General features: G+C 39.4%; 1 long non-coding RNA gene across 1 annotated transcript; it reads left to right on the plus strand.

Moving 5' to 3' along the window:
• The first annotated feature begins 16189 nt into the window (after positions 1-16189).
• LOC122154030 lies at positions 16190-29883 on the plus strand. The gene is made up of 3 exons (XR_006165935.1): positions 16190-16261; positions 29129-29133; positions 29873-29883. It is a non-coding gene; the product is annotated as an uncharacterized LOC122154030 (long non-coding RNA).
• The last annotated feature ends 42206 nt before the right edge of the window (positions 29884-72089 follow it).

A 72089-nucleotide genomic window follows, 5' to 3' on the forward strand; every position in this document is an offset into this window, starting at 1 on the left:
TTGCAAAATTCCACATTTTATTCAAAGTAAACAAAAACCATCCGCCCCTTTCTGGTAGAAAATGGTGGAAATACCAGTGTTAATTCTCAGATCCCTGTTTTCTCTGGAGGTGCTCACCATTTTACTGCAAACCCATAGCAGCAGTGTAGGGAAATGATGAACAGTTGGGTTAAGGCTGTTTAGGGAGAGGACTGAACTCGGCTATTACGCACAATGCCGCTCGACTTTAGCAATGTGGAACTCTTGAGCCGATGCCCACGGGGGCCGGTGGGAGCTCCGACGGACACCAGCGAGCCCTGCAGCCTCGCCACAGGCCACTGGCCAGATAATTTGCCACGAACTTCCACGCTCCCCTGCAAAGCGGGAGGCAGAGCCGCTGCAGCATCCGCGGGAGGTACCGGCATGTGTCGGGGGAGCCACACCAGGTACGCACAAATCATAGCAGGAAAATAATTACAAGGGTTTATTTTGAATGGGAATCAAAGTTACATTATTTTCAGACTAGTTTGGGGCATAAATTTGAAATCAAACACCCAACAAGTTTTTTATATCCCTGCTGAAAGTCTCCAGGCTTAATTTAGTCAACATTCTGAATTAATTTTCCTATTAAATGGATGCTTTCTTAAAACGTAGGGGGAAAATTTTTCACTGATAAGATTGTTCTGTGAACCATTGCTAATGAGCTGTTGTGTCATTCCCTCATGCTTTCTATTAGCCTTGTTTAGAACGCTTCACTTTTAAGTATTCCAGTCTTTTACTGCCTGTTAAGAGTTTGTTTTATTTTAACTGGGAGTATCAAATAAATTTGAAGAGTGGTTAGAAAGCAAAATATTTTATTTATCTATTTAAATTGGCTTTTATTTAGGCAAGTGGATATACAAACTATTTTAATTTCTTTTATCTATTTCCGTAAGGTTTATAATCCAAATTTCATTTTTGATACATGTCCTTTGTTGGTTCCCCAAAGCTTTTTCTTTCTTGCCCTTGAGAACGTACTTGAAGCCCATAGGGGTTTTGGAGTCCTGGCTGCTCTCAGATCGCTCATGGGTCTGGCTGTAAGGTAGGGCTTCAGTCTTTAAATCTGCAGAGCAGTATTCTTCCCCGGACAAAATAATCTGTTTCCACAGAGAATCCCCTTGATTTTGAGCATAGTTTTCTAGGGCTTCTGTCAGTGTAGTGGTGACTTAAAATAATAATTTTCCTGATCATTTTTATTATATTGATGATATGTAATTTAAAAAATCTATTTAAATCTGGCCAGGGTAAAAATAAAGTCCTGCTTATGTTAAAAACCTGTTTCTTTGATTATACTGACATAGCTAAAGCACTGTAACCTCCATACTCTGTATGCAACTGCTTGACATCAATGTGCCCTCCTGGATAACTGTTGCCACTCAGAAAAGGGAACAGCTATCTCACGGCCTTTGAAGGAACTGCTACGCCTGTAGTGTTATATTAGACCTCTGTCTGTTTGTTTGCGTAGCGTCATGTAGGTATATCGGTATAATTTTGCAAGTTCAGCTGAGGGCCTACAGAACTTCTCTTGCTGATTGCAGAAGCGGGTGGTTTGTCCGTAGCAGAGGCGGCTCTTTACACCCCGCTCCGCTCTGCCGAGGCCCTCGGCATGATGGAAACTCCGCGCAGCAGCCTAGCAGGGGGTTACGGCAGCTCCAGATTCCTTTCACCCCAGTAAAACACTCATGTGGATACAAAAAAATACTTATAACTCCTTGGAAACCAGTTTTTGAGGTGCCTTTAAAAAAGGCGGGATGAACACTGAGGAGGGAAAAAAAAAAAAAAACAAACAACCTCTCAAGATAAAATAGAGTCATTTAAAAACGCTTCAGGCCAAAACAAGACTTTTGTTTTCTGACTGGCTAATTCAAGGTGACTCCCAGTCCCTTGAACATCTTAAAACATGGCTGCGATTACGCGTTCTTTTGGGCGAGGATATTTTGCAAACACCTCGTGGGATTCACATGGCCAGTTTATGTCTTAGGCGGTATATTGTACTTCATCCCCTTTTTGTCCAGCCCAGTGCGTCTTTTTTCCCATTTGGTGAGAAAAGAGCTGATTCCTGCTCAGCGTCGTTGTTGGTTTTCACTGGATACCACCGCATCTCCCATCTCTCTCTCAAACCAAAGCTCTGGTGAAAAGCACCGTTCCGCAGTGCCCAGGTACGGCCGTGGGTGCGGGGGGGCTCAGCTCACCGCTCCCCCGTGCCGGTGGGCTGCCCTGGATGGGGATCCAACAGCGTATTTTATCTCATCTAGACTCTCCTTTGCCTCTATAACTTTCGGTTAGAGGCTTTCAGCGACTCAGAATATTCTAAGGAATCGAGTAAATTAGAAAAACTATTGAAGCAAGAGCTTTTCTCTCCCCTCAATCAGGTAATGCTATACTCCGTATTTAATTGAGGAAAGAACTTTCACAACCCAGTGGTTCCACTTTTTATTCTTTTTCCACTATGAAGTATCATAATATTGTTTAATAGTGTCATACTTATATTTCACGGTCTAATCCACTTTTCTTTTCCATTCCCATTGTATTTTATATAGTTTGAAGTCTTAGAGTCTAGAGTATGTGCTCACGAGGCAGAATTCTCCCTGCACCTTGTGAGTAAAGCAGCGTTCAGGCATTCATTAGGATTTTTCTTTCTTTTATTTTATTTTATTTTTTTTTTTTTTACTGAAACAGTCCAAACTTTGTGCTTTAAAGAATTCTAATGTCCTGTGCATAATGTACATTTTCTTTGCCTTTCCCATTATCTACTCCACAGCATAGCACATTTGTCACTGGTTTTCTTTCCTTGTGGCTTAATGAGAATCTCAGGTTTTCGAATGTGCTGTTTCTGTCCTTTGTGTCTAATCTGTGCCCTCTATTTCTCTCCCCCACTTGGAGATAAAACTGCATTTTGCTGCTGTTGCAGTTCCAGACAAATTTGATCAAGATAGAGGAACTGACTCATCACCTTTTCTTGAATCTTTAGGAACTGTACTGGCACACGTGTCCTGGAGGAGACGGGATCAGCATCGTGCCTTGTCTGGTTGGGTTGCTAAGAGAGAACAAGGGGTTTTGTTGTTGTTTTCACCCACACTCTGCTGAGGCTCTTTTGGATCCAGATTCTGTTGATTTTATTTTCTGTAAATGGAGGAGGAGGGGAAAATCTAGGCTGATGACTCTGGGAAATTGTAGAAAAAAGTTCCTGAGAGGGAGAATGTCATAAAGTGTAATGTTTCCCCCAGTGTGTACCATGCATAATATACCAGTACAGTAGTTGCTCGCAAGGGAATTGTCTCGAGGCCTGGGTTTAATCTTCTGTCCCATGTAATGCTAGACTCCTATACATCAGTTGCTATATGTACCAGCTTTGTTCTGGCATAATAATAAGGCTCATAACTCCGGTTTATTAATTTGTCTTATAATTGAGATCTTTGATAAATTTCTAAAGGCCATTCAGTCACTCTAGGGCAGTATGAAGTGGTGTTTAAATTGAGATGTTAACCTGTAGGAAGTTCTGCTTAACAAGCAGGGCCACTTATTTAATCCAAATGCCATGGTTGTATGCAAGATGTGGTGGCAAAGGTCAGCATGGATTGCAAGTGAATTGAAAGTTGAATTTCTGCAGTAATTGTTTTTGCAACCAGCCTTATCAAATAAGGTCCTTTTGATATGGTTGTAAACAACACATTCTCTTCTTTTCAGCATCAGCTTACTGGCTGTTATTTCCTCGGGGTCTCGTTGGCTCTTTTCCTTGTGGTCATGACAGAAGTTTGGGAAGGGAAGAGCTTGCGACAAAGGTGCACAGACTATTTTTTTTTGTGCCGTTTTGGTCCAGCACCTCTTATCAATAAGGAAAATTTGATCTCATCTAGGACTCGTGGTGATAGTTTACTGTCACAAAGAGGTGTGTTTGCTCTGGGGCGCATTCAGATATTCCTCCTTGTACCGCAAATGAGAGGACTTTTGAGGACCTTTTGCAGTGTTTTCCAGCCATGCATTAGCCATCCGTTTCCTTTCACCGAGCACTGTGTTTCCTGCCCATCCCAGCCCCGAGCTTGCTGGCGGCTGCTGGTGGCCCTGGAGGGACCGGCACCATGCTTGCTTCAGGTGCTAAGCCGTGCCGGTGCAGGCGTACGCAGCCGATACTTCGGCAAGCAAAAAAGCTGCAAAGTAGGTGTGTTTTACACACGGATTTCTTAACTGCTTCTGTTGGTGCTGGGAGGGTGGGTTGGGTGGCAGAGAAGGCAAGAATGAGCCAGGAGATTATCGTGACCTGACCCGCCTGTGTACGTTGCAGTCGCTCAGAAATATGGGAAAATCTTTTGCAGGCGTATTCAGAATTGCACACTGAATTCAGAGCTGGGACATGAATTTTAATTTTTTGCCCTTTCTTGTGCTGGAGAGCACCAGAAACTCTTTAGCTTGTTCGGATTCTGATCTTCCCAGGCTGGCTGCTATTTTAAATCCAAATAACTAGAAACACATCTTTAGTAGGTGGTCTGTAATTTGTTTTTTTTTTTTTTTTTTTTTTTTTTTTAATCCTGCATACAGTTTGCTTTACTGCTCCTCACAATAGTTATTGTGCCTACACTGCCATAACATTTGGTTTATGTCTTTTTCCTATATTCCCTTAAGCCTCGTCTCCGCTTTTCTATTTTTATAAATTACTGAAATGATAGTTTTTATATCCAGTGCTCCACTTGGGCAAGGTGGGCTGGAGGAGTTTTTGAGCACGATGATATTTTTCTGTGGAGATTCAGTCTCCTATGTTTTAATTAATGCTCAGGCCAGGTAAGGTTGTTTCATTTTTTTTTTTTTTTTTTCTGGAAAACAGCATTTGTTCTAGCAGTGCCGATCTGTGCACCTCTGTTGCTATGCAGCAACCTCAACTTCAGGTTTTTTTCAGATTTTGTTTTGAGGAAACTCCCCCAAATCCAAATATTTTTCTTTTGTTAGTTTTGCTTTACTGGGTCAATGTTTAAGGCTGCAATACATACTGCTACAAGAAAATTTTAAAAATGATGCTTCCCACCCACTCTAAAAGAATCCAGCAAAATAAATTGTCTGTGTGGAGGGGACCTTTGAAAGGAAAAGGAAAAGCTGTTGTGTTATGCAAAAGAATTTTCTTGTTTCTTTTAACTATGTCTCTTGAGGTTGTAATTCTTTGACTTTATTTTTATCATTGAAGCTAGTGGAAGTTATGACTCCTTCACTTTGGTTTGTCAAATAGGTAAATAGCATTTCTATTTTTTTTTAAGCAAAATGAGGATGCATAGTAAATGTGGCAGTCCCCTGAGAGTAAAATGGACAACTTTAAAGTGCATGCATAGTTTTCTTGCATTCATAATATTGTTATTAACATTATTTTTGAATTTCTGAATGCTATTTTTTTTTTTTATTTAATGGTACCTTTTTTTGTTTGAACAGATGGTGTTGTATATCAATTCTCATAGAAAAAATGATAAATGAAGAACAGGCAGAAACTTTAAGCATTTCATATCTATAAGGAGTTTAAACATATTCATTTATGTTACCTTGGAGTCTCTTCTGATGAATAATTGCTAGCTTATAGGAGGTTTTCTCAAAACAGAACCGTTTTCCTTCCTTTCTTCTCTGGTAGGTAGAGGACTTTTAGTTTTGATCTGTCCTTTTATAACCCACCCAATCCCAGTTTTGATTTGTGCTTTTAATGAAATAGAAACAGATTAAGTGACATGGTGGAGCTATAGATGTTGTGCGTCAAATCATACTATCACAAATTAGTATGAAAATTCACAAGCACGTGAGTTTACATTTACATGTAGTTGGAGAGCGCTCTTTCGATTTTCAGTGTTTAAATATGATTGTGAAAGGGGATGGAAAGAGGCAGAAAGAAAGAAGCAGAAGAGCTTTGGGATTGCAATTTTAGTTACTATTTATTTAAATCTGCAGGTTCTCCTGAAGGAGAGAGAGACCAGGCAGCTCTGGCTGAGCCCGTACAGAAACCTTCCTCTTCCCTGTGCCCTTTCTCTCCTCATGGGAACACGTTCCCCAGCAATTTCACGGCATTTATTGCCAGCATTGAGAGAATTATTACAGGTCATACAGGGACATATTTTCTTAAGGAGCTCCTTGAAGGAACAGGACAAGGTCCCTAGCCTGAAGAGCACACAATCTGATTTTAATCATGATATGATAAGATGGGAGGTGATAATCGTGTGTTGGGGACTGGGAGCCGCCAGATCAGCTCGGTCTGAGCAACGACATTTCTTTCTGAAATCGGAAAGCAAAACATTTGCTTCCCTCAAGTAATCAACAAGGCAATCATAATTAACTTTACCTGAATATTAATGTTAGTGAAGTTTTATTCTACTTGTAGGAGGGAACAGTGTTTGAAGAAAATTTCCTGTTGAGGTTAGAACAAACGTGCGCTCTGTGTGTGTGTGTGTGTGTGTGCAATGTTTAACTGCCTCCGGCATAATGAAAACCAAAATATACAACCTGGAGACTTTAATCTAAATGCCATCTATGCTAGTAGTGTAGTCTGAAGCTAGTAAATATAGTTACAATAAAGGTCTTCACCTAGTAAGCCCAGGCTGATCTGAAGTTTTCCTACAAAATTTTGACTCATCTTTGCAAAAGTATTACCTGCATATAGTTGACTTTGTTTTGCACTTGATATCTGAAATTCAAAGTTCATATCTGGCTTCAGTGCAGAACAATCTGAAAAGGTGATGGAGATTTCAGTGGCGTTATACAGACCGTCTTTTTCAAAAGGTGTGGAGCCTACAACTTATGGAATTCTATATCAAAAACAACATCCCAATGGCTTATTAATAAAACAATTTCAGCTCCCAAGTATTGCCACTGAGTTTGTTTTGTTGAGGCTGAGAAGTCAGAATTGGAAATTAGACCTAATTTTCCCTATTTTATTAAATAACTAAAGGATGCTCTCTTATATATGATTTTTAGCGTCACATTTTTGTCTCAGCTCGACCTTCTCAGGGTTCGGAGCCTTTGATGTCATTACATGTCACACATTACACAGAGCCTTTGTCTTGGAGGAGGATTTCTGCCTGACAGACAGACACACACACACATATATACACTGTCAAAATATTATGTGCCATCCTAAATTATTTGGTAGCGATGGGAATAACACCTGCTTCCTGAGAACATTTCTTCCTTTCAATTACCCGCAAGAATTTTTTTGAGATGTATTATTTAAAATGGTAATGACAACCTGATGTAAAAAATAGGTAATTTTTGATTCTTCTTGTTCTGCTACTTGACATCAGGGTACATTGTTCTGATTCTCATTTCGTCATGTACAAATGGATTTCACAAGGTGGAGTAAATATATCCTATTCTTTATCCATTACATCCGTGTAGTATATGATATGCAAAACCTTTTAGGACTTATTGTGAAGCAAATGCTGCTTTTTAATTATAAATACATATAAAATATGCAAAAAGATAAAGTCGACATGAGCAAAGAGGGAGCAGGAACACGAGATATGTGTCTTGAAACCACTGTGCTCTTAAGTGCAGTGGTAACTTTTGAAAATGAATTAATATGATAATGTTCGGAGGTGCATTTTAAATAGATTGAAAACTTTGGGACTTCAGGTTGTTAGTCAGCACTATTCTTAAAAGGTACATTTTTGTATGGCTGTCTAAACACTTAGTATGTAATATTGGTAGTTGTCCTATATGCTGTCTAATCAGATAGATAACTTCTTTAGATACCAAACTGTCATATGCAAAGCAAATCATGATATGATTCTCACTTGTAGATGTTAACAGTAATTGCTGTTTAACAGTATTTCTGAGATGAGAATACTGATCCTTTTTACAATATTATGGTCTATGTAAACTGAAATACATACCTAGGGGGACTCTATTCCTCTTCTTACACATCTTTGCAAATGTAATCCAAGGAGGTCAGGAGCATGAATTAGCTATGAGGCTTTTCTCTATTGTCTGTGTTGGGGTGTGTCAGATAGAAGGCTTCTGCCAAAATAGTGATAATTAGCGTGTATGAAGGGTGGGAGCAGGGTGGAGATGCTTAGGATGGAGCCCGGTTGTATCAGAGAGTGGAGGAGCCGTCGGTCACACCGCGAGTGACCAGGACAAAGAGGAGGTGTCTGGGATGGTGAGCGCAGCAACGGGGAAAAGCGGGCACTGAGCTCTGCCAGGAAAAGTAATGTCGGAGAGGGATCAGTCTTCTGGCTTCTGCTGTGTCAGTCTTCAGCTCAGCTGTGTCAGGCCACGCTTTTGTGGGGACAGCTGGACTGTGGAAAGCTTCCGATGTTTTTAGACATTTCCATTTACTTATTTCTTTACCGGACACCTCACCAGACTGAATGACATTCAATTAACTCCAGAGTTTCCTCGTCCAGAGAGAAAGAAGTTGCAAAGCAGAGCTTGCATGAAGATAGGGTCTGGAAGCATCTCCTGCTTCCTAGGGGGAATGTAGATGTTTTTATGACATCTGGTGGTCATAAAATCACAACTACTTCAAGTGAAAATGGCAGTTGAAAAACCTTATGGAGAAAATTCTTCCTTTTAAAACATATTTATATATATAGGTATAGACACCTTACATACGTATGTAAATGCACACACACACACACATATATAAAAATTTATTGTATTGGACTTTTATGTTCCTTCCCATCTGTTACTTTAGGTCTTCTGCATATTTATTATATGGACTTATATATGATCATATTATTCAGAAAAAAAGATATAAAATATTAAAGATGGGGAAAATAAGGAATCTTTATTTAGCCAGGAAATTTAATTGAAGTTAGTGTAAAATATGTTGGCATAATGATTACATAATTTGGCCCATGTTCAACAACACTTGAGATTGTAGCACATATTTTCCCTTACATCTTTCAGTCCAATAGCACCAGCCATGCTGCTCCTGTGGTTTTCTATTCATTATTCTAAGCCTTTTAAACCAAAAGGGAATTTCACTGTATGCTGCAGGCACTGGGAAGGGGAATAGGGCGGGATTTATTTGTTTTATTACTGGCCCTAGGAAATACATACTTGCTATTGCACAGTATGACGTTGTCTAACAGTGGCATTGGATATGGGGCAAATTACCGAGTTGGCTGTTGTAATTAAAAAGATAGCTTGTAAGGCTTCATCCTGGCTAAAATAAATGGAAATAATACTGTTGGCTTGGGTTGGGCCCATTGTATATCATGCTTTTTCCAAAATACCTACAACAAATCCAAAGATTTTACAATACTGATCACAGGTCTTTTTAGACAAATGGTATTGTTGGCTCTTGCTTGACCTAAATTATGATGATAGTAAGAAATACCAAAAAACAAGTTAAATTACTCTTTATCAGAAATTTCAGGCAATGGACACTTTTCCATGAATATTTCATACAAAGCTATAAATAATTCTGTTGGATTCTGAAGATCAGAAAGTGACTACTGGGATGATGTAGGGCATTTATGTAAGCCTTACTGCTTTCTGCATGCTGTAAGAGACATATTCATTCATGGAATTCAAGTCATGTGTGGGTAAATTTGACATTTTCCCTTAAATTTCTTTTAAATAGCTATTTGTTTCAATTCGTTAAGACTGGAATAGACAAATATAGCACCATCATTCACCTCTGTTGTTACCTGAGCTCTGTACACACTGAAATGGTTTTCACAAAGCTTTTGCATTTTAAGAATGTTTTATTCATTATTCTAATACTAATACTGAATGTACTATGCTCATAAAATACATGTTTGTTAGATTACTGAAGTGTAGGTCTCTCTGAACCTTCATTCAAATATAAAAATCAACTTCACTTGATTGAATTCACCGCCTCCTTATCTGATTTTGATGTTTTTTCCTGTAAATGGTGGTAATGTCTTCATATTAACTAGGGGAAAAACACTAAGAACTACAATTGTTTTTAATTTGTGTCACGGTTCCTGCAAATTAGGCAGAGGATTTTGTTATCCATCTAATAAAAAGCCAGATCTCTTTATTATGAAGAAGAAACTTGAAAAGGTGCTTAGTTTCACCGTAAAGCAATAACCAAGAAGACAACCCAAATATATGAGATTTGTTGATTCAAGAAGGAAAGGTCTCCTGATTCTTGAGATGCCACTTATCCTGAGTGTAACTGTTAGTTACAGCACTTTCTGCATGTTCCGTTCCTCCCTGAATTTTTCAAAAAATCACATTAACACCAGATTCTTCTGCATTCAGGTACCTGCTAGCTTTTGGGGCCGGCTGTCCTGCAGTTGATTCTAGGATAGGGCTTTCCCTCTGATTCTCTTTTCTCTTCCACCTCTCTCTAGTTTGAAGGATAGAGTTTCTGGGCAAACAAACGAGAGAAATCATAAAAAACATCTGAAGAGCTTGTCCCTTAAATCCCACAGAAAACAACTGCAAGCTGAACATCCAGGAGCACAAACAGAATATTGGTATATTAGAGACTCCTGTGCAATGGGAGTTTTTTCACTGTGTACGAGATGCTTATCCTGCGACTACTGAAAGGCCTCTCAGGAAACAAGCAGAATAACTCTCTACCTGTCAGCATCCCCTCCTACACAAACTCCTGGGAGGAAAGTTGACTGCACGGAATCCTCTGAGGTGCACGCCAAGGCCCAGGGCTCTGCCCTCCAGGCGGGTCCTACGCGAGCATCGCGTCGGCTTTCCCTGCGGGAGGGACCAGTGGCTGCCTGGGGGTCCGGGTCCCGGCTCTTTTGGAGCTGGCTGAGCCCCACTGAGCCTGCCGAAAGCAAGCCCGTGAGCAGGAACAGCAGTGTTCTTAATTTCCCCCACATTCTCAGCCTCAAAGAGACCGACCGCAAGCCCATCCAGCTGTTTGCAGCAGGCCTGGGTGCAGCATGTCCCGTGGCCGGGGTTTGTCGGTGGGGTGTGAGCCCCCACCCCACAGAGCTGCCGGGGCCTCTAACTCATAGAGCAGTGACCTCGTGTCCCTCCGGTCGACGGGGGTTTTCCTCAGCAGGTTCTGCCTTTAATCTTCATCGGCACTGTATGTTATTGAAGTCGTCTCATTGAAAATGAGAGCAGTTGAATACTTATAGACATAGCTTAAATCTTCTGTTCTCTTTCTGGCACGTATTATTTGTTCCAATCACATCCTGTTTTTCTATGCATACTTTTTCAGAAATTGCAGTGGTCATTCGGTTAACTTCCTTTTTTCTCTGCTTAGATTCTTGCTTCTATCATACCACAGCAGAACTAGGATTCTTTATAACATTTCCAAGCTGTATTTCATTACCATTTTTCATAATTTATATGATCCCTTTTGTAATACCAAATGTGTTACTAACGCATGATAAATCTGTACAGCAGCAAAGAACTTTCCTGTTTCTCCTCTGTTTACAACTAATTTTTTAGTACGACAGAAAATATTACTTGCATACTGGTTTGATAGATACCACAAAACAAGGACAAAGGAAAATGAGTTAGCAAGCCAAGCAAATTTACCAGGCCAGAGTCAAGAAGATAATTTATATGAAACAAAATTCAAATATGTGGGAAAGTACATAGGGTAGCAATAAAATCTGCCATCAGATGTTTGGAGGAAACACTGAGATCAGGTGGAAAAGATCCATCCACACAGATTAAAGTCCAGAGAAATTACTGCCAGATTCTCCCAAAGTAACAGGAAGAACACAGGAAAGCTGATATGCTGGAAACACTATCCCCTTTGATTAATTTTTTTTCAATTTATTGCTGTTGCCATGCATGCCTTTCCTCCAACCCTTCTGCAGATGGTATGCAATTGCACTGCTTTGGAATTGGCCCAAATTTCATTCTGTCAGAGTTTTTCTGCTTTACGTTTGGTCAACATTTAGAGCTTTGCAAAATGGTTCCTTATAGGTGTGGGCTTCTTCAAAGATAAGAATATTTCATTGAACATGAAGCAGCATGCAGGCTGACAAACTGCTGGCGTGTGGTCGATCTTTCTGCCACTGTTGGGTTGAAACATGAGGCTGAAAGGTCTGAATAAGGTTGGGACTAAACCACAGTGGACATCTTCTGGGCCTTATTTAGGAAGTACAGAGTGAAGTAAATAAAGCAGAGCTAAAAGGACCTTCCCAAATTCATAATACAAGGGATTGGCATTGTGTCTAGGGATGTCTGCATATAATACAATAAAATGGATTAGCAAGGTGTGACGTTGCTTTCACCATAAAAATAGCCTGTTTCAAATTATGTTAAGATACCTTCAAAATAGAATGGAATTAAAATATTTGTTTTAGACTATCCAGGGAGAATGTGTTGGGCTTCTTGCACAATCATCTTTATTGCTTTTTGTAGTCCTTCTCCACCCTCAGTCATTTCCAGAAATACCAGCAGTAACTCTCCAGTCGTTGCCTGTATGGATATTAGCTGTGTTATCTTTTCATTCCTCAGAATAACTAGAGTAAAACCCTTCATCATTTTCTCACTATTTTGGTACAAATGTAGTCTAACCTGTATTTTTTAGACAGAATATTAGCTGTTCTCCATAGCTGCAGACTCTTGTTCATCTACCAGCACCTACACCACTTGATGTGAGTTTTGCTCCCTGACAGGTTTTTAATTTACCATAGTATTTCATATTCCATACTTTCTGTTTTGTACCTTGACATTTAACTATTTTTGACCCCTGGCAGAATAAGGCTTCAAATGGCAGGAGAAACTTAATGAAGCACTTTACATGTCAGTCATAAAATGTGGGAGCATGTTTGACTGCTGCTGTTCTGAATCCGTACTTATTTTCATTTATATCTTTCATAGCCAAAGGTAACATCTCAATGGGTTCTTTTCTTGCTTTTATAAATTGAATATCCATTTTTCTTCTAGGTTCCCTCAGGAACCTCTGAGTGAAATTGTTTCCCTGTCCTGCAAAATACTTCAGAAAGTTTCCATTCCCAAATGGGGGTGAACGTTTTCTTTTTCTTTATTGTTGCTTTTTCTGAAAGTAATATGTTCCATTTTCAGGTCAATTCAAAGCACTTCGATTTGTATCAAGTTTGAATTTTAACCTTTTTCTTTCCATTTCAAAATGAAAAGTATTTTTCAGCTTCATGTTCTGTCAGTTTAGGAATTTTTTTATATCAGCCTTTTCACATAAACAATATCAGTTTGGGCATATCCTATTTCTAAATGAAAATATTTGGTTGAAAAAATTGCAGCCATTTCTTCTTCTTAACCTTTCCTTGATATGTGAGGGCCATCATGTCTTCAGCTGTGAGGATCTTTTCCTTTGAATCTCAAATCTTTCCAGCTAATTTTGACGTCTGAAATTAATTTCAAATTCTCTTTGCACTCTTCTTTTTCCCTTTTGCCTGTTCCAGCTTCTCCTGTCTTTCATTTCTGTGCGTTTTCTGGATTTCCCTCTTGTCCTGTGAAATCTGTTGGGGCAGACACAAGCTGGAAGTGCATCGGAGCACCTTTCCAGCTTCTGAGCATATGTTCTTCGACTTGCAACTGCAACCAGCTGGCGAAGCACGCATTGCTTCTTTCTTTTAATAACATCTTAACAACTTCAACCTGTTTATAAGGCCGTTGTGGTGTAGTCAATGCTATGAGTAAATCTGATACTTTCGATAACAACCATGAAATCTTTGAGGCAAGTAATGTAAGGCACAGTATTTAATAGTTCTGGTTTTGCAGCTTTATAATCGGAAATTATTTCTTTGGAGGTTTTATTTGTGTTTAAATAAAAGGTGTGCAACTCTTACCTGTATATACTCAAGAATATCTTTTGATGTACCCAATTAAGGGGATTAATCTTTAACGGCTGCATAATAAACTCCTTGAGAGAATGTGCCTATAAAAGAGTTAACTGTAATTATTTCAGCAGCCCAGACTTCTTGCCCCATCTCCTGCTGAGGCCATGCACTACCTCCTGCAAACTGCCTCTCAAGCAGCAGCACCCTGAGAGCCCCAGTCACAGGGGATTGCTGGGGAAACTGGTACTACCAGTGGTGGTGAGGTGTGACTGGACAGTCCCCCGTCACTATGAGGTTGGAGTGTTGCATGCGATGCTTCTGTGGTTTGTATTTTCTGGAAATGCTTTGTATTCACAACGTGAATTTGCCTCATTTTTCTGTAGCCTGTCTCAGTGCTTAGCTCAGTGCTCCTTGTTTTGCCTTTCATTTCCTCTTCCCAGTATGCTATTTGGCATTTTATCAATGTAATATGTCATTTTTTATCCCATTTTGTGCTCTTGATTTCAGACAATTGGGTTCTGCTCCTGCTTTTTTCAGCATGAGGCCACCCTGGATTTTACAGGTGTACTGAATAATGGATTTGGTTTAATTTGTTTTAATCTTGACCAAAACTCTGTTTTGGCATTTTTTGTCTTGCTTTTATTGTTTTGTTTTCTGAATCACATAATGAGATGTTTTAAGTCATCTCTTCTAGTATTTTTCTGTGTATCCAAGTATCAAAAACTTGTCTACAGCTTTCCCTGGTTTTCTTGCAACTTCTCCTCAGTCTTCTGGAGTCTCACCCATTCTACTAGATTTTAAAGACAATTACTAGTGACCCCTAAGTTCACCGGGATGAATTTTACCATGCCTTGAGGAGCTGAATGCTTTTTATTTCCCTTAGTGTTCTTTGACCTGTAAGATTTTCCCTAGACCTTTCTCTGCTGATGCTAAGGGAGCAGATACCTGGTCACAGGTACAAAGGCAAGTTGGGCACCGACAGCTTCTTTACTCTTTGTGTTTTCCTTGCATTCTTTGCTCTCTTTTCTTGTTGAGGATCTAAAAATTCGTCCATCTTACATGTCTAAAGGGCTGGCAGAGTCTTTGCTTGCCCTACCTCCCTTGGCACTTTAGACCTTTTCATTTTCCTCTCTCTATACCAGAAGAAAACTGTCAAGTTTCAGAAGCCTTTTTAATGATTTTTTGAAGCAACCCCCTTAAAAAGAAAAATTAATCACTCCCAAATGCCTATACCCTGTGCTTTAACAGCTGTCAGAGGAGTACTTTTCCTGACCTGGAGGAACCGTTTTTTCTCTCCGTGCCAGTATTTTTTTCCATAAAATTGGCCTGTTATGAAGAGAATCATACATGATACAGTTTGTCTGGGTCTTCAGTGGCACAATAATTCAGTGCTGATCTTTCTGGGAAATACACATTAAACTTTCAGAAAGTAAAGAACATTTCCCCTTCCTTAAAAAAAAAAAAAAAAGAAAAAAGAAGAAATTATTCAAAACTTGCAGCACAGCTTCTGCCAAGTAATTGTTGTAATTTAAAAACAAAAAGAAGATGTATTTTTCAGGCTTTGAGTTCTACACAAAAGAAGAAATATCTGGGGTTAGAGGTAATCTTAAACCATTAGATTTTCAGAAATGATCATAATTTCTTCTTCCAGTGAGGGTGCGCCTTGAAACCTAATGCCTGGTTGCATTTGTTCTTGCTTAGAAGTGTCCTGAGGGCTGTCAGCTTCTGCTGAGGAAGATGGAAACCCATGGGCTCATCATCTACCACTACCGAGCCGCATGTTTCATTTGCCCTATCATGTTTCAGGTACGTAGTACGTACTACATGAAACTACTGAACTCTGCACTATTAAAACTATACAGTTTTAAAGCTACAAATTGCCAGACATTACCACAGAGGCAACCCGAGGGCAACCTGGATGTATAGAGATGGTAAAGCAGCGAGGCTAGCAAAACTGCCCGTGGATTTTGTCGGTTTATTATATTTAATTATATTTTAACCCAAGAACTCAAAGCCACAAAGCACAAACGTTTCCCATACCCAAAACTTTGTAAATATTCAGAAATATGCTAATCTAGATATTTACAGGCTGCTGCTTTGATTGTTTTCCATTTCTTTCTAACACAGGGAGCTCCATTAAGAGTTTGGCAAACTATTTAAGCAGTGCAAAGAAATTACCAGTTTTCCCTGCTCTCAATCATCTGTTAATTCTTTTCCTTTTGAAAAGTGCAAAATTTTCTCCTCTACCTGTCAGGCTCTGTGTAATTAATGCTGTCTTCCTGTTCTCCCAGCTCCCACGTCTATTCCTTCCCATCTCTCCATGACACCATTTCCTTTGCAAGTTTGAAGAAACTGATTATTCTGCTAAAAAGACAAAAAAGTTCAAACTCATTTTCATGTGACAGCAGAAACATCAGCTGCAGTTTTGCTTGAAAACTGGTGCATAATTATCGGAGAGTGGATTTAAACTTGCTAAACTGGGTTAGTGGAAGGCGTCCCTGCCCGTGGCAGGGGTGTTGGAACTGGATGGTCTCTCAGGTCCCTCCCAACCCAAACCAGTCTGTGATTCCAGATCCCTCTCGGAGTTAGACCCTGCTCCAGCCCCTTTGGGGTCTGCGAAGGGGACGGTGCCACCAGCCCCATCCCTGGAAGTGGGGACAGTGCCCACCTCCCCGCCGCTCTCCCGGAGGACTCAACACAGGTTCTGCTCTTCCCGTGAAACGGCGCATCCTGGAAAAGGGGAGTGGAGGAGGAAAGCATCCCTGATCTTGCTGACGTGGGATGGGAGGGTGCAGGGGACTGGAAGGGACACTTGACAGCTGGTTTTTGAGTTTGATTGTTGTGGACCTCCCTGATGCCATGCAGTCAGCAAAGGAACTGTCACCTTTTTCCAGAAAATTTAAGGAATGCCATAACTGGTATCTTCATGCACACAGACACATATCCGACATGGTTAAAAACCTGCCTTAAGTCAGTAATGAAGGAAGCTTGGCATTCAAGATCTAAAATGAAAGGGCACATCTACATTACAAGAGAAACCTTTGCCATCACTCAAAGAAAAATTCTTGCAGGATTTGGTGAAAACATTTCCATTACAGAACCAGATTTCAGCCAGCATCTAACTGAGTTTCTCTACAAATTATCACAAGGATTTTTTTTTTTTTTTTTTTTTTTCCTTTTCCCTCAGAGACAAACCAAAATGTTAAAAAAGCTAATCTGTAGGTAGGTAATACAACATTCCTTACACTTAAGTACTATGTGTGTACATAATAATTAACTGTGATTCTTCTTTTAATAATAGGATGAGTGAACTTTGAGAAAAGGTAATGCCAGTAGCGGTCAAAGCATACCAATCTGTTAGCAAAAAGCTACTTAAAAGTTAAAAGCTAATATGTCTCTGATGAGAGGTTACTGGATCAATTCGTTTAGATATTTCAGAAATTAATTCTCTTCCCCTGGGGTTTAAATATGGTTCAGATGTACCTTAACTTTTAAGAACAGGTGAATGTAACATAGTAATGAAAATATAACAGCCTATTGAGAAGGGGGTTAATTTGCTGTACTTTTCAGTTTTTTACACTCCTTGCAGGTTTATAAATGTAAAACAAACATCCACTGTTTTGCAGCCAGTTGCCATGGTTGTGCCTCTTTTACATTTTTACTGTAGGACTGTGCCAGGGAGAGCCATCACTGCAGAAGCGAGAGATTAGTCACAACTTTTGGGGCTGCACTGTCTCATGGCCCCAGCAACATCTCTCTTCTACGAGCTTGCTCATTTTGACCTTCCTGGCCCAGCTTTCTGTTATTATGTAGCAAGAGGATTTCTAAATTAGCTTTTGCATTTTTTTGATAATCATAACCTGTTTCTGTTGTGTAGGATTTCACTTGGCTATAAAATAATGTGAGTTGATGTCAAAATCTCTCATAGACTTGAGCTGCATAACAGAGTAAAAAAAGGGTGCGGGGATTAGTTCAAATGCTCATCTTAGAATTAGCAAATATCAGTGCCTCGAGCCTCAGTACAGAAACTGGGGAAAAAATAAATCCCTGCCTCAGATGTCTTTATGAAACGTATTGCTTCTCTCCCACCAAGCCAGTGCATCAGCTAAGGAAACGCTTTATCAGGGAGCAGGAGGCATCAGTGCACCACAGCATTAATGTGGGAAGAACATTGCCAATGTGTATTGCGATTTGGAATAAAACTTGCAGAAGCTGAGCGATGAGGGGTAATTCTTCTTTTACAATATTTATGTTGAATTGCTGTAGTCCAAGGGGGCAGGGAGCTGAAGTTTGGAGTTGGTTTCTGATTTATGCAGCTGAAAGAGATTTTTTTACAAAATATTTTTAAGAAATCCATAAAAAATGAATAATTGTTTTTTATTTTTAATATGGATGTTAAAGATTCAGAGCAGAGAGCGTGCTTCTTTATGAAAATCACAGTAAAGAGCTACTTTGGCACTCTGTCTTATACAAAACCCAAAGGCCATCCGTTCATCTATCGCGTCGATGCCGAAGGCAGAGGGTGTCTGCAGCCAGTTATAATCATTGCTCTCCAGTGGGATGGAAAAGGAAAATCTCTTGGTAAGAGCAGACTTTTCCTTATGTTTGCTGGTTTTCCAATATGTTCTCTGTACTTCCAAGTAGAACACTTCCAGACATATCTGCCAGCAAGCAAGAGAAATGTAGTATTTCTTTTATACACTGCAATCTTACATGGTGGGGGAGACAGAAACCCTCAAACCCAAAGTTAGAATCAGTAACCCAGACACTGTATTTTCATTGACAGTAAAGAAGTATTGCTATTAAAGGCCAGTTGCACAACTTGCCTCACTCCCATGTATAATTTGACTGACTCGGTTGGAGATACCTGGCTGGATGCCCGTGTTTGGGGATGCCAAACCCTACGTGCAGTGCCTGGAGTAAGTACCCACTGGGCTGGGGCTGTTTCTCCTTTTCTGGCTGGAAGAAGGGTGTGATTACGGTGTAACAGGGTAGAGCCATTTGGCCAACGTGTGTGGCTTTTCATAGCCTTAGTGGAGGTCAAAGATTTGATGGATGTTTTACAGTGCACAAGGAACAAGGAAACAATTTGTTCCGTATTTGCAGATAATTAGAACTAATTTTCAAGTCCCTCTCTATTCTAAGATGTGTTAATTACTCCTCAGCTAATCCTATGCAAACTGTGGACCCTTAAAAAAACCCAACCAAGCTTTAAACAGGTAGAACCTGATTTCCCAACAAATATTCCTCACATCAGTTTCTCCTGCCTACTAGCTAAAAACAATTAGAAAGTTCTTACAACCAGAAAGCTGCCAGCTTGCCACGTGGGTTTGTTAGGTGAATGGCGAGTGATTTGGTTGTCCTAAACATATTAAGAACACTTTCCTGCATTCGTTCCTTGATTTGCACTATTAATAAGCATAATTCTTGCTGATGTGAACAAAAATAATAATAAAAGCAAAGTGATGCCTTGTTTCTGCTGTGTTGGCTAGACTCCACGCTGGATTTGCTCCTAGGGTGTGTGCAGAACAATCCTCCTCTGTGTCAGCACTGGGGTGCTCTTAGGGAAGGGGTGGGAATTCTGGTGTCTGCACATTTACATGGTATTGTACGAGATTCAGCGTTCCTGGACTATGGAGATGCCCTTGATGCAACACCACGAACAGCTGGCAACACACCATGAGGGGTTCGAGGGTACATCGAGGGCTGGAAATGCCTCTGTGGTCCTCATGGTCATGCTCACTGCCTTCACTGCCCAGGAGCCCCTTGGAAACTGGTGCCTGCCTGGATTTCACTGGAAGTGCAAATACTGCAGCAGAGATGGTGCCGAGGAGGTCTGCGAGTCACTCGTGGGCCAGCATCTCTGGTTAGCAAGTCCTGCTCCTACCCCTGAAGCAATTATTATGCAACCGTATTTTGTAAAAAAGGGTTACTGACTCCCTTGCTGGAGAGATGGGGAGAGGAGAGGAGGGGAATCTGCCAGATACTTTTTTTTTTAAATTGTTTCCTATTGGTTCTGCTTTCCCGGAGAGCATTATTAATAATCCTTCCTCAGGATGCCAGGGATCTGTCATTCTAAATGTAGCTAAATTAAGTGGGCAGTATCCGCAGAAGTGTACAGACATTAAAACTGCTTAAATGAAAGAAAGCTATAGGGAAAAATTCCGTAAGGGCACTGGGGAATTTTATTTTCTGGGTGGATAAGAGGACAAAGGCCTTGGACAGTAATACTGGCTACAAGATCTCATAGGACAGGACATACTCCTTATATACTTTTACTTTCTATGGCATCCACTGAATAATATTGGTAGTCCATCACCTTGAGGTTTTGTTCAGTCCCAATTTAATGCCAACTAGAAATAATAAAAGGGGAAACAAACAGATTGGATTTCAAGGAGGAGGAAACGTAATTATATGGACAGCTTTGATTGATAAATGCAACATCAAGGTGGCAGAAGTTCTGCTTCTCATTAATACAATGGTTAATATCATCTGTTAGCTATAAACTAATTATTGAGCTGTCTTTGCTAATGCAGACCATTATTTTCTTTTGTTTTGCACTAGCTGTATTTGAAATTAACATACAAATATAGGTACAGATTACCTGCTTTTTTTTTCATATTCTTATCCTCTTGAAAAGTGAAAGAGAATGAAGACACATGCAAGCGAAAAGAGTAAGACTTTTGTAAGCATACAGCAAGCCATTCTGATCTCAAAAAGCCTGGTAGCTGATTAGTATTGATTAGGTCAAGGTGACCTATTCTAATACAATACAGTTCTTACGATCTCAAATTCAAAATAGCCATAGTAAATAAGATTAATAGAACCAATTTGCTACTCCCAAGTAACATTGTAATATAGCTTCATGTGACTGGGTTCACATTGGAAAATAAATTAACAGCCAGTAAAACACAATGGAAGTACAGATATGAATTTCCAGAGCAGTATACAGCCCTTAAATCCTTTATTAATGTGAAGAGTATGAACCAGATTATCAGCTGATATGAAGTGACATGGCCCTACAATATTTAAAGACCTGTCAGACTTTTTTCCCCAAAGTTCAGTGTGTTCCAAGTGCTCTTTTACTTCTGCTTTCTGCATTTGTGGTTCAGTTTACCTTTGGTCAACTACTGCCCAGTGGTTAACTTGAATAGGTCACCTAAACATACTTTAAAACACCAGATATAAAATTAAAATATTTCCTTGGAGAGAAGAAAGACAAAATAGGAGGCTAATGCCATGTTGCAATGTATTTCCAGCATCTGATAGATAAACATAATGGGATAGATTTTCATTCTGGTTAATCTGAATAAAATACATACTTCATGGTGCTCTGGTGCTTTAGTTGTTAATATAGCCCCATTTGGCAAAAAAAACAAAACAAAACAAAACAAAACAGGGCACTCTCTGTCTTCTCAGAATCAGCATATCTTTTAATCTCATGGAATTGTTCTCATTTTCCCTCTCTTTTACACCTATTTCCTTCATTCTATCAGATTTCAACATCTCTTTGGATGTTTATTGCATCTAGAATGATGTGCGCAGCTCACCAAGCAACAAATTAAGTTCTCTAGGAAAAAAAAAAAAAAAAAAAAAAATCTACTTATGTCTAATTAACTTCACTACAGCATGTTCGACATTATGGGAAGGTAACCTGCTGAGTCCAGGGCAGAACTGTGCCAGATTGAAACTCTCCCAAATGACTACTATTGATGAATAAACAAAGAGGGTCGGCCGAGGTGATGGTAAACAGTATATCCTAATTCATGCACTGCTTGTATAAACAACGTATTTGCTGTTGAATGTTCATTCGGCTTATCTGCAGACCATTAAAATCACCCTGGTATTTAAAACTACATACGCTTAGGAAAATGCATATTCATTTTTTCCCCCTGAGAACCGGAGATAATATTGAATCAATATTTAATTTTAGGGGACAGCCTCAAGACGCTGAGAAATTGTGTCTGAGAATCTCTCTGTCTCCTGAAGGAAGAAGTCAAGGGGGCTGTTTGTGGTAAGCTCAGCCTTGTCAGCCACGAAGCAGTTTGCTCTCAATCATTTCCCTCAGTCTCATGTGATGTAATTGTAAGCACAGGGGCCTTTTTTTCAGCTCTATATTTGTACATGCCTAACGCAAGGGGGGTTAACCTGTGTGAGGTAATATAAATAATAAATAACTAGAGAAGTTGCTGCGCCAACTGTCATGCTCATTCAAGTGAGACTTTTAGGCTCCGCTTTTAAGCTTCTGAAGCAGGGAAAGGATCCCCTCATCGTGCCAAAGCCTCTCATGCTGCCATTTCCTCTGATTTACATCTGATACAGAGGCACCTTTGGAAAGAGGCAGCCAAATTACACTAGTTCTAATGCTTTTGACAATGTTTATGCCTCACCTTAAAATTACAACTTTCCTTTTCCTTTTAGGTCTTTTACTTTGTCTTTTCAAGTCAATTTTGAAGAGATATAGACTCCAAGCAAGTGATGTACACACACTGTGGCACAAACAAGAGTTACTTTCATGGTAATCACCCATCAGATATTTTTCTGAACAGATCCTGCTGTTGGGTCTTTTGTTCCCCAGCACACTAATGTTTTATCTCTTCGTTTGGGAAAGGTACCAGACAGTAAAATGAAACGTTTTGGGAAACTAAACCACAAAGATCTAAATAAATGCAGGTTATCTAGAAGATATTATTTCATATTTACTTCAGGCAGACAAAGATGTTCCAGAGATGAAAAGAGTAAAAAAAAGATGTGAAAGTTAGGAGCATTGCTAAATTAATTGTATACAAAATGGAACGAAGCTCTTAAGCAGACTTTATACTGTAACTCATGTCTTACAAGCATAGGAAGAGTCATGACAACTGCTGTTTGAGCCTGACACGGCAATGAATTCTTCTATAATAGCAAGTTTGTTAATGTATGACAGATCCCCTTTGCAGACATAATCCATTACGTTGGATTTTGCCCCAAAGTAGCTGTAAGAGAAGGACGATGCTGAACATCTCTCAATGAAAATGTTGCTGAGGACTAAATAACAACGCTGTGATTTAGGGCACCGTGATGGTGCTCACAGTCTACAGAGTAGAAATGAAGTTAAAGTGCTTTGGGCACAGTAATTACCTCTTTTGTCTTCGGTGTGCCAGTACTATAGAGAAGATTTTATATTGCTGGAGTTAATAAATCATTCAGTAGGAGTACAGCGTAGTGGTCCTTGCACAACATAATTAACAAGCTAAACTGTGACTACAGCATGCCCAGCTGTAGAGAAAGGTGTTTAATTAAAAGCGGAATGCTTCCAATGACTCAAAACTCAGGTTGCAATTTCAAGCTTTTACATACCGGAATGTTAATTTGGACTTTATAAACTGAAAACCATCACAAGGATCATAAAGTCCTGTATCTTGAGGCAGTAATGAGATCTCTGCTTGAACTTTTCCTGAATGTTACATTTCTTAGCATAATGCCAAATCCAGATTCAGCCTGTCTGGGAAGAAAAATACCTTTCCAAAAAATATCCATGGAGCTCCGTATCGAGGCCTTGATGCCGTTTAGGTCCGTCTTTGCTTATGCAAAGTAAATCTGTTTGTGCGTTAAGTCCCATAGCTGCATTTCACCTGCATAAAATCCCATGTGAAAAATCAATACTTATATTTATGACGGGAACAGACAAGGCCCAACGGATTTAGGAGCTTTGTGTTTAGGACACGTCATCTTTCTTACTCTGCACTGAACTTGGCCGCGTTGCTTGGACCCAGACCTTTGAGAGTGTTTTGATTCGTATTGATTGCAGATTTAAAAAAGTAAGTACCCAAGCAGCTTTCAAGGACTTGAGCCTTTGATCCTCCTCGTATGATGCAGTGTGCATCGGATCACGCAGGCCAAGTAAAACCGTCTTTGAAGTGTTTTCTGTGCTCCCTCCGGAGCAGCGCTCCGTGCTGTAATCGCAACGCGCTGGGAACGTGCACGTGTTTGGCTACTTCAGCTCATCTAGAGCAACTACAGCTCTTTTCAGCTTTTAACCTAATTTAGTTGGGTTTTGTTTTTTTTTTTTTTGTTTGTTTGTTTGTTTGTTTGTGTTTTTTGGTTGGTTGGTTTTTTGTTTTCTTTTTTTTTTTTTTTTTTTTTTTAATTCTCATCAGTACATGGGTGTAACAGAATAAGAAATCAATATTAATACATTTTAAAGATTAATGAGTTCTGTAATCCTAATATAGTGGGATGGCTACACATGTGTGTTACTAGAACGTGTGCAGGTTGGCTCCCTTTGCTGCAGAAATGCCTCCCCTCTGTAACTGCCTGGGAATTGCCCAGGATCCCTGGAATTCCAGGGGTGTTTGGCCTTGGGGGGGTCAGCCCTCCCACGCACTACCAGCTGCACCAGCTGCGCACCTCCCCAAAATCTTTTCAGCACTAACAGCTATTTTTCTCTTTCTACAGCTAAGTATTGCAAGAATTGTCAATGATTCGCAGCAGCGCCGTGGGGTAAACATCTGTTTCTTTTAAATTTATAATGCTTCAGTTGAAAATATTGAAAATCTGAGGGAGGGCGAGAGCACGGTTTGCACTCCAGCAGCAGCTGGCGGTGCTGCGGGATGCCCGTGCGGCCGCGGCCGTGGCAGGCGGCTGCTCTGGCTACCAGCGAGCCTCCTCGTCACTGAGAGCAGCCCCAATTAAAGCCTCCAGCCTAACCGCTTTAGTTAAAACTAAATTAAAAAAAAAAAAAAAAAAAAATCAATTCCTTTGAAGGTCCCGAATAGCAAATGGGAAGGGTAGGTTTTGCTTGTCTTTAATTGTTATTAAAGGGTTGTATTAAGACAAGTCAAACTGCTTGTTACCACCAGAAATTGTAGTCTTCCGTCAGCAGCTCTCACACGTTTTTGCTAAATATTTTAAATGCTAATTGTGACCGGTACATGGCTTTAATTTACAAAAAGTAGGGTATGTCTTTGAAAGAGACTTCTAATTTATTCCAGGCATCTGGACAACTCAGATTAATAAGAAAAATTACTTTCTATTAGATAGTGAAATTCAATCATAAAGACACGAGAAATCAAGACACTTTCTCCCTACCTCAGAAATCTTCCAAAAGAAGGGGTTTGGTGGTGTGAACCCCCTTCCTCCTGTCATCTCTTTGAGCTCCCACTCTCGTAGTGTTCTGGTTTAGTTTGAAGACAGGGAGATAGATTGTCTTTTCAGAATTCATGGAAAAAATGACAGCCGTATATGTCTGAACCCATAACCAGCTACTTAATTTTGCACAGATTTACTCTGTAAGATAAAAAATACCATTCCAAATTCCACTCTCCTCCAACATCACTGGAGACAAATTTACTGCTGTAAATTCTAAAGCATTATTGGGATAAAATTACTATCTTTCCATTCACTTCATTATGCAAATATATATACATACTATATTATGAAACGTATTAATTTAAAAATGTGAGCTACATTGCTTGCCCAATCAAATAATGTTATTACCAGCAAGCAGGAAATAATGACTTAGAGATAATGGAAAGGCTAAGTCAGATGATTAACTCAGGTTTCCTATCACAGGGAAGAGCGTGTGCATGTTCAGATTCTTGTAGTTAACAGCTCTGGATGACACTGAAAGGGATTGAATTATCTGTTGCATGCAAACCCCATCCTTTTATTTTTTAATCCTCAACTCCAAAACCGGCTCATGACCAACACCAATTGGGCACAAAGAAAGCCTTCCCCATGAGCTTTAAACGCATCCAAGTTCCCTCCAGGTTTCCATTACTTCGGCCGGGCGCAGCGGGTACGCGGGAGGTAAAATTGAATGTCTTGCAGGAGGCAGCGGGCCCGGGGAGAGCTCGCTGCAGCGGCTCCTCTGGCAGAGGATGGGGCTCTGCACATCCCTCCGTGCTGGCAGCACGGGAAGGGAGAGAAGGTTTATTATCGTTATTTGCTTATTTATCTGGAATAAGCTTTCTAGGAGACTTAATATCCAAGCTACTATGCTATTTATAATATAAAGCTATCTATGAATTTTTCTGTCAGAATGCATGAGGAGAAGTCCTGGGGATAATGACATTGCGCCTTCTAATTCCCTTTGAAACAAATCTTATTTATATCAAATCAAAGAAGAAAAGTTTAAAAACTTAATCTTTAGAGTCACTACTTATAACAGTTATTTTGAAAAAAGTATTTTTCTTCTTGCTTGATGGCAAGCGTTTTCCATCAAAGGAGAACAGGCATAGCTCGCTGCAAGAGACCCACGGTCCTGTCACAGCCTCCAGTCTCGAAGCTATTGATAGCACAAGTTACAATAAAGTATTACAAATAAGTATTTCCCTAAAATAGGCTGAGAGCTGAGGAAAGAGTTGGGGAAATGTTTGCAAAAAGATGGAGGAAATACTTGCTCTATTTCATAGACAATTTATATTTAAATGCTTGTTTATCAGAAAAAGTAAAAATGGGGTTTACATGTTAATTTTTTCCAGAGTTCTCCTCTATGGCTGACTGATTTATTTTTAAGAAAAATTGTTCTCTTGTGTTTTCCTACATTCTCACTCAGTTTCCCCCCCACTTTCACTACTGTAATTATTCAGATTACTGATTCTGCACATCAAATGTGTTAATATGGGGGAGGAGAAGGGATAAAAAGTTCAATTAGTTAAGCCAGGGTGTAGCAGATCATCATCATTTTTCAAGGTGTCAATTGAGGAGGTCTCAGGGAGTGATGCAGATTGGCTGGGACCACCTGGGAATTCAGTCTCATTTACCATCACAGCATTTGAGAGCACTTGGAAATAAGACTTGTCAGAGTTTAATGTTAAAGCTTCAATAGACACAAAGCATATTTACAGAAGTGTCCTAAAACACTGTTAATTTCCACCCCTGTAATACAGAAATAATCCAGTGAACATAAGAAATGTTCTGACGTTGTGCAGAGAGGGGGTTTGTTGGTGGGCTTTGATAAAATAAGTCGAAGAAAACTAGATATTTTAACAGTAATTAAAACATGGAATACTTCAACTGAAGGAGTAATGGAGGGGAAGCAAGGGAAGCAAATATAATATGAAGCACAGAAAGATAAACATGAATTCTGTGTTTTTTCACTTACATGTCCATCAAGCAAACTCTGAGTTTATGCCCAGCTCAATTTGACATGAAGCCGTACAAATTTCTACTTTGCATCTCTTTACTTTATCTAGCCTGAAATTAGAGAGTCTTGACACTAGTCAATACATTTGCTTGCTCTTAAAAAGCAGTGGTACAGGTATTTCAATACACGTGATTATAGAGTTGAGACGTTTTTAGCTTGTGACTGATGCTAAGCATTCACTCCTTGGGGTGCCACACAGGGAGCTGAGGGACCCTGCTCTTGGGCAAACTTCTCTGGTTTTATTGCGTTATGGACCAGAGAGAGCCAACAATATTTCATCTTAGAGCTATTTCGGCGTATCTGTAGGCTGCAAGCCTCAACATGGCTCCCTTTATGAATTTATTCTGCAGAGATGTGTATTTTTGAATATTTATTTATATTTTTGAAGGCCAGCAGCACATGCGGCCCCAGGTCTGTTGTATGTTATGAGCCATGCCCTTGCTCTCTACCACTGTGTATCCATGACCCCATGCTTGCTGGTTTTACTGGTTTATCATTCATTATTCGGCAGCTGTTTGTCTGTTTGGGTAGCAAATCAGCGCTCTAGGGAGGTGGGGCTGCTCACCTGGGAGGGGGTATAGGGAAGCCCTGGGGAGCTTTGCTGGGGTTTGGGGGGTTCTGTGGAGTGAGAAGGGCTCTGACCAACACCCTGAAGTCATGAGAAGAGGCTTTTCTGGAGCTCTGGAGGCTGCTGGAAGTAGATGGAATTCAGAGAGGAGTGAAGACCTGAAACAGGTAGGGTTGGTTGCTTTTAAAATATATTTCTTCCCTGTAAATATGTATGATCTGTCTTTAGTGAGTTACATCACTCTGTCTCAATACAAGAATTTGGAAGCTTTTTGATGTCTTTTTAGAAAGTTTTGGCTGTATGCTCTAGCGGGCTCTGAATCCCTTCACAGTGACTTTATTTATTTATTTATTTATTTAAAATTAACCCAGTGTAGAAAGATTGATTTTTATATCCTGTGGAGTGCAGTACCCACTGCTGAGGGGCTGGTAGACCAGGGATAAAAGTAGAGTGCTAAACAGCAGCCCCCTGTGTGCTGGTTATTGGTGTTAACTGCCTTCTGCAGGTGATTATATGTCTGGTCTAGAATGCTATATTCAGTATGATTAAGGGAAATAGTTGGTGAGAACCTTTATCTGTCAGATCTGAAATGTCTCCTGGGACAATAAATTTTCTCTAAAGGAAGAATATAGGCAATATTTACTAGTTTAACATCAAGAAACTCTGGTACTGTGCTTGGCGCATAACTCTAGAAGTATTTTTTTTTTTTTTTTCCCTTTGGTTTATGGTTATGGTATGAATATTTTCCGATCCTCCCTTGTAAATAAGGAAGTAACTTGCTTTTTTTTAAAAAATGTTCTTGTGAATTCATATTTCATGTGTAATAATGGCTTGAATCTGAAAAATATGGGGAAGAAATGAGACTCCAGACTGAATGTTTTTACTGCTAGTTATTCATCAGTGAGTAGAGTAATTAACTGTATGATCAGTGTGGGATTCTTGCCTCTCTTCAGACACAGAAGACTTCTGCTGAACTTAGTGGAGACACAGTTAATTATATCAATATATTGGCAGATGACTGGCCTCAAGTTTCTCTTTCCTGAACTCTGGCTTTACTAAAGTCCAAGAGGGAGAATAAATTTCGCAGCACTATGGTTTGTCTCCGCACTGGGCTTGTTCTTATCCCTACTTAGAGGTGCTCAGCATTAAATCCTGGGGTACCTTCCTTAGAAATTTGTTTTCAGTCCTGATTATTTAATATCTTTGAGATCAACTGCTGCTTGCAGGTGAATGCCGGAGTGTAGGACCTGGATGTCAGCCCAGTGCATCCAGCACTGTGGGACTGGTTGGGTGTATTGGATTGAATACGAGAATTCATATTCCACGTTTCCTCAAAGTTCACTTTGAAATGTTATTGAATCAGCTGGGTTAGAAGCAAAGCTGCTTTTCAATAGGTACTTTGTAATGCAATTTCTAACATTTGTCACTCCAAATACCTGAAAACTAGAAGCACTGTTGGGTAGCAGGCAGAAGCTGGTGCCTCCATCACTGCTGCTGTGTGATACTCGGTTATGTGCCTCTTTGGATTATGTTTATCTGGTGATTGGTAACGAGGTGTTCCTGCCTTTTTAAGGGCTGTGGGTTTTCTCAGATATTACACTTTTTATGAAAGCCTATTTAATTAGTAGATCACTTTCTGATTTTGGCATTTCACCTGTCTGGGTTGTGCTGTGTCTGTGTCTGCATCAAACTCCATGAGCATGTAAGGGGACATGTAAAAACCGGCAGTTCTGGTGATGCAGCATCGGGTTTGTGGATATTCTGCATGTGGAGACAGCAAAAACGCCGGAGTGAAGCAGCGGTGGCTGGTGGTGACCGAGGGGCTGTGTGTGCTCTCCTGGACAAATGAGTGGTTTGCACAGGCACCAGCCTCCCACCTCCTTTTGTAAAGCACTGGAGCCAAACCACACAACTGGTTCAGTTCCTTCCTCCTCTGGCGAGCTGGAAGGTTATTTCAGAGCTTAATTGTTCTGCTTTAGAAACCTTGATTTTTCAACCTTGTGTTTTAGCTGGCTTACTTCATCTTTTTTCTACATTTGTCTTGTAGATAACTATTTATTCTCTCTTCCTTATTTGTTTACTGGCTCAAAATCTAGGTAATTTTCTAGGCTAAATAAGAAATTTTGTTTTAATGTCATCTTCGGTTCTCACTTCTTGATCATCCACACAGTTCTTTGCAATACGTGTATACATTGTAATTTGTCTTTCTTGAGCAAAGATGTTCAAATTATACATGGTATTGAAAATCGAGTTCTTTGTGTTTCTGTTGGAAAAAAGATACATAATAATATTTATCTTTTTAAATTTCAAATTCCCATTCTACATAATGCATACTTGGTTTCCTCTTCTTTTAATTTGAAATGATGAGTTTCTGATATGTAACAAAATTCCTGTTGTTGCTTCCACAGAGCATCATTTTTCACTTAACCATAGCTGTGTTTCTACGTCTCCACACATACTGGTAAAATCGAGTCATTCTGTGACTCGGCATCACATAATTCCTTCCAGTGGTATCTGATACTCCCCAGCGAACGAGACCTCCTGACTTCTATTAGCTAATTTAATTAATATATTCAGGTTGGTACCAAATAAAAATGAATTAGGAGTTCAAAACAATCTGTTATAAGGCTGATACTTCAAGAATTTAGTTAATAACCTTCATGCAGCTTGAGGACTATCGCCTCCTTTTTCCTTACCACTACCTTACCTACCTAAAGTTCTTTTTCTAATCCCTGTCTATTCCTCTTGAATTCACAGTTTCCATATTGAATATTCTACTGAAATCCAGATAGAATAGATTACTTAACAGTAATCATAACATTGGGGCGGTTAGATGTGGAAAACTTCTATTTTTGTTTAATATTGTACAATAAATATATCCATTACTGTTTTTCAAGGAACTGCTTGTTTCAGTCTTGATTACAAGAAGGCTCCCAGGTAGCTAGGTACCTACACAAATGTAAGCAAGGCAAGCTAGAATTCTCTGATAAAGAAGTTTGAATTGTTTTATTTTGGCTTGGAGAATAATATTCTAATTGGCTTTGAGGAAAATAGAACTTCTGCTCTTTCTTGATACTAGGCTGTTGTGCTGCGAGGAGAAAAACTTGTTGCATTTAGTATGATTCTCTTCAGTAATATATGTAAGGAAGTCTGCAACAGCACAGCTGCTTATAGGATAAGGTCTGGTAAATATTCTGATGTGAGGCTGATGAGTAGTTATGATTTAGACTATAGAGAGTTACAAGAACAAGTAATGTGTTTTTTTTTTTTTTTTTTTTTCTCTCTCTTGATTTCCTAATTTGTCAGAAGACAGATGTGCTAGATTTGGACAGATTCTTGCAAACAAGTAAATAAGGGATATTTCACAAACTGGTAACAGCCTTTGAGTAGCTCTTAAATCTGAGAAGCACAGCTTTGCCCCGGCTTTATTTGTAGCAGAGACTGATGCCATCACTGACTTTACGTTAGACCTGCTGCCTGTGAGGATCTGTTTCAGAAAATATCTTCTAGTATTTGTCAAAGTGGAAAAAAGAAAAGAAAAAAACAAACAAACAACAACAACAAAAAACGCTCTAACAAACTTTTAAACTTTTTGTCCTGTTGGCAAAATGCAGCTGGCGAGCTGTGACAGTGCAGGAGTTTCTCGCCCTTTTAGGGGGGAGGCTCCTGGATGCTGCGGGGCTGACCATCCTCCCGGGAAGGAGCTGCCTGTGGTGGGGCAATAAACGAGCTGTGCTGTGGATGTGCCCTCTGACAACATTGCCTGCCGTTTCCATGTGAGGACTGAGGAGGGTTTTTCCCCCCGGAGATTTCCTATGTTTTGGGTTTTGTTTGGTGGTTTTGTTTTGTGGGGTTTTTTGTTTGTTTTGGTTTGTGTGGTTTGTGTTTTTTTTTTTTGTAGACAAAGCAATTATTGCCCCTCCTAAATGGAACTGATGCAGGTTGAACAAAATCCACTTGTGGACCCTAGGAAAAAGTTTTTATGTTGCTTTCCCAACATACCTGGTACTCAGCCAGATATTTAAACACTGTTTTGGTGACAACTGCTGCTTGAAATAAGGAAACAAGCCCCTGCCAAGTGACATAGTCAGCGTTGTGGTCGCAGCGTGTTCTGCTGATCACCCCACTTCTTCTCCAGGGGGTATTTTGGACCTCAGAGAATGTCCTCATGAAGGGCTATTGAAAAATACAGATGGATGCCAGGAAAGCATCACCTCTTCCTGTGCTTCTGTTTGGGTGCTAAGCCCCTTGGTTCCCTCTGTCTCGAAGCCACCGATGGGTAGAAGCTGTCTTGGCTGCGAAGGAGGAGGGGGAAACCATGAGCTTGTCTGCTGTCAGTGACAGCACTGGAAAACAGTCCTGCAGCCAGCTCTGGCTGGTCCTGGGGCTGGAGAGCTGAAGGGAGGGAGGTGAGAGCTGGCTATGGCACAGGAGTGGACAGAGGACCACATGGGAAGAAAGAAACTTTTGGTTTTTTCCCCATGCTTTTAAGGAACAGTGCTGATTTTGCTAATTTTCCAGAAGCAAAGAAGCCAAATCTGTTTGGGGTACTGGAAAGCTCATGTTTTGTAAACATCTTGCATTTCTCTCTTTTTTTGCACATTTGCTACCCAGTTATTCCATGAGCTTTCAACACTATGAACTCACTCAGAAAAGTGGAAATCTGTGGATCTTGCATTTACTAAGGTGGATGTTTGTGGCTATGTTGCATCAATCCCAAAAAATGTTTTACTCAGATTATGCTCCTGCATGATGTACGCTTTTGGTGGTATGAAGAAACATTCTGGCCTGCGACTCAGGCTGACCAACTCTGCTCTGCTTCATCTGCAACAAGCTGCATTGTCCATGTATTTATTTACTGACAGACTGCATGGTAATTTTTCTCCTTTAATATTATGTTGTCTAATTGCAGTTAATTGTGGTTCTTAATCTTGCTAATTACTGTAAATCATGCTCTGCCAGACATCCTTTCTTTCAATGGCAATAAGGCTGTGTTTTTTTTCTTGGAAGGTGCATGTAGTTTAATAAAAGTGTCTCAATAATGAAGATTTATTGGTGAAGGCTATCGAGGACTGTGTGGCTGTATAGGAATGCAACATACTGGGTTACAAAAAGAGAATAGAAGAGTCAGAGCCTGTAAAACACTTTATAGATGTGAGTGGCAGTCAGTATAACTTTAATTTTATGTCTAAACTAAGGTGGCTAAATGTAAGACCTTTAATTAAAACCATTAGAAGCCTGTAATGTTGCTGGCATACTGTTTGACAGGTGGAACATTACCTCCAAGCAATTAGCATTGCAAGCACAGCGTACTGGCATCTCCGTGGTCCTCCCGTGGGAGTGTAATCTTTTAATACTTTTCATACAGAAGGCTTTTGATTTCGCATCTAATCAGTTGGTCAGATCATCATATTCTATTAATGTGTATAAATCTGGTCAAATTAGGTTCAAAATTTTACGTTAAACATCGGTCTGTGTAAGATTTGACCCGCTAAAGGTTTCTTACAGGGTTTAGAATTGGAACGTTATCTGCATGGATATTTTTGTACTTTCATGTCAGTGTTGGTGGGAGAACTGGCTATGAGGTTTCAGATAATTCCCATGAAGTAGAAAACATTTGTGTTTAGAGGAGATATTTAACTGGCACACTCTGCAGAATGCAGATTTACAGTTTGTCCTTAGTAAGAAGAACAGAAAGAATTGAGAAGTCACCAAAAATAGACTCTTTGAGACTGTGATCATAAAAATTAACAAGGAATAGGACTTGTAAGAAGATGACTGAAATTGATTTTTGATAATTAAAAATGGGTGCATAAAATGCTGGAGTGGTAATTCTTATCATTAATATTCCAGGTTACCGGCTGAGAACTCTCAGCTCAGGCATCACCGGCTCCTGGTGACATGGTTTTATTCCACTCTGTCCCTGTGCTCTCCTCCTGCAGCCTATAAATAGCTGCTAACGACAACCTGCTTTCGCTCCTCTTTGCTCCTCTCCTACTTGTTAATAACAACTGCATGTCGAAGCCAACCAAGTAATCAAGGGAAAAAATATATTAGGCTCTCCATCTGATGTGTCATTTTAGAAGGAAATGTTTAATAATGAATTAACATCTAATATTCAGTCTTCTGCAATGCTAATTGCATATGTATTTGTGTTAGCAATTACTTAGCAGAGCCGTAAAGGGCACGTTGGCACAGTTCACGGGTTGCTTTCTGAGCGTGCGGCGGCATCGTTTAAAAGTTCACAATGGTATCGCTTGTAAAACAGCGTTATTCTTGGCAGCGCCGTCGCCATGCTTGGCGGCATCCCCCCTGCCAGTCCTCCGGGGCTGTGCGTGTCCTGCAGCATCCGCGGCTTGCCCTGCGTGTCACTGCAGAGTCAGTGATAGAGTCCTGGTTATTCTGAGAGGAGTCAGCAGGCCAGGGGTTGTTTTACTCTCCCTGGGGTGAAAAGGAGAAATACAGCAGCTGTTTTGAACTCGCTGAATGCACCCAAGGCAAAATTTTTCACCCGTACAGCCTTGTGCCTGGATGACTCTTGAAAACCCCATGAGAACCGCCTTTTTTTAATCTATCTTGAGGAGACCCAAGAGATGTCCTGACAGATTTTAAAGCCACTGCAGGATTGTTAAGGCTCCGTGCAGATTTTTCTGGACATAGCCCCTACTTGAAGCACTTTAAGTTCACCGTAAGGCTGTATGGCGTGATCTGCCTCACTCTGTTTAATATTTCATATTCCTAATGTATCTCTGCAGAATCTCTGTTGCGTGCTGTACTCACTGAGCAGCTTAGCCCAGAGCGGTCTGCGTGTCGACGTGTGGGGGTGTTCCTCAGTGGCAGAATTCTTGACAGCACCTGTAAAAGCAGTGAAGAAATACTACACAAAGCGCATGGTTCCCATTTGATGTCCCTTCTCAAAGGCAATCCGCACATCCCCAGACCGACTCTCAAGGAATTGTATGCAGGTTTCTAGAGTTCTCAAGAAATTCACTCATGAAGTGGTTTAATCAAATGAAGGGGCTTGAACATTAGTTATGAGCAATCCAAAAATCTAATAAGATCCCCAAAAATATATTTTTGAAACTTGAAAATTAAGTAATCTGTCAAAACTCACAGTTGTCTTCTGCATATTTGAGAAATAGAAACAGGTGAAGTTTTAAGAGCTACTATTTTCCTTTCTGTATTATGGTGATTTTAGTTCCTTCAGGAGAGAGCCATGTCCAACCCAAACCTTTGCTTCCCAGTGAGTGAATTTATTTTGCTCTTTTCTGCCTTTTGGATTTGCTTGTTCCCGCGTGCCCCTGTTTGTGTACCCAAATGTGTTCTACTTTAGCCTGATTTGCTTTGGGCAAATGTTTTTGTTCACTGCATAAATAACCAGAGGTACAGGAAGTTAACTCCAATTCTTGTTGGAGATGTGATTGCCTTGCCTAGCCAGGTGATAAAGATTGACGGGGGCACTGACATTTTGGTAATGTGTCTTCAGGAGCTTTGGTCATTACGAGCTCAGCCTGTGTTAAATAAGTTTTTTTGACTCACGAAGAGGTTTGGAGAGGGAGACATTGATATGGGAAAGTTGCTGGTTGGCAGCTGACAGTCCTTTCCTTCAAGATTGACTTATTCAAACTATTGAGGAAGATGATTTGGGGAACTGTGAATTCCCCAGTATTTGAACGGTGGGATGAAAGGGTTGAATCATCAAAAGCAAGAGTTTTCAAAACGCTTGTGCAAGAAGACGTGATCTGAGTTGTGGAGGCTACCCCTTTTCAGGAGAGTAGTGTATGGGTCTCAAAGACTTTGATTTCTTCTTCTCTCTCGGAATTTGGAGATCTTGTTTTCTCTTGCCTCCCTCTAGTCCTGCCATTGTATTTTTAGAACTGTGGCTGTTGACTCCAGTAGTTGCTGCTACAACCCAAATAACAGCTTTTAAAACTCAGTAGTGTGAGTGTGCAGTTATAGAGGCTGTCCCCAATCACTGTTCTTACCCTTTTTTGTCACCTCAACATCAGAAGGATAAGTTTGAAAGACGCCTAAATCCTTAAAAGTTAACGCAAGCTTTCTTCAGCTCTATAACTTCTATTTTTTCTTTCTTTATTTAACTTTTCTAAGTTTTCAGCTTTTTTTCCCTCTTAATTCTTTTTCAGCACCTTTAAATATGGATAAGATATATTTAGAGTTGTGTTCATTGCTTTATCATCTAACTAGAAAGATGCTAAAAATTTTCAATCCTTGAAAATTAAGTCTCGAGGAATTTTCAGAACAGTCATTTTTATCTCTTCGGCTATCTACAGAACCTCTGAAATAAATGTCTTGTTACAGAAAATACATATTTCAAATGCTGTAGTTGAATTGTGCTTTCTAAGACCAGATGTCAATTTTGAAAGCTTTTGAAGGAAAGGGACATCCAGGCCCATTGTATTTAAATCCTTGAACAGCTTTAACTGTCTCTTCCCAGAAATAAAGCATAAGTGATCAAATGTATTTGGAGACTGACCGCTTTACAAGACAAGATGAAAGCTTGTATATTTGGTACAACTCTACTCCTCTGAGATGAGCTTCTCTGCTAAGCTAAAGATTTTCCTCCGTTCCAAATGTCCTCTTAATATTTACTGAATAAACTCTGTTCATCAGTAGTTTACTCCATAGTGTTCTTGACTCTAGAAATTGCAAATCTTTCTGCTGATTTGAGGGCCATGCAGAAGGATCTGTCTCTTAGAGCTCTTGTCTTTGGAGCTGTCCACATTTTTACCCCATTTTGAATACATTAGCTAGCTAGTCAGACAACATAAATGTATTTTGTTAAAGGTTCTTGTTTCGAGTGGTGCTCCCCATGACAACCAAGTCAGTAAGTCGGAGCAGATGACATGTTGTCACGTACCATCACTTTAACAGTGCTTGGAGTATTCCCGAACCTGGAAAAGAGGGAGTGCAGACTCAGACCATAATTGAATTGAGAAGAGAGATAACATGAATGTACTCTCACTTGATATGTGGTCTTAGACATCAGATCAGTGAAGTACTTAAATGGAGAAAGAAAAAAAAAAAAAAACCACAACCCACAAACCATCCAATGAACAGATGTGATGATTACGTAGTGTAGGCATTCCGAAACCTGGATTTTCATCAATACTTGAAAATCAAATAACAAATTACTGTGCAGTACCTCTGCATATTTTAAGCAACAAGAACAGGTATATTATAAATGAGGTGAAGGAACGACAAATTTCTCTTAACTGCATCTATTTTCACAGGAATTGTGCTCAAGAGAAAGTGCATCTTAAGATCTTGATTTCCTAATTTTTACAAAGGTTCTCTGTTTACCTTCCTAATTTTAATCATCACTTTAATAAATGGTGTTTCATACTGATTATTTCCCTTGTGGGAAGAATCTTAAGGGTTTAATCTTAAATTTTACTTTGTGCCTCTGGGAGTGGCGTTTTTTTTTTTTTTTATTTTTTTCTCCTGGGAAGTGTTAAAAGCAGTCCATTTATAAAATGCAAATGCTTTTTTTTCTAAAATTTGTAAGAATTGAATGATTTTCCTGAAATTATTTAATTTATAATTCATTATAATACCGATCATTTGAAATAAAAAATAGATGAAGACCAAAATCAAAGGTGTGATTATTAACTTTCTGGTCCATCAACTTGAAGGCGGTCAGATTGCCATGATGTATACCATTAGAAGAGTAGTTGTATAGCAAATTGAGAATATTTAGATACCTGTTCTCTAGAAAGCAGTCACAAATACTTGACTATTTGATGTTTAGATTGATTAAGTCTGGTTGGAAAAGACCGAAAGTGGGCTTAGTCTTGTCTCCAGTTCAGCAGAAGCATTTGAGGTTCACAAAATTGTCTTCTGATTTGAATCAGTTGTGATTGCAACCAGAAACAGCAGTGATGCTGTACAACATTATTTTACAGCAGTTATTTTTAATATTGCATCTTTCAAATTTTCCAAATGAAAGAAATTACAGATCAAATCTGAGTTTTATTGGTGTGTGTGTGTGTGTGTGTAACCAGTTTTTATACTCTAAAACCCAACTGAAACTGTCATGATTATTCAGATGTTACTGCTATCCTTTGTGATATGATGACCTGAATCTCCAGAGTTGTAGTCATTGTCAGCTTACTGCGAGGTGTTTGGGTTAACTGGTTTAAAAATGAGTTAACTGACTCTTGGACATGATTTCCATGTCTGTACCAGATACAGATTTCATGTCTACATCAGCCTATTTAATTTTCTGTCTGTGGTAGTTATTTCTTTATTACCTCCTTGGAGAATTTCTCCATTAATGAGCAAATTAAGGCTTCTGACTTCATACTGTTAAGAGTCTTTGACTTGCTTTATGTGAATCACCTCTGAGCATGTTTAGCCATGTTGTCTGCTTAGCTGGATGTGGCTTCTACTTAGGTACCTGTTCTGAAAAAAAAACCAAAAGCGCGCACACACACAAAAATAAACACAAAAAAACCCAAAACATAAGCAGCATACTTTAAGAATTTAATTTTGATAGATATTCAACATCCACTTTTATACAGCATGTAGGTACATATGGTCTGTATTTTGGCATGCCTAAACAGAGAAATCTTATCTTTGCTTGTCACATACAGAGTAACTCAGAAAAATATATTGAGATCTGTAGGAGAAATTGGAGGAAATGTCTGCTTAGGCTGATTTGGTGAGGACAAGGGAGGGAAGGGTTGCAGAAATAGGGGTGAATCTACGAAGGCAAATTGAATAGTTTCTGTTTCTATATTTAATCTGCCAGTAATGGTTTCCTCCTATATTTCTTCCCCCCCTTCTTCCCTGCATGGTTCTTGCAATGCTTACTGTGGCTCATCATATTAATCCTATGAAGTCCAACCCATGAAACCACTTTGCACTGTGTTGCATCAGCCAGTCTTACTGTGCTGCTTTATTTAGTTTGATCACTAATATAACTTGATTTGACTTGCTGGAGTGCAACATACGTCAACTGGAAAACAAAAAGGGAAATCTATTTTTTAAGTGCAGCTAAGACAAGCTTTTGTTTGCTTCTAAAACTAAGAAAAATGAGTTAAACCTGTAGCAAACGTGGATGTATAAAAGAAGTTAAGTCAGGAGACTTCCACAAAGAAAGATGTACTTTTATTTTTGAAAGTATCTTAAGTTCTTATTGAAGATGGTGGAAAATCACTTGGGATTAAATTTAACTTCTGCTAGTCTTAAAATCAACTACAGATTTAGTTGAGCAAGTACTTCAGGGTTATAGACACTGAATATTCCTCTGTGGACTCCACTAGGAGCAGAACTGTGTAGATGCTGAGCACTCTGGAATTCTGCTCTGCAGTCAGTCTCGATGTTTGGATCTTCAAGACTTTGTACTTATATTCATCTTGCGATTCTGCTTTCTTAATGTTTTGTCAATAACTTTTCTGACTCTCTGCAAAATAAATCTTCTAAATTACAGGGCTCTGCTAAAGTGTTTTCAATTATACTTTACACAAAAGCTAACAGCTCACTGTTCTGTTCCTTTGCATGCTTACTCCTAATAAATCATGGGATCTGACATGTCCTGGTTCAGATACTTTGCTATTTCTGAGGAGGAATGATGTAATGGAATTACTGAAAAGGGAAATAATATAGATTTTCTTTAGCTATTGTGTCATCACAAGAGTGTAAATCTGACCAGTTTGAAAAATCCAAATCGATTTATTGTGTATTATAAGAATTCCTTAACGTATTTTCTGTATTGCAGAACAGTGTAACTTCTAAGCACCACGCTTTGAAAAACAGAGCTGTTACTTGTAAAAACCTTTTCCTAATTTATCTAAAAGCATGAATATAGAAAACTGAAGGTGGCAAAGGATAATGTTTTCCCCCTAGCTTTGGATCAGACATCTTGTATTTTAAGAAAAGGAGCAAAAGGAGAAATGTTTCCCTAGTGTCGATATCCATAGATTCTTGACAAGTCATGTGACACTTTAATAAACTAATTGTTTTTTTCTGAGCGAAAAATATAATTGCTATCTCAGTACACCGTGTATCCCATGCACACAACTCTGTGGCAAATTCTGTAGCCTGTAGAAAATGTCATTTGCAGCTCTTCAGTACGACTGTGCTAAAATGCAGTATGGTGAGGAGTACCTGGCTCTGGGGTTACCCGGGGGGCGAGCGGGTGGCTGTGCCTGTAGCACTTGTGTGCAGAGCAGCCCCCACCCCACGGCTCTCCTGGACGCCTAATGTCCCCCCGGTGTAGACCCTCAATAATTCAAAGTGTGGCTGTATTAGCTTTGCTGCTGAGATATTCTGGGTGGTTAAGATAAAGCAGTCGGGTCCTCCTGCGTCTCCTCGCCTCTCTCCACGTCGCTTCGCCCTTCAGTGCTGGCTGGATGAGCAGGGCAGTGTGTGGATTTTGCCTAAAAGTAGAATATTTGGACAAGGTGATCTGATAAAGGGACTTGCTGTACAGTTATGAGTATTTGTGGTATTTATGGGGGTATGGAAAATTGCCTTCTCCTGTCTTTTTGTATTTCCTCTCCCATCTTTTTCTAGCTGCTGTTCTTCTGTGCAGTCTTCTTGGACAGTCAGATATATAGTGGTAGCTGAGCTGGGGGACAAAGGCTAATTAGTTGCCTGGCCATCCTCAGAAGGCCAGGCTGGAGAAGCCAAAGCCATGGGCTGGTTGGAAGCACCTGTACCATCAACTCTTCCAGGCTTCGTAAGGAAGTTCTGTAAGGGAAGCTGTAAAACACGGAAAGGGTCATGGTTTTTCAGATCTTAACCTCCAAATGAACAAAATTACATTGGAAATCACAAAGCGCTTGAGCCAGTCCAATGACAGAAGTATGTAGCTTGATCATAAGCACACATTTTCCTGCTAGAGGTTCCAGCACCTATTGGGTTCCTTCGATAAAGTTCCAGTCCAGGAGACTCACAACACCAAAACGTGACCTTGTGTTTTACCCAAGGTAAAGACGGTATGCCAGATTTAATATGGGAGCTCCAAAAGAAGCAGAGATATGAATGTGATTTCTATTTTTCAATAATAAAAATGTAGTTTTGATGTATGCGAAATTCTTGCAATAGTTTACAATATTATCATTACAACACCAATGTTATCGCGGTCACATTAAGTCAGTTGACTAACCTGTTCATCAATAGAGTTAAGAATAATGAGGAAAAGTTTATTTATACATATTTCCATGGCGGTTTGTCAGTATTACTTGTCTTGGAAATTCCCAAATATTCGTTTTTATTAGCTTGTAATATGTTGGTTGTTTACTTGAATTCTTTTTACCAACCGTTGACACTAAGTTAGGTGTAGTTTGAAACGACACAATGAGTTATAAAAGTGGGCATAGTCTGGTGTTTGTGCTGTAGAGCACGTTCTCTGCCTCCAGGCTTCTTTGGGCTGGGTGCAGTGTTTTACAGTTTCAGGCATTATGCAGGTTTTAAAACTATCTTCTGGACGGTGTATTAAATCTTGACCCTGCTTTAGGCAACACTGACAATTTTCCCATTGTATATTGGCCGGTGCATGAAGTTAAGTGAACCCCACTGCGATAGGTGCAGCAACCTCTTATCGGGAGAGTAACGATGCTTGAAGTGTGCTGCTGCTTTTATGACAGGGAAGTAGATGAAAATATTCTTGCCAATGCATTTTCCGACTGGAAAAATTGGCACTTTTGTGAGTTGTTCTTGTCCAAAGTATTAATTTAATAAAGTTTTACCTTCTAGTGGAAATCCTTTACAAATAAGATTTGTGAATCCTAGGTGTGTGATGGTGGGTGGGGTTTTTTTTTTGGTGGTTGTTTATTTTTTTTTTTTGCTTACTGAGTAACTAAAGATTTTAAAGAATAATTGAATTTCACTCATTGTTTCCTATCTATCTCAGAAACAAAACAAAAACAAGAATACAGTGGTCATTTCTGGTCAGATGGGTACCCATCTTGCAGTTCCATTTTTTAATCTGATATATATATTTTTTTTCTTCTGCTGTATCCTGTACATTGGAAAAAATGGGTTAGGGCAAGAAGTTTCAAAGCTATCTTAAGTGAACCCCTGACTTTTTTTTTTTTTTTTGGAAGACTAGCAAAATAGGTTAATTCTAAGAGTTACTAATTACTTAACAGCTTTTATTGTCAAAGTTTTAATTTCTCAACAGTTTTGAATACAAGATTGTGATTTTTTCCATTACTCTGTTGTTAGAAATAATTTTATAAGGTAGCTAGATTACATCTTTTAATATTTTGAACTCTTCATAATTTAGTTTTCAAGACTTGCAGATGAAATTTGAATTAAGTGATGAACAAGGATAACTTATACCATGTAAGGCAAATTTCGGAGGGGTGGGAGAAGAAAAAACCTAAATGCATCAAATAAAATATTAATTGCAAATTACTCATTCTGATGTAATGGAATATGATTTTTTTTTTTTTATATAGGAAGTAGAAAGTATATTAATCTAGATTTTAAAACTGTCTGCCTTACGGAAATTAATACAGAAATAGGTTCTCAATGGAAAATTGTTGTTTCAAGAATAGTATATTGAGAGTAGCGAATACATTATGAAAATTTAATTGCATATTTTAAAGCAATTATCCATGTAATCATAAAATTCCCGTTGCAAATAATAATTAGTAAAATGTTTGGATTTATTTAAGTATAGAAATTGTAAAATGACAGGAAAGGTCAGGAACCACTGTAATAAAGAATAGTTGACTGGCAGTGGACTCTTATGCTTCTATAAATAATTTCTAAGAATACTTTAAAGGTAGCACGTGGAAGCCGGACAATACACTTTTGTTTTAACATAGCCTGTGAGCTAAACTTTAGAGGTGAGGGAGGATGAACTGGCACTTGACTTGAGAAAATGTCAGAGCAGAACTGACTTAACAGCAGCCTGGCCAACAGGAATACATTTTCCCCTATTTAGATTTTAAGATCGTGTTTTCATGTTCAATTACCTTCTGTAAGATGGAGATAATTTTAAGCTACTGATTGCAATGAAGGGCCTGGCACAGAGTTAATGTTCTTCTGGCACCGAACCAGTGCTCACGTGGAGGCTTCAATCTGCAGATGCTCCAAAACCATCCATGAAACTGGGCTTGAATTTGGGGAAATTATGTCTGATTTTCTGCCCTAATAGTTTAATTCCCTCTTGGTGGGTGGCATGGTGGGCAGGTAAATAACCTTTAATTTTGGCTTAAATAGCTATTTTTTTTCAACAGATTCTGTATGAATCTGTTAATGTATTTCACTTGCTTGCGTAGGCTTATATACACGTCTCTCTTAAAACAGTTCTTTGCTTGTGGATGGCATCTCTGGCCAGTTAAAAGAAAAAGAAAAACCAGAAAGAGCTCTGAAATGTAACGGAGGCGCCGTGACACTGTCCCTTCCTCGCTCCCCAGTGCTGTGAGAGTGGGCTCCTCTGCCCTGGCGCTGATGTACCGTGGGCAGGGCTGAAGTCCCGCCACAACCACGCAGAGAAGCCGGGACTCGGGGACACCCAGACCTCTCACTGCTGATTTCTGCTGCACTGGGAACCTTTGACTATTGATTTTTTTTTTTTTTTTTTTTTTTGTCAGACTTTGGCTACATCTCGATGGGTGGGTCACTCAGCACAGGAGAGGACCAGCAGATTAAATCCAGGAGCATGTATCTTCACTGTGTTTAGAATATGGCTTTTCTGCAGACTGCACACATTTTGGCCCTGTGGTTGGACCCTTTGGTTGGGATCATATCCACTTGGAGCTTATCTCTAGGCTTTAATATGGTCCAGACTAATAGTTTTGTTTTGTTTTAGCGCTTCTGGAATGAAGCTACTAATTTACTTTCCTCTTAAAGACAATTAGTTGATGTTCACCAAAACTGCTCTGTGAATTGCATTAATATCTCGTAATTGGGATGGATTAGAGGATTTGTTTCTAATCCATGCTATCTCTCTAGTCACGACACTAACGTATATTCAGCCTCTATAGCTGACATTGAGATGCTACTGTTGAAAGACAAGGCAAAATATTTTAATGGTTGTTGGTAATAAGTTGGGATCTCCTACGGACAAATTCAAATATTAGTCTTTGATATGACATCTCACAATATTAAAAAGATTTAACAGAGGAATTGCACCTGTGCGGTTATATTTATAGTGGCATTAAAAAGAGTTTTTCAACGCATGGCTTATGCGATGATGTCAATGTATTGGCTTTTGTGAACTTATCCCTCAAGTGGGCATGTGAAGAATTTCTGTAGTCTGTTCTCAAGTGGGATTTTCAGGCACATGTAAATATGGGCTCCTGAACAAGATCATATAAGGGAATCTACTCATCAGCTAGCGCTTCATCAGCACGTACGTGGAGGGTCTTTCCTTTTCATTCGTGCTCCTTGCAGCCTGTGAGCGTGTCTCCTGGAGACTTGCTACCACGTGTGCTCTGTCACCCTTCACGTGCAACGTAAGGTTTGGTGGTTACACGCACGGTATTTTTCATCGCAATTATCCCTAGCATGGTAATTGCATGTAGCATCCAAGCCTGTGCTCCTTTGAAGTCTTCACATCTGCATATCTTGATGAGATGGATCACTTAACACATAGCACCTTTTCTTTCTTAGGGTCTGCTAACGTAACGACTGATGCTTTGAATCTTAGGACTGATTTGAGCCTATCTAAGCTGGACCTTGCTAATCGGCAGAATTAAATACTGCTCTAGCACCGAGTTTACCCATGTAGCATCACTTCATATTTCTCTTTTAATTTTAGACTAGAATTAGATATGTATCTTCCCAAACTAAATTATTCAGCATTGCATCTCACGAATCTCAGCAGTGTGCACACTGTTGTGCGTGCTCTCTGCTCTCATCTGAGAGATGCCTCAGCATTGTGTAATAGGCAATTTAGGGAAAATATCCTTTGATCAGATGTCTTTGTTGCTGAGGAGAGAGAACAGACTAAATGCAGAGTAAAATACCTTTTTTTTTTTTTCTTCCCTCTAAGAATTGGGTATCTTTCAAGATAAATTTAAATAATTAATGGAAATTTACTGCAGATTTCTAATTAAAACTAATTAGAAGCACTCTGTTTTATCACATGTGATTTACCTCTGAACAGTTTCAGATTCTTTATAAGACATTGTTATATGCATATTTTTGGCCTGTAATTAATGTAGATTTTGAAAAGATTCACTTCAGCTTTCTCTGGGTAAAGCTTAAAAAAAAAAATAGACCTTTTTTTTTTTGTCACACTGATTTAGGTCTCTGAAACAAAAAAGCAGCATTCGACTTGGTTAAAGGTTAGTGTCTTTAAAGCGTTTCACATGAATCGGGGGATACCTCTGTAGTCCTCAAACTATTTCTGTATTTGCCTCTTGTGATATTAATTTATTAAAATGAGGTTGAATTAATAACCTCCCTAAAGCAAGCTAATTTGCTGAGCACTACATCTTAACACATTTTTTTGTATTATTAGTATTTTGCAGTATTAGTCAACGTAACGCTTCAGGTTGGTTGGTTTGCATATTTTTGGCCGATTCCACACACAAGTTGGCATGCTTGGCCGTCGCTTGGGCCGACCAGGTTATCTCCTGCGTGCCTCTGTGCAATTCGGGCGTTGAGGATGTGGCTGGAGCTGGTGTAGACGCACGAGCCTGATGCCAGGCTCTCGCTGCCTCGTGCCTTGCCCCCCTTGGATATAAATGATTGAACCCAAATAAAATTATATGCTTTTTGTAAAGATTTGCTCTGCCTCCGAGGACGCTAGAGACGCGGTCCGGTGAAGCTACGCTCCCTGCGGGGTTTAACTCCTGCCCTGACCCACTTAGATCCTGCTTGCCCAGATTTTCCCTGCAGTTACCAGGGGAAAGCGTGTCAACCCTTTCCTCCCCGCGCTGGGTGCGGTGTGGCTGGTCGCGCTGATGTGCTGGCGGCTCAGCCGGGACTTGGCGGCGTTTCAGGAGCCGTGTGAGATGGAAACAGCTCTCTGCGTGAGGTCTGAAAGTTTGCAAAATAGACTTTAACTCTGCAGCACAAAACGTACGTGAGTTACACCACTTCTGCAGTATAACTGCAGTGTTAGCAGAGATTAGATTCCTGTTTTTAAAGATGCAGCTTGTTTCTTCTACTCCTGGGACTTAACATTTGTGAATATTTTCTTTGTAGATGTTTTCCAAGCATTATGAATCTCCCCAAGTAATTTGTTCATAATTGTACATATTTTCCATAACTGTTTATAAGTTTGGTACCAACATGCTGTTCTTCTATCCAGTCTTCTAGAAGTTCTACGGAAATAATCATGAAAGACTATAAAATGAAGGGTGGAAGTTTCTTCTATATTTACAACAGCTTGACTAGGAAATCTGTTTTGTGCTGTCTATTGAGCAAAAAGAAAAATCATTTAGCTGTTAAAATATGCTTTAATTGTTTTTTGTTTTTTTTTTTTTTTTGTGGCTTTGTTTTTTTTTTTTTTTTTTTTTAATTTAATTAAGGTATGTGGCTACTACATCCCTTATATTGCGCCTAGTAAATGTGTATTTCTTCATGGTGTGGATGACCCTGGTATTTAAATAAGTACTTAAATACATTTAAATTACCAAACAGTCTTAGTAGTATAGTGAGATATTGTAGAAATTATCATTTTGACAGTGTGCTTTGCCACACCAGGAGGGCAGTTGTTTGATCAAGACAGTGTTGTATACCCAGAAAAAGAGACCTGGTGTGCAGAGGTGTCCCCTGCGAGGAGGAGGGGTGGCCATGCCCCAGCAGCAGCTCCTCGGAGCAGGGGCTGAGCGAGGAGATCCCTGAACTACTCAGGGCACCGGCCGATGCCTGCGGTTTTGGAGAAGACTGTCTTGGTTTTGGCGTCGCTGTTTCTATTGTTAGATCCTCTCCAGTAGTAGCTTAAGGTCTTAAGTTTTCTTAACTTCTGCTAAGCTCTGATAAACCCATTTAATACATGTATTTATAGCTTAGTCTTCTTGGTAGCATAGGATGAGCTTCAGTAAATTAGTTAGGTCTTTTTTTATGCTTATAAAAATAATGTTCACTCAGTCAAAAAAAAAAAAAAGAGAATCATGTTGGATGGGATTTGCATCTCAAATCAAAGAGCAAGTGATAAATGCTCCTGAACCTGGCTGAGCAGGGAGAGGGGCTCCCATGACCACTAATGTCTGTAGGCAAACTTCTGTGGTCACAGGCTCTCACCGACTGTAGGACAGGCTTGAAGAGAAAATTTAAAACATTACAGTGCTGCTTCTTGTAATTTAGTTGGAGAATATTTCATCGGTGAGAGCCTAATGGTTGCAAACGAAGTTGCTTGGAACATTTTTCTAGGATGTTTTACATACACAAACACGCTTTATACTTCCTAATTTTTTTTTCTGATTTTTGCATATTTTAACTCTTAAAATACAATATTAACATCTGATGTGACAGATAACTTTTCACCACTTGCAAATGTTAATTTTAGTTCTTTTGTTTGTTTGTTTGTTTGTTTTTTGGTTTTTTTTTTTTTTTTTTTTTCCCAAATTCCCAAAGGTTAAGAAAACCCAACATAAGAGCTTAAATTAGGAGCTCCAAATGTAGAGCTTGGGACCACAGAACTGAATTTTGGCAGGGTTCCACCACCTGTACTGAAATTCTGAGGGGTTGGGTGATTTTATTTTATTTTTTTGTTTTTTAATTATATTAATCAATTGGTTCAATATCAGGATTTTCTTTCATTTCAATGAGCAGTCACAAGTGTGGAAGGAAAGACTTGCATTTAGAAGCCAAATTTTAAATTAATCTAATTAAAAAAAAAAAAAAATCATTTTTCAGTTGTATATGAGTTTATTCTGAGCTACTGTAAAACTGAAAGTAGTAATTCCTGGGGAAATCACTGATATGATACAGGTTCAGGCTGAACTATCCTTTTGTCCCAAACTGGTAATTTCAGTTAATTTTTAGTGGCCATAATGTTTTCAAACGTTTTTGAAAGATTAGTTGAAGTTACTGCTGTTTTGAGTTGTTTTTTTTTTTGGTACCCTATGTTTCTGGTGACTGTACTGCTTCAGGGAATAGGGATCTGAGGCAGAATTAGGACACGTATCGAGCTAGTGTTGACAAAAGGACACCTCACCTCTCACAGGGGATTGGGGGAACAGGGATGCTGCCTCACTCAAAGGGGGTAAAAGGAGCAGAATGCAGCCATATTACCCTTTTCCACTGCTGTCCCCCATATAGGTGGAGTCACCCACTTATCTCCTTTTTAACAATAACCTCCTGTGGAGTATAAAATCCACTTAAGTTAAATGCAGGATGTGCTGTATGTGATGCAGGAGCCTATGGTTTCTTGTCTAAAAGTAGAATTTCATCAGCATGCATTTTCCCCAACGTAAGACTGATGCCACTGAGCAAGAGCAATCCAGTTTCATTGCTAGCAATAGAACAATGAGATAGTTCTATTAAGATTATTCAAGCATAATAACTCCTGCTAATAAATTACAAAGGAAAAATAAAAGACTCTCATATAGTCTAATGGAACAAACGCCAGTGATGAGTTTCTTACAGTCTGTGAAGTGTGGGATTTTCCAGGAGAAACCTTTCAGTTATACTGTTGAACAGTGGAGCTAAAAATGAAAATAACTAGATCCAGAACATCATCGTGTAATGTTATTAAGAGATGGGTGGAAACCTCCCTTGAGCGCTGTATTAGCTGCCTGCCTTTCGCCCGATGGCAGCTGATAATGTACTTGGTGGACCTTTGTATCCCTCTGTTAGTCAATCTATCCAATACCTCCTGGCTAAGGAAAAACTTCAGACAGAATAGTTAAATGCCAGAGATATTTTGTAGTATTTATAGATTTTGCTAGTTCACACCTGAGAACATTTTCTGTGATTCATCCAGAGTTATCTTGACTTGTATCATTTATTAGGAGTATATCTTAATGACTGACTTAAGGTATGCTATGTAGCTGTATGATTTGATAGTCAGTGTTCTTAAAACACAATGAAAAATAACACCTACTGTCATTTATTTCCTTACTGAGAGTTTATCATATGCTAATGTACTTCTGAAAGTATAGATTTTGCTTCAGGAGACTATAGAATGTTAAGAGGAAATGATCTTGGTATTTTCAGAAAAGGGCAAGGACAGGAAAAGCTCCAAGTGTTACCCCATCTCTCCCCCAGACGTCACCCCAGTGCTGGGTGACTATGGATGCTGTGTGCTCCATGGAGAAGCTGTTAATGTGGTTGTCAAATAAAACAGCCATCCCTAAAGAGAGAACACTTAATGGGTTTGGGGGGTTTGATCTTTACTTTTTCCTATTTCCTGCTGCCTTATCTGTACTTGATTGGGAAAAGTGCCCTGAAAAAACAGAGCTTCATAACTTAGATTGGATCGCTCATCCTCTAGCAAAGAATGTACTCTGCAGCTCCCCTGTGTATTAAACAAATAAATATAAAAGGTTTAACACCAGCTTGTGTGGTTACCAAGAAGTTAAAGCATTACTTAAAGCAGTAAAAAGGATGTGAAGATTTAGTGCTGCTGTGCAGTGCACTAAATAACACCAAATTAACTCATAAAACATGTCAAGACTTGGTACTTCAGCCACTCCATCTGCGTGCGGCTGGCCCTGTAACCAGGCTGCCTGCTGTGCCGGGGATGAGGCTTTGCAGGAGCCTTCGGAGAAAATGCTCAGTGGTGCAACATATTTGGGAAGAGACTTAGTGAAGCCAGAGACGGACTAACTTTGAAACATGCATTTCTTAATTTTTTATGACCTTCCTATGAATGCAAGTGTCTCTTGTCGATGAAAAAGGTTCTTAAATCTGGACTGGGGAAAGGAAAGAGCTGAAAAACTCTGGGTTGCTAGTGCCTACTTGAGATTTGCTATATAAATCTAACTTATCAAGGGGTTGTTAGACAGCAGTGATGTATACTATGGCTACTCCTTTGAAAACTGTTCGAGGTGTTTGGAAACTTTCACAGTAGTGCAGTTTTTCTAAAATATCAGAATGTGGACAGTGTTATAGCAAACTGACAGCTCTTTCTCTGTCCTCCCTGACCTAGTAATGTCTGATGGCTGTAGTAACCACAGCAAACGTTTTATTGCAAAATTTATGCAGGTACTTTCACAGTATGTTTTAGCTTTTTTAGTGGGAGAATAGGAGGAGGAATGCTGTATTTTTTCCCTTACTCTTCTTTTATTACCTGCAATGATCCATCTCCTTTTCCTCCACTGCTCTCCTGCCTTCACTCATGCTGCTTGTGCTTCATTGTGCCGTGGTTTTTGACTCCTGGCTCAGGAGCCTCTGCTGCTCAGGTTCCTTCTACCCTTCATCTCCAGTAAGCTCCTTCCTTCCTCCTAGGACACGGACTAGAGTATTTTTAGTATCTTGTCTGGTCTGAGAAAGGTTTCTCCTTCTGTTCTGCTGAGTAACTTTAGCCATTGGTAGAAGTGTTTGTTCAGGTTCCTCTGCTTTTCCAGCTGCACCTACAAGCATCTTGACTTGTTCTTGGCAATGAGAAGTTTGAAGAATGGCTTATGTATTGGAAATGCCCACATTAGATGGCAGACTGGCCTCTGCGAGCAGATGGAAAGTATTCAACATTAACGTTTCATGTTTGTTTATGAAATTCTACTCTAGGTGGAGAAAAAAAGTGTTTGAATTATTTGGGTATAGTTTGAAAATTGTAGGTGAGTACACTTGATCTCCATTTGAGTGTGCCATCCAAACAACGTGGCCTGCTCTGCAGAATAAAAATATGGTGAAGGTTATTTGTGCTTTAGATAAGTGAAGCTGATTCATCAGTGTAATAAGAGTGTTAATTACATAACTGACTGGATGTTATTTTGTTCAGTCCACTATGACCGCTTGTATAAATTAATTCTCTTGTGTACAGATGTAAATACTCTCCTGCTGTCAAATACAAAAATATTTTTTTGATGATAAATTTTCTTTAGGGCCCGAGGAAAACTTCACAGAAGTTTTGAGTTCATGGCTTCCAACATGTTGAGTATATTTGTAGTCGAGTAGAGAAGCTGTGAAATATCTTTCACTGTTGAATTTTTAGATGGTTTGTTTCTTGTTGGAGTAGAAAGGAGATAGTCTGGATAACCTTCTGGTAGACCTTTCAGCTCCCGTATAGGAGCAGTATGCAAATTTGTCCCAGGAGATAACAACTCATGGAGTCATCAAGAGCAGGGTAGTTAAGCTTTTATGGGAGTCTTGAGTTTGCTCACGGCTTCATGGCTTCCTTTTTAAAATTCTGGAGCATCGCTGTTTTTCTCCATGGGATGTCAAAGCTTATTAATGTTGTTTCTGAGCATCTTATTAAGAAAATAATTCACTAATGTATCTGTGGTATTGTAGCTATCCTCACAGTACCCTTGCAAGGCACTGGAAAAGTTAACTGTGGGATGGAGTATAAAGGATAGAGGAGAAAGATACTTTTTTTTTTTTTTTGATGGCTTTTATGCATCTGTGCCTCAAGTTGTGATTAGGAGTATCCAACTCAGCTGCTGCCTGAATTCTTGAAGTAGCTTCTCCTTCAACCTCAGATATCCTCGTATGTCTCAAGCTCTGTTTCTCCACGCCCTCAGGAAGGCACTGGTCAGTCTGATCTGGACAGTGGGACTTGAGCTGTGGGGCAGAGACATTCCAGTGCTTGGTGAGGGCTGGGATTTAGTCACAAAGCAGTGGGGACTTTCTTTTTTCCCAAGCCAGTGCAGCCAGCCACCGCACAGCTCTGAGTATCGGGTGATGATGCAGAGACAAGTCCTTCCTCTTGCCTGCATCTAGTCCTCCCTAGAGGACCAGACTCTAAGGCTGGGGGGGTCTCTGGTGCCATTTTGAAACACAGGACAATTTCTGTTCATTTACACGAGTGTCTTGCTGCCCAGCCCGAGTCTGACTCCTGTTTTGGGTATCTAAAGGCTAAACCTGTGTAAGATGACTGTTTGTCCCTGCTTGTGGCTGGGTGATCTTTGTTCCCTTCTTGTTTCAAGAAAAAATAGGAATCCATAGACAGGAATGATATTGCATTTGCATAGCATAGCATTGCAGTGTGGAAAAAAACAGTAAAAATATCAACTAATGCATTAAATTATTTCATAATCACAGCATCGAAGAAAATGGGATTGTAAAGGTCCCTTAAAATTACCTAGTTTATTTAACTTCACATTTTATGGACTTCTGGTAGTTCTCAGACATCAAAGTCTCGAGATAGATGAAGAAAAGACTAGCATGCAGATTTGGTAATTCTGTACGTCAGGTTTGGGGGAGCTGCAAGTAGATGATGGCGCATACTAGGCAGTTAATACAGCCTAATTGAAATGGTCAGCTGTAGCAGGAAAATCACAGTTAGGTAAGTAATATCTTATTTCACAGATGCACTTCATCATACTGACTCTATCATTATGACCTGTGGATTTTCATTTTCTTACAAAAAAAAAAAAAAAAAAATAGTTGATAGGTCACTTTGTTAGAACCTTGTTCTAATTCACCCTCTCGATCTTAATTACACTAAAACTGCTCCTAACAGAAAATTGTGTAGCTGCTTGTTAAGCCAACCAACATCAAAACCTCCTCCAGTGATGGGCTGGAACCCTTTTTGTTCCAGAGCCTGACTGTCCTTGCAGTTGGAGTGCTTTACACAGTGCATAGTTCATTTTTTTTTTTTTTTTTTTGTACTATTTCCTCCATGGATGTGGAGAGCTGTTTACTCCCTTTGTTGTTTTTTTTGGTAGCCTTTTACTACACACCATCTGTGATCGGTTTCTGCTAACTACAAAAAAAGGTGCCTGGATGGAGATAAAAACAGTCGGGGGTGTTCAGGCATCTTCTGACCACGTCGTCAGTGATGGTCGCAGTTTTGAATTAGAAGTCTGAACTTCTGGATCTGGGTATGAAGTGGTGGATTTGGTCTCAGGATACAAAGTTGAGAGTCTGAATTTCTACCAGTATCGCAGGCGTTTTTGTGGTGATACTAGCTGCATAAAACTTCAGCTATCAGAGCCACCTGCAAGTGAGATGATAGCACATAAGTTTCGAAATACTGAAAAAGAATAAATGGTAGGCTTAGTATTGCTCCTGATAGAGCAACTGAGAAGTCTGAATCCTTTTTTATCAGAGAATGAAAACTTGGTGAAATTAGTCAAAATGGATAAGGATGATTTATATAGGGAAATTTTTTTCTCTATCAATTAAAAAAAGCAATGCCTAAGCCTTTGAAATAGATGTTTCAATTGCTTTTGCATACCTTTGTTCTTATGATTAAAATAGTATAAAATTTGTCTGAATATATGGCAGATGAACATGTAATTTAGAAATCTCTTGAATTTAAATTATTATAAGCACACAGATAATTTAAAGATGAAAAAACCTGACTGTTACCTCTACTATTTATATCCAGTTGTACAGCTTATGGATACCAACCAGCTCGATGATTCCTCTGTAGCTAAATTCTGAGACATCTTCTGCACTTTGATAAATTTAATGAATTTGCTGTACTATATTATATTAAGTCATTCCTTACTCAGATTAACTCTTTGTTTTCCAATCTAAACGTCTGCTTTATTATTCACTGTAAATGAATGTATCCATTTAAAATACGGCTGTAATTTCCATCACTCCAGAATTTTGTGAGAGTCTTTGGGTATATTAAGCACAAGGGATCTACTGCAGGCTTGGATTTCACTTCTTCACATATATGTTCTTAAACAAAGCAGAGCAAGGGGTAGCACATTTTAGTAGATCGGGGGGGAAAAAAAAAAAAAACAAACCCACAAACAACAAAACCACGGAAGACTTGTGTGCTTTGAGACTCACCTCTTTATCCAGCCGCATCAACTGGTCTAACACAACATACTGACTTTTCCTGCAAACTTCCCCTCACTATATCTTTGACTGTTGAATCTACAAAAGTTTGAAGGCTCCATAATTTTTGTGTTCTTGTATGAAGTTACTAATAAGGTTGTAAAGAAGCTAATGTTGTTACGAAATTATCTTTTTTTCCTTTTAAAAAAATGTACAAAAGTACTCCTGCTTTCTCTTTACTTCCAAAGGAGATGTTGTATCAAATTATGGGATCAGCGTATGCAGTCTGATGGTTGAGTCATCAGTGGAAAGAGCACAGAAAGAACTGTAGTTTTCCATTACTTGCAGAAGATAAAATATGTTTGTTTTTCCTTCATACTATATCGGCATAATTGCTCAATTCCTCTTATACTTGGCATTTAGAATTAGCAGCTTTAGTAACTATTCTTTCTTGAGTCTTCTGAAGCAAGGTGGGCCACCAAACTGCCAGCTTGACTGTGGTTATTTTTTGTTTGTTTGTTTTGGTGGTGGGGTTTTTTGTTGTGTTTTTTTGTTTGTTTGTTTTTCTAAGATGATGATAGGTATGCACGTTTAAACTCCTTTCCACCTATGCTTTCAGTTCCTGTAAAGCATCCTAATTTTCTGTGACAGCAGCCCATTCCGGCAGGGTAGATGCCAGCTCACCCGTGACTGGTCCATTGTTGCTGCCTGGCCCCGATGCTTCTGCTCATGTGCCGTGTTTTTGAAAAGGTAGATGGGAGCGTAGCTCTTCCCAGTTGGTTTCCTGACAAGTTGATGTTTAATGCAGACTTCATTCTGAAGCTTTAAAGTATTATATTGGATTATATGTTAATTTACTTTGAAAAGCACCTATTTATTATAGAACACAAAACTTGGAATTGGTAAAGTGTAATGGAAAAAATTATGCAGAAGTTGATGAATATTGAGTGTCAAACAAAATCTTGTATGGACTCATCAAAATCAAACCTGATATCCTAAATCTTTGTTGGTTTGGGCAGTTGCTGAAAAAGTAATACTTGTGTTTAAGGAAAAGTAATAATTTAAATTAAATGGACCAAAATGCTTTAGCTGCTTACAGTTATGCTGTTGTTTAAGTTTATTTTCTTTTTCCTGCCTGTTTCTGTAAAATGTCATAGCAAGAGTTATGTAATGGCTGTAATTGAAAGTGAAACCAAAAAAATAACCCAGTAACCCAAGTTGCTTGTAAAATTATGAGGGGCTCAGAGGTGTGCCTTGATTGGGCAGCAAAAAACGAACAGTAGGAAAACCATTTGCATGAGCACAAGGATTAGTTTAAATACCGTGCAGATTTTGAGCCTGCCCTGCAGTTGGTTAGCCTATTGAACAAATTCCAAATTAATTAAATTTTCAGTAATTATTTGAGGTAAGTAATGATGGACTGTGACTTTATGACTAGCATCATTCGAAATTACTAACACAGTGCACAGCCCTGGGTTGTCTTTGGGTAAGAGCATGGACATGGATACTGATGTGAGGTGGAAGAGGGCATTGCTGCTCAGAAAAGATGTCTAGCAGTTTCTCCCACTCCCATAGGCAATTATATACTAAATATTAATGTACTTCTAGTCTCGATCAGTTCAATTCCCCTGGTTTGAAATTGAATAGAAAGAAGGATAAATTATTTGAAAATTGGAGACATTTATCTGTGACATTTAATTAGTGTAAAGGGGCTTCTCCCGATCCATGAAATTCCCAGTGCAGCATAAATGTATCTAACCCTCATCGACGATAAGGCTATCCAGCAGCTCACATACTCTTTCTTATTACCAGAAGTTTATCCTCAGATCTAGCCAAGGCCATTCATAAATTCATTTTAATGGTATGTTGTTTGGAGAGGATATTGTATAGTATAATTCCAAGTTCAAAATCAAGCTGTGATAACCGTTCTCTATCTGACATACCAAACTTTCAATCACACTTTATCGCAGTTACGGATGTCAGTAAACGAACAGGTTTTTCTCAGAAACAATATAGATAAGCAGAGGTGGCTGAGAAGGTGCAAAGAGTAATTTAGAGATGTAAGCAGCCTGGTAGACGTTTTCGTTTTCAGCATCCTTTGTAGAGAAAAAGCACATAAAACCCCTTGTATTTAAAAATTACTTTTAAATATTCAATAAGATGATTCTCTATCCCTTGTTTGTCTGCTCCAAAGCAGAAATATTGAAATTCATGCTTTGTCAGTCAGTCAGGTAGGACCTCATGTCAAAGAGCCTGCAGATGTCGATGAAAGCCGCTATGGGGCAAGCGGAAGCTCCCTTGGCTTTGTGTGAAGGGGATGGCTGCTCATCTGCACTGAAACACGGGTCTCCAGTGAAAAACAAAGAAGGATTTTATTAAGCTGGACCGACCCTTGTAATCACATGAGCTGTATTTACTGATCACTAACCTGGACTGTCCCTCCTGCTCACAGCTGCTGAATTGGGAAAAGTTACAATTGTTTTTTTTTTCCATTTTCTCTTAATCTACAGAAGTTTGTGGGCATTGAAACTTGCAAATGGGACAAGGAAATATATTCTCCTTTATTTTTGTTTTATTAGAAAAGCAACTTTGAACCAAATTAAATCTTTTAGTTAAATAGATGTGAAATAGGTACGAAAAGAGTTTTCAGCTGTTGTTTTGTTTTGTTTTGTTTTTTATATATATATATATATATATCTTGAATGAGAGTTTGAAATAATTTAGAACAACAAAAAAAGCTTTAGTGCAAAACCACTCAAACAATGATTTGGCTACTCCAAAACTGTTCAGGTTCCTTCCCGCCCCCCACTCCCAGTGAAAAACAGTGTGATACACTTGAAAAATCCAACAACTCTAAAAGTCAGTATGAATCAGGCCCTTCTGGGAAAAGGGTGAGGATGGAGCCCTGGAAAAATGGTTCAGACAGAAAATGCCTGCTATTTCTAATCCTTAAATCCAGATGCCAACAAGATGGTGTATAAACTGACTCAGAAAATATGCGTAGACTTTACCTCTGTATTTTCATTCCATTCAAATTAGAAATGATGATAAAAGCCAGTTTAAAAAAAATACTGAGAACATCAAGCTAAACAACAAATGTTTGCTTAAAGCTTCTATGCTTGCAATGACAAGATTTTGTGGAAGTAGCTGAAATATGTGTCCAGCTCATTTGCTCATCGCAGTACAGTATGCGAGATGATTCCTTTCTCTTCGGTCACATAAACAACCAGTATCGTTGGTCCTCTCTTTTTTTTCCCCTGACTATTTTATGATCTCTCCTCCCTCCCCTCATTGCACTTGCCTTGCGTTTCGTGAATTGCATACAACTAACTTTATGCAAGCGTTCCTTAATGGTAACAGAGAATTTCTACCCCTCACCGACTTGCAGGTTATAGGTAGGACCCCGGCCCTGTGTACCGCGGGACCTTTTCCTCTCAGCCTCTCCTCAGCCAGCCGATGCCACCGGTGGCTGCAGCTACTCACCTCTCTTGGCACTTTCTCTTGCTTCACCTTTGTGAGCGTCTGAGGATGAGCAAGGGCTGGAGCCTGGCCTTCATCTCTGGCCCCAGAAGCCTTCACCTGCCTTGTACTCGGTCTCACGCTGCTGTTGATGGGGCTGTTTTGGGCTCCTGATGCATTAATTCTGCTGGTAGATGTCTTTTGAACCCTGTGTCTTCTTCATAAATTTAATTTCTTGTGACATACGCATTTCAGGTAAGCTGAAGATGTGTCCTATGGTTCTGTTCATAATCTCTGTCACTCCTCCATATTTTTTATTTTTGATTTGGATGTTTTCAAATTTGCCTGCTTGATTATTGGAAACTAGTAATGTTTTCAAGATAGACCATTTTTGGAACAATGCCTTTTGTGAAGAATGTTAACCCTAAGTATCAATGAATTCAGCATCCTTCCCATATTTTGCACAGCAGAAGGAAAGACAGCTGATGATGTTTTCTTTATAAGAAATAGTTCAGAAGGTGACACTGCTTGAGTGCTTGCAAACAGGTTGCTGTGTCACCAATGATGTAACAGGGAGAGCCACTGTTGTTTCCCCTCTTCTGCAAAAAAGAAATGGTACCCCTAAAATACGGTGTGCTGTTTACAAAAAAATCAGACACTTGTGAAGTTTTTTGTCAGCCCATGATCTGCTTCATTAATGAAATAGTGATTATTTAGTGATACAGTCTGTTTGTGGGGTTTTTTTGACTTTTTTTTTTGTTGTGTTTTTTTTTTGTATTTTTTTTTTTTTTTTAATGACAGGCAACATTGCTTATATACTTCAGCTTTTATTATGCAATGGATTATTTTGCAGGAAGAAGAAATTTTATTGGGCTTGTACCAGTTCATGCTATATTTAAATTTGGTCTTGTGAGACTCTTTTTTCAGAAATTGTGTTGTACTTGGATTCAAAACAGCCACTCAAAATAGTCTATATTGCTGAAAAGTGAACACAAACACTATTTTTTGTTCATTTATTGGAGTCTGAGGACTAGTTAGCTCCAACTACAATATCTTAGAATTATAGTGTGGTAAAGGTTGTCGTCTTACAGACGTAGGAAAAAAATATAACTTTTGGAAATGTAGGAATTCATTAGGAAAAGAAGCCCTGAAATTTCTCTAATATACCACAGAAATTCCCGTATACGTGTCAGAAAATGAAGCAAAAGTCCATCGCCATCCAGGGTTTAATGGTAACAGCTGTCACGACTCAAGCCACAGGTTTCACCGGGAACCTGTATTCAGACTTATTTTGCAACAAAAAAAGGGGAAAATCCCCATAACCGCTACAACCAAATGTATACTGCTCAATACACCAATATTCCTGGTCCATTAAAGCTTCTCTAATGAGAAATTAACAACAAAGCAGACCATGGAAGTGAGAAAATTTTGATTTATGCTACAGGAAGTGTGAGTCAATACTCCGAGGCTGAATGCAAGGTTGAAATATGAAACCATCACGTTAACGTCCATCACTGCAGACCTGTGGTCGTTCTTGAGAAAGGGGCCTGCCAATACACTCCCTGTTCCTTGGAATTTATTAATAAGAAAAAAGAAAATTATAAATCACATCTTGGGAAAAATAAAAGCAGAATTGGTTTCATAGCCTGAATCAATGAGCAGCATTACTAGGTTACCTGTTTCAAAAATTAGATTGTTTTATGGCTAACATGTATTTGCAGAGAATCACATCAAAGTGCATTTCAGGAGAAATAGGACTTCTGTATAATTTAAACAGACAGCTTTCCTTGGACTTAAATAGAAATTGAATAACGCCATAGGCACTTTTATATTCATACATGATTTAAGAATTATTAAGATAGATTACCTCCCTTACAGGTGCTGGTAATAGAGGCACCCAAGTCACAAGAGTAATCTTCTGTTGCACACAAAGCTCTGTAATTGATTTCTAATTATTGATCATGGCAGAATTCCTTTTATACAGTAGCAACAAATTTTAGGGGATAATTTATATTCATGGATAATTATTACCAAAACCAGGTGCTGTGATCTTTTTAAAAACCTTTGTGGTTTACAAAATGTAGCATATTCTCAAAGTGCTTGAATATGGTCTTCTCTTGATCATGTGGAGGTCAGACCATCAGTTATTGCTTTAACATCATGTCAGAAAGATACAGGAAAACTCCCAGCAAAAGGCAGCTGAACTTTAGTAGAACTCCAACGTGTCTGGGCCAGTGGTCTAATATTCTGTGCGTTATTTTACATGCAGTACCTCCTGATGCTTCAGTATGATTGAACCATAATTCTCAAATGAGACTGCTTTTCCTATTGGTTTAATTTTTAGGAGTAGATGTCATGTATTCACCTGACCTGATGGCTGAAAATCTAATTGCTGATAAGGGTATTTTGGGTTTGTTTTTTTTTTAAGTGCACTTTGTACAGGAATTTAAGCCACAGTAGTACAAGCTTTCTCATCAAGCTGTACCCTAGGTTGTGTTGCCTTTCTAGGCAACAACTTCAGGACAACCAGCAATGTGGGCAGGAGCCAGTTCCATCTTCTCTTTCTTCCATTATAAGTGGGAGTTTATAGACCAGAATGAAGCTATTTTTTCCAATTTTCTGTTCACTATATGGAAAAAAAAAAAATATTGTCTTGCTTTAAAAAAGCTCGTGAATCTGAAAAGTAGCAGAAATGTTGAATCCTTTCCATGAAGGACAAAGCTGGATGGAAGGGGAAGAAGGCAAGGGACAATGCCCACTGCCCATGCTGAGGGCAGGGCGGGAACTGAAATGAGATGGTGGAGGTGGGAGGAGAATAGAAAATGGATCAGATTCAAGAGATGCTTTGAGTTTGGAAGCGAGCTAAGGAAGAGGAGGGTTGGTACAGAGCCGTGAGAGTCAAAGGAGGTTCATGTGGAAATGGAGAGGTGGTGGGGGGCCTGGGGCATCCCCGCGGGGGCTCTCGCCACCTCCCCGCTTTGCTCTGCGAGTTTCTTTTTAAACTGGAATTTTCCTGTAACATACCTTCCAGCTGGGTGTGGGAGGTGTTTTAGCTTCATCGCCATCTGCTAAGGAGGTGTTAGAGAACAGAGGGCTTTTTCCCTGTTCTATTTCAAGAAAGGGGAAAAAAAGGAATTTGTGTGTGTTTCTGTGTCAGAGTTTGCAGCTTACAGTAATAATAGCAAAACCTCATATAACAGCTGAAGAAGTTTTCACGTACACTTGTATAGAAATGTGAAATAATTATTATAGTCAATTATTTTCAATATTATTGTAACAACATTTTTTTCGTCCCATAGCAATACCGTATTACAGCCAAAATGGATAAAGAGTTGACAGTCAATTCTGTGCTACTATACTAATAATTTATTATTATTATTATTACTTTGAATTGGAGTTGTTGGGCCCTACATAAAGGAAATTGGAAGCAATCGGTCAGTGACTCTAGTATACTTGCTTTTCACATACAGCCGAGGGAAAGGCTCCAGCACCCTACCGACAGCCAAAGACAAGTTTGGTCAGGGCAACTCTGTTAATGCAGTTCAATTTATTTGCATTTCTCTGATCCTCCTGCTTCTGATGACTGTTGAAATTAAGGAACGATGACCGTTGTTAGTAGGTGCATCATCGTGGAAGCACTTTCACAAATGTAACAAACTATTATAAATAAGTGGTTCATCACTTCCTTACGGCACTTGTGGCCATGCACACCAACCCCTGGTCGCTTGTTGAAAATGCACAAACTTCAACAGGAGGGTGATAGTGGGCTGATGAGCTATTCCTCTTTTAAAGCATGGGCATGATAAAGTTGTGTCTATATTCCTGAATATACTTGCAGAAGATTGGTATTTCATTCTGTGGCTAACAGAGCCGGTTAGCTCATCAAATGGCTAAGTGTATATTCTGTGAACAAGTAAATAATACACTCTGTATTTATTTGCCCCTAACAGATCTCCGAAAAATCAGGTCATTGAGTTTAGTGAAAACTTCATTCTAAGCCATTTTTGCTTTGTGTCTATGTATGTTTTTCTGTAAATCTGCGTTTCTTTAGGGCGAAATGATGAAAATTGGTTCCAACTCAGTGAATCAGTAATATTTGAAATTATTTTTTTGTGTTGTTACTAAGTCTTGATTCAGCAAAACCTTTCTGCAGTTGCTAGAGTATGGAGTGAGATCAACAGATGTTTTGGTCAAGTATAGACTGATGATCACAAGGTTAATGTATTTCACTAATATTTATCTTTGACTACAGACATAATGGAAGAATATGCTTTTCCTGAAACAACATATAAAGTTTTACATTATTATGGTCTCATTTCAAGGCAAATATTTTACCGAAATACATCACTTTATGATGCTAATTTCCCTTGGCTCAATTCTGCTTGCAACGAGCTCTTGTTTCACATGCAGCCTGGAGGCTGGGGATCAGCACGCTCGGAAGCAGCGGTGTGACACAATCTGAATGGCCTAAATGACGTCGTTATTTCAAGCTTCTGCACCTCTAAATGACTGCAGTAGCTGAATCACCCTGTTTCCTCAGGTTTCCCAGCCTGATACGGTCCTGACTTGCAAATACTTATTAATGTGAGTAATTTTGTGTGTGACTTCAATGCGTATACATCTATTTTCTTTACAAACTTAGCAAAGACTCTTCTGTTTAAGTTGCTTAGAATGCTGCAGCTGTTTTAATCCCTTTGGAAAGATGCAGAGTCCCATCCTTGCCACTAATGCTGCCCAGGGAAAAGCTGAATCATGTGCATGATGTGCATCGGTTGGGTTTCTGCAGTGTTGTTATAGTCTGAGGGTTTTGTGTGTCAGTAGGTGTCAGCATTCAGTTACTGTGTAATTGAGCAGTCTGATTGAATACTCGTGGCAACACGCCTGCAGAATTAATGCCAAGTACTCCACAAACTGTGCTTTAGGATAGGATTATTCAGCCAGAAGTTTCTCGATACACAAAGAGGGAAAATTACTTCAAGATCTATTCGCTGTCCGAAGCCCCAATTTCATCACTGAAAATAATGTTCTGCTACTTGACGCTTGTTTGATGACACACAGTACGAATGTAAGCCCCTATTTGTGCAGACTCACTTGTGTTTGGACTTGCACTTGCCTCGGTACGGGCGCTGCAGCTGCTGTTCAGGGTGCTGGTTACAGTGCATGGGGCTCCAGTTAGCAGGAGCTATTGCTCCTCTCCTATGGAAAGCTGAGACAACTCTCAGTCAAGCTTTCACGATCAGTCTTTGCCAACAGCTGCAAAGAGCCTGTAGTTGCACCTCCCTTTCTAACCACGTTACAACCTTACTTTGCTCTCCAGGCTTATAAATCTAGTTTAGTGTTTGGTGGTTGGGTTGGGATTAACTACGATGCATGCCGTAAGGTCTAGCTTGCCTCGGGATGCTGCAAGCCTATTAGAGTAATGAGGATACTTCTCCAAGGGGTTTTGGAGGCATGTCTGAGCAGACATTAGCTGGGAAAGTGGAGTGGTAGGGCTATTGCTCTCCTTATTGCTGCCTACTCATTTTCAGGAAAGATGCTTTGAGGAAGAGGAGCTCTACAGCTCTTCTGTAATGCAGAGCTTCAGTTTGGGCCTGTTTGTGCAAGGAAACCATATGGTAACATAATGAATCTGGAAATGACACAGATTACAGTCTGAGTACCACTGAAAACTAAAGTAATACATAGAAGCTCTTCTGTATAAATGTGTACAATGTGAGTTGGGGGTTTAAAGGTGCTATGGTTGCTAATACTCTTGAGTTACCACCCAACTCTGTGCGTGTGTCTCGACACGTGACCAGTCCTTGATAAATGCTTCAGCTGTGAACCGGGACCCGCGTCTTCACATAGATCATAGTTCACTGGAACTGATTAATTTGCTCTGTGTAATTGGCTTTGTGAGGAGCAGAGAACCCCTCCAAACAAAGATCCAGTGCAGCTACTTTCATATCCACTCTAATACTCTTTCATCTAGTAGAAGCGGAGATTTAAGTTAAATCAGAAAGGCTCAGATATGCTTATACTTTCTGTTTCTTCCCTCTTCTCTCTCTTCCCATCCACTGCAACTGCTGACATCAGTTGAAACAGCAAGAAGTAATACTTTTTTTCACAGACCTAGTGTGCAAATGACATTGGATTTATAGACCTGAAGGGGGCTTGCTTGCCTTCCCAGGTTTGCAATCTCGGAAAAAATTTCACCGCAGCTGCAAAATGCAACTGTAAGAGAAATGTGCTCAGTTCTCCAGCGAGCACAGAGGCCAGGGAAGCGATCAGATGTCCCTCAGTGGTGTCTGGGCCCTGCCTGGCCTTAGGAGAAGGTGAGATCTCGTGGCAGGCAGCAGCAGCGCCCAGGGAAACGACTCTCAGGCTTTACGCTTTACGGTCCGATTAAATCTATTGAAGATATTTTTGTATCTTGTCTCAGGAAAGGGCTCTGGACTGAGAATTGCTTTATGCCCCATTTATTTCCAGCAATAAGGTGGCCTCGCAGGTCGAGAAATTCCAGCTTTGAGGGATTATCCAAAGTATGTCACCTGCCCTTGCCGTCGCAGTCCCTTCCCGCCGAGCCAGGGAAGCAGGCGTGGGTTCGTCTCTGTTCCTTGGTGGCCACTGCCCGCTGCTCCCGTGCTGCTTCACAAAACAGAACGGTCCAGGAATGAACCTCTTCTGACCGTGCCTTCGGTGCTGGGGATGTGACATGTCCTACTCACGCGTGCCGCACTGGTGCGGTGCGAGAAGGAGGGGTGTTGTCTGCCGGTTCGGATGCCTGACCCTGCCTGTGTGTCCCCCTTGCTTCATCCCATCAGCCAGAGGCTCTCAAATAATTCTTTTGTAATGTAGTTAAAATCCAAGTGGTGTTAATCGTACAGCAGTGGTGATGGCAATACAGGACTTTTATTAATATTACTGATTTGCAATATTGGTGAAGAAAAAATAATTACCAATTATTCATTGAGCATTCCTTTTAACCATCTTGCTGCAAGAATATAGCTAGTGCTGGCAACTAATCTCCTTGTAGGCTTTTGTGAAAAATGCAGGATTATCCCCTTCATTTCACCCATTCAGCTTGTTTCTAGCTCATTTTGCTTCGCTATTTCTCTAAAGAATGCCAATTCTGCTTCATGACTCCATCTCTTCCTGGCTGACACATTGATCCTTCCTCGGGAGGCTCCGTACTGTGTTCCTCAGTACTTCAGTATTATATTCTAACCTCAGTATAATGATTTCATTTAAAACACTAAGACTTGATCATCCTACAAGTTTAAAATATGCTGCTTTTTGCCGTGGTGCTGTCTGCACTCAGCAGCCCAACGCAACCAGAAGTGAATCAGGAACATTTGCAGTACGAAGCGGCATGTTTTAATGGGATCATTATTTTTAGGAGAGAAGGCACATATTACTGGTGTATCTTACAGCATCCAGACTTTTCAATTGAATTCTCTTTCTTAAATGCTCCCAGAGGAAGAGCGGAGAAGCTTTCCGTGAGCGTGGAAATGGAGGTGGCACTGGGTTTAGGGGTGTTTGTCAAATTCAGGAGGCTTTGTGCCCCAGGTTAGGTACGTGCCACCATAAATTGTGCTATAATGAGCGTGACAGAAACAATTGGAAATCCCTGCCCAAGGACCCGCTGTTTGTGCCATCACGTGGCTGCAGATGGCAACCTCCACCTCCCAAATTGCTCGTCGGCGCGCGTGCTTAGGCAAAGGATGTGAAGTAAGGGCCTCTGGCATGTAGCCAGGGTTCAAAGTACAACCCCATAACCCGTAAGCTTGGGAAGAGAAAAACTGATTAAAAAAATGTTGGGAGACTTTTTTTTGGAGATCCACTAGTAGTTGGAAGGAAGTCTGTGGGCGTGGTGATCTTCCTAAGGTGATGTGAAAACTTTTCCTGAAAGGGTCCTCAGACATGTCTTCTGATAAAGATGGGAAGACTTTTAGTTACCATTTTTTTTCTGGTAAAAATCTACCTATCTGCAGATTCGGCAAACATTTTGTGAATAGATTGTCTACCATGCAACAAATAAATCCAAAATCACGTGCAGCTGAACATGAAAAAGTAAAATCTTTGAAAGAAAATATGTTTTAGGATTTGGATTATAAAATATTTTCAGTCCCAAATTAAATTGTTTTATTTATGGATATGTTTCGGAATTTCAACTGAACCAAATAAGCGGGGTGGTTTGTTTTTGTTTTGTTTTGTTTTGTTTTTTTTTGTTTCCCTCCCCTTCTTTCTGCATTATTTTCACACAGTGAGAACTGGGAAGAGGGTTGGCTTCCTGCAGGTTGTCTGCTCTGGCTGGGAGGTGCCTCCCTGGGCTCACCCTCCTTAGAGTGGTGGATTCCACCTTTGACAATTACTGACCTTCAAACGAGTAGCAAATGGAACTGAGCCTTCTGTGTATCCATCTCCACAGAGCTCGAGAGAGAAGTTGCTGGTGTAATTTCTCCTCAATAGCCCCAGAAGCACTGTGGTCACCTCTCATAGAGGCACTGCAGCTCTCTTCCTACTACTAAAAACACATCAATTCTGTGATATGTTGGCAGAGTCAAAAGAAAAATAAACAGGGAACCTGCCTTAAACCCAGAGCTGACATGAACTCTTCTGCACTGTAATACCTTGACCCCCCTGATATTTACTCTTCTCTTCCCTCCTTTTGTGCTTGGTTGTTGATGTTAATTTTTGTGCCTGTACTAACCTTGCATAAATTCTGACAATGCCTAAAGTCAGTCTTTCTGTATTGTTATTTAATCCTATTTTCCTCCTTTCCATAAGCAATTTACCAGCACGTGATGATTTGATTTTCCTGGCACCCCACTTACCTTTCACTTTTCTTTATCAGTTGATTTACTGCCTCGAGACAGAAGACGAATAGTTTGCACTTTGTACTCTTAAATCAAAACGGAATGGAAAAGACTGGTTTAATCATATTTTATTCCAACCCCACTTATCTGTATCACCTATTGCTTAGCCCTGTCAAGAGTGATATGTCTGCAATATCCTATCTTTGCTGTTTGCTCACCACAGTACCACAGGCTTTGCTTATTCATGATTCCAGCATTGTTTTATAACAAAGCTATGTGAAAACCTGTCTGAGCAGTTCATCGCCGACTCCGATGGTTTAAACAATGACAGCAAGTTTAGTTGGGAAGAGAAATTCAATAATGGTTCATGTTTCCATTTAAACCTTGCCACATTTTGAATATGAACTGTAAGCTAGGTCTTAGTTCAGCATGACGCTTAACATTAAACTTATCACGAGCTTTCCAGCTACGTATATATATTTTACCTGAACTAGTAATGTCCAACGTACCTGAAGAAGTCGAATAACCATTGGACTAATGATTATTTTAGCATGGGCTTATATATCTTGTCAAATCTGGGTCAGAAGGCACAGTGATTTAGACTTGTGATTTCAGTGTGATTCACATTGGATTCTAAAGCAGAAATTAAAACAATTTAATTAAAGTATATTTTATTTATATATACACACATACTTAAAGCACTTTCTTAGGCGATATAGTATTTTATCATAGATGAAAAAATATATGTTTGGACTAGTTCGCTTCAAGGGACTTTGAATTTAATGGTTTAAACTTCATGGATGCGCCTCCCTAGTGTTTTGAATAATGCATCTGGAAACAAGCAATCCATTCCTTTCATGGTCAAAAATACACCATTAAAGGTATTTCAGTGTAGCCTGACTGTGCAAAATGGTGTAGATCGCAAAATACTACAGAAGGGAAAAATTAGATTTGAAAATTGAGTAAGTTTTTCGTTTTACATACTGATATAAATATATATATATATGGACCATTCAAATTACCTTTCATACAAAGAAAAATCTCTGACAGAGTCAGGAAGTGACAGGATGTTTTTTTTGTTGCTTTTTTCTTGAACTGTATTTGAGCTGACATGATGTGTGTAGAAGAGCTGACCTTCTAACGGAGCTGAGTTTTCAACCTGAAGCACATGGAGGCTTTCTGCTCTGCTGTACTAATCTCTGCTTTTAGCGATAAAGCAATTAAAGATATCCCTTATTTGATCAATTGGAGAGCACCATTGGTGTAGTTTTCATTTTACTTCTTACCTGTTGCCAGAATACAGAATGATTTAAAATGGCTGGAGCAATACTTCATGGGGCTGTCAACAGTTTATTCAGAATTTTCCATTTCTTCCACTGGAGTGTAACCCCATAAATGATACTATGTGTTTTTTAACTTGTCTGCTATTTTATTGGCTGTGAATCAAGTAATAGAAGAGATTTTTGTGCTCAACTTCAAAGGCTTAGACTCAAGACCAGATTCGATGTCATTGCTTAATGCTGTGTCCCCTTTGAGGGAACTAAGCTAAATTGAATTATGTCTTTTACAAGGCTAAAGCTAAAACCACAGTTCTGGCTGAGAAAGGCTTTTGAAAGTTATGCAATTCACTGTTTTCTGTTTTCTTTAATAATTTTATAATATTTTTACAGCTTTCTCCACAATCCACTTAAAAATCACTTTTCTATTTTGACCACTCATCATGTTGTTATGCACAAGTTCCCTTTCAGCAGCCAAAGGAAATGATTACAGTCCAAAATACTGCATTATTGAGATAAAATACAACTTTCAGTTCAGCCAGGCTAATTGATTTATTGGCCACCTCAACCTGTGAGCTATTGTGCGATTCATGCTGAACCACCACAGAACGGCTGGAGAGGAGGGATGAGGGAGACACAAGCTCTGAGCAGCTAATACTAATTTTAACCAGTAAGTGCAAAAGTGTGTTTGTTTTAAAGGTCTTGGCTTGTCCAATCAATAGCACCCCTTCCCCTTTTTTTTTTTTTTTTTTTTTTTTTTGATTCTTAAACTTTATTTAATCTGAACTTGTTTTTAGAGCCATGCGGATCGCTGAAGCTGTAACGTGCTACTCCAGTTACACATGGCAGTACTTTGTTATGTTTCACCACTCAAAGCCAGTTAAGGTGTTTTTCCCTCTACACAAATAAATTTAAAGATTCTTATACGTGCCTAGCAATCCATGGCAACCTTCTGGAAAGGTGCCATGGGATATTTAGAGACGAGCTCCCGAGCCTGGCTTGCAGGCGGTTGTTTGAAGCGACGGGTGGTGTGGAGGTCAGGCTGTCCAAAGCTCGAGGGATTGAACCCTCAGAGGCTGTTGGGAGGAGCAGAGGCTGTGTGGTGGAATGGGTAGCTTGTGCACATCGTGCCTGGTCAATATAATGCATAAGAGCCACCCAAATCCTTCTGAAAGCACCTGGACGTCAGGTGCTGTAACTGCTGAACGCCTCCCAGGTTATGTGGAAGCAAGAGCTGCTCTAAACTCAAGAAATCCATGGGCTTCTCCTGGTGTCCTTAACTCTCATTATGTTATTAAATTGCTATTCTTCTCTTGCTGTTTTTCACACTACATTTGTTATTTTTAAGACTGATATACCTGCAGGGGTCATGTCTTAACTCGGGTATCTTAGATTCCTTACTGAGTGTTTAAAAATGGGACTCATCCTTTTGATCCTAACTTTGCCTTGGCTTTCTTGGCTGATGAATGGATGAAACGTCCTCTGGTGATGCCTGTCTTTCTCCATCCATTATGGGATATCAGCCAGACAATGCTTTGGCAGCTCTCATTGAGGTGAAAAATATCTTCCCTGTCTAAAAGGACATAACTGTAAAAAAAAAAAAAAAAAAAATAAAAAAAAAATGGTGGAAATTGTAGGTAGCCTTAGAAGTTATTCTGTCCTGTGAAGAAGTCTTTCTAATTTGCATCTATTGCAGTCATTCTTGCTTTCTTCTTTATCAAAAAAAAAATATAGAACTTTAGCTGGTGGATCCATTGCTGTTTTGTGCTTGCTGTCTTTGGAAATAATAGAGGACTTACGGAAATTTCAGTTAAGGAAATGGCAGTTTTGAATAGAATCCCTTTGATTCAGTTTCTTCCAGAATGCATAGAAATAATTTTCAGTGCTAAAGCTTGAATTGTGTTGTTAGATTGTCACTTTTGAATGAAGAAGTGGATTGATATTGATTTTTTTTTTTTTTTTTTTTTTTTTCCTTTTACACTGATATCCAAGTTTTCTGTGTCAGTCTGATTTGGCAGAAACTGAGATCTGTCTTTATTATTTTTAGACTACTGACAGTTCAGTGTCTTTGACAGATAGGGGAAAAATCTACACGTTTCTGAAAGGGATTACCCTGTTTAACATTTTCTCTTCCCTGCATTTCTCTTGAATGCAATACAAAGTTGGCTGCAAAGTGAATGGATCCTGGTTCAGATGTACAGAATTTTAATAGAAGCATTAATTAAATTCTCTGTCTGTGATGGCTGGAGTTCAAGCGCTACATTCCCAACTTTCCACCAGCACATACCTTTCACATGAGAGGTCATATCACTGTGAAATTCTGAAAATCTCTGCTGAGACTACTGCTCCTGTGTGCTCTCAGGACCACTGGAAAGCACAACAGCTAACAGTGTCAACTTCTAGTGTCCTGAAGGTATATCTTTTTTGCAACAAAAAATGAAGCAAGAGCTCCAAGTTCCTCAGTATAGACGCATCTCTCAGTCCTGGCAAATGTGTTCCAAATGGGGGGAGAGGCTCACTGTTAGAGTTTTTAATAGCTCCAAAATTTTCTCTGTAGGTAAAAACCATTTCTGTACTGTTTCGGAATGAAAAACAGAAGAAAGTGTTCCTGCATAAGCTTTCTTTGTCAGACTACAGCTCGGGCTGAAAAAAGGTTGAGGGACTGTAGTGACCTGAAGTTACAGGGTTTTTTAAAAATTTTTATTCTGTAGAAGGATTATTAACTTGTTCCAGTCCATCAGGTTGATCCGGGCCGGTCTCTGTTACATCATTATACCTATATTTTGTAATGCAGCAGAGGTTAAAACAATTATAGTTTTGCCATTGGTTTTGTAGGGTTGGGATTTCACCTTTCACACATTAGAATGGAAAGCGGTGTGGCCCCACAGATTTCAAGTGCATAGAGCAATGATGGGGGGAACCAACAGATTTTGCTTATAAAAGTGATTTCTAAGTAGCCTTAATGAACGGAGAAAGGAAGTACTTTGCAGTCTGAAAATGACATGATTATTCCCAGCACTTCCTACTCTCTCTGAATGAATGAATATTTATTGTTAAATGTAGCAGCTATACAAAGATGTACGCTTAGTCTGTTATTGTCCAATAATATTCAGTACGCTTCCCCTGAAACTTAAGTATGTGCTGTCAGACTGGTCTTTGCTGCACCTCCAGTGAAATTATTCTGTAAAGCACATGTGATTTACTGAAATTAATTTTACTGTCTGCATTACTCCTTTTATCACTATTATTAAGGCTCTGGTACCTATAATATTTGAGTTTGTCACTGCCTGTCTTCCTCTCTTTAATACACACTTGCTGTATACTGTTTCAAATTTCTCAGTGTGGATTTGGGAGTACAGGTAAAGTCTAAGCGTAATTCAACTTGCATTCCTTTGCATGAAGAAAACCTCTACTGATTATGCAAGTGGAAAAATACACGTTGGAACGCGAAGGGGCAGAGGGTCCCCCGTTGAGCGTGCTGGCCAGACCGGGTGGGCAAGCGGGCGAGGTGCGTTCCGAGCCAGGCTGGTTTAAAAAACCCGCAGAAATAAAGCTTGGTACTAGCGACTTCAATGAGGATCCAACAGAGTGATTTGGAGATTAATGGGTAAAGCCAGTCTGTGCAAGTGGCAGTAAAGGAGCACAGTGGTTTGTTGAACCCGCTGCTTCTCCTTCCCTGGCTATTTTTCCTATAGAAATGTCCTCCAGTGTCTCTGCCTTGTTGATTCACTGTCTGTTTGCAAATCACATTTGAAAACGTACTTCATCTTCAGTGGTTATATGTTCTAATGTCTTTTTTTACTCTGCCATTATTTTAACTGCATTGTATAACTCTGTAAATCATTTTGGGAAATAATTTCTGTGAATTATATTATGTGGAACAAAGGTACGTTGTACTGAACTGTATAAGTAATTTATCTGTAGATTCTTGGTACAACACTCTTAAAGTGGATCAGAGACTGGGCAAGAGAAAATATTTTATAAAGCTGTTCATCAATGGAAAACTGGTTCGAGCTAAATCGCTGTTTGGCTGTACCTAAAGCCTGATAGATTATCCTGGCTGTCTTACGAATGTGCATAAAGGTTTTACTCTCAGAATGACAAACGAATGTATGTTGGTACCGGGTCTTTGAATGCAGGACCGACAGTGTTAAATAAAAGTGATAAGCAAGGGTGGGAGCATCTCTTTAATAGCATATAGTTGCTGCAGTATGTTGAAGAGGTGGATTTCAGATATTATTTATTGCCAGTTGTAAATGAATCCTCATCTGAGCTAGTTTGTAAGTCTCTTCCAGTGCACGATCTGTAAATATTTCAGAAATTAGGCAGCTCTGGTATGCAGTGCTCACAGAAACCTGCACGTTGGGGTAGGCAGCAGGCTGTAGTTAACTCCAAGTCATGTGGCATTTAAGTTGCTTCCCATTAAATGATTTATTGATCAGTGGTATGTACATACCTGCAAATACTGCAGATTAATATGTAAATACCGTTCTTTTGTGGAAGGGATGCTGGTGTAAAGTAATTAATTTGGCAAGTTAAAGTTGACATGTGGCTATTTAGTTAAATAGGTCAATTATCTGTGATTGCAGTAAGGAAGGGTTATTGACTGAAGAAGTTCATAGCAACACTCTTCTAGTCTGTTCCATGGTCATTTTGGGAGGGGTATCCTTAGTTCTGTCCATTACGCTACTTTCTGAAATTAATCATCAACATAATTCTTAGTCATTCAGTGAAGTAATATTAACTTAAATGAACACAGGATATGTATTTTAGAAATGGCCTGTCTTCATCTTAATGTGAACAAATACTCTTTAGTCTCTGGGATTTATTCAGTGTTTCAAACATGGGAGGTTGGAAAATGCTGGTGAGGGTCTGATCCCAGGTGTACTATAACAGAGGGAGGACTTGAACGTTTAGGGTGAGCCTTGACTTTATCAAGATACTATCGTTCCTTTCTGACTTTATTAATACTTCTTTTCCTTGAGATTACTATTAAGTTTACCAATTACAAATTGTTATGAACACTGAGAAATATTAACATGTTCACGTTGCACTTGTACCATAAAATATTTAAATGCGATCTCCGGTATATTTTCCCCTCATAATTTGTCCTTCAAAAATATATATTGGCATTTAAATACTTTATATGGGCCCATTGCTCATTGTGTAATTAGTTTGTATTTCTGGGTAGTATGTTTTAAACACGACATTAAATAAAGTGTTGAGAAGCTTCGAGCTCTTCCCTACCTGAGTAATTTCTCCTTTTTTTTTTTTTCTCAGTTATCATTCTTAGCTGAGCAGTTTTGCTGTGAATTGCTCTGAGTGAGGGAAGGTGCTCGTCCTGATGAACCTTTTGGTTCATGCCGAGGTGCACAGAGA

The sequence above is a fragment of the Tyto alba genome, unplaced genomic scaffold, assembly GCF_018691265.1.
Source record: "Tyto alba isolate M040663 unplaced genomic scaffold, T.alba_DEE_v4.0 Super-Scaffold_3, whole genome shotgun sequence".
NCBI lineage: Eukaryota > Metazoa > Chordata > Aves > Strigiformes > Tytonidae > Tyto > Tyto alba.